General features: G+C 44.1%; 2 protein-coding genes across 12 annotated transcripts; one reads left to right on the forward strand and one right to left on the reverse strand.

The window, feature by feature from the left end:
• Window positions 1-2,028: 2,028 nt before the first annotated feature.
• On the reverse strand, window positions 2,029-3,800 carry LOC112049842 (thialysine N-epsilon-acetyltransferase-like). 2 transcript variants are annotated; one of them, XM_024087883.2, is made up of 5 exons: window positions 3,607-3,800; window positions 3,406-3,506; window positions 2,613-2,664; window positions 2,345-2,550; window positions 2,029-2,269 (listed from the first exon to the last, which is right to left on the reverse strand). In XM_024087883.2, exons 2-5 carry the CDS (start codon window positions 3,487-3,489, stop codon window positions 2,084-2,086), a joined length of 528 nt encoding a protein of 175 aa, XP_023943651.2. In that variant the 5' UTR covers window positions 3,490-3,506; window positions 3,607-3,800; the 3' UTR covers window positions 2,029-2,083. The 2 variants fall into 2 exon arrangements, with proteins under 2 accessions (XP_023943651.2, XP_023943650.2); XM_024087882.2 differs by having other exon boundaries at window positions 3,627-3,796.
• A 7,515-nt stretch (window positions 3,801-11,315) lies between these two features.
• Window positions 11,316-59,955, forward strand: LOC112049845 (transcription factor BCFI). Of its 10 annotated transcripts, none has more exons than XR_008252444.1 (9): window positions 26,828-27,313; window positions 31,076-31,307; window positions 47,600-47,921; window positions 49,443-49,506; window positions 54,935-55,134; window positions 55,223-55,386; window positions 55,573-55,737; window positions 56,456-56,522; window positions 57,083-57,153. XR_008252444.1 is itself a non-coding variant. In XM_052891499.1 (8 exons), exons 1-8 carry the CDS (start codon window positions 11,377-11,379, stop codon window positions 57,325-57,327), a joined length of 1,380 nt encoding a protein of 459 aa, XP_052747459.1. In that variant the 5' UTR covers window positions 11,316-11,376; the 3' UTR covers window positions 57,328-59,955. The 10 variants fall into 10 exon arrangements, 7 of the variants coding, with proteins under 7 accessions (XP_052747459.1, XP_052747458.1, XP_052747461.1 ...); XR_008252443.1 differs by having other exon boundaries at window positions 26,831-27,313; window positions 55,570-55,737; XR_008252445.1 differs by having other exon boundaries at window positions 26,831-27,313; window positions 54,935-55,098; window positions 55,570-55,737.
• Window positions 59,956-63,264: the final 3,309 nt, after the last annotated feature.

A 63,264-nucleotide genomic window follows, 5' to 3' on the forward strand; every position in this document is an offset into this window, starting at 1 on the left:
ATGAATTTAAAATCTAATTGAAGTAATATACAAAAGCAGAAGGTAGTCAAAGAAAAGAATGATGCAATATTCTACATAGTTACATTATTAGAATCAAGTTATTACAGCGTATAAGCTAAATGAATGAAACATGAAATAAATGCTGCAAGAAGGAAATATATACTTAAATTTGGAAAAAGTTTATAAAATTAAAATCACAAACTATAATTGATTATTTTAACAACTCGTATCTAATCTTGTTTTATATACCATTCAAAACTTACCCTATAGCGGGAACGATTTAGCACAATATTATAATATATTGGAATAAGCAGTATTTGGTAATTGAGTATAAAAACTGCAGACGGCAGCGTCGGTCGCGCGAATTAGTGACGCGACCGTGCTTTAACAGACGTTTGTTCTGACTGGCCTGCCTACAAGGTCAAATCGCGACGTCAGCCGTCTAACAGTAAACCCGGCAAAAACCGCCGCGCGCGACTCGATGTCGAGCGCGAGCTTCAGTTACCAACAAAATAATGTTGCAACATTAAATTTGTAACTTTTACAAATTTATTGTTACAACTTCACTACTTCACTTGGTGGATTATCAGCCTAAACCCTCTCATTCTGAGAGAAGACTCGTACTCAACAATGAGCCGAATATGAGTTTATGATGATGATGATGAGTGACTCTACCACCGGTTCCGAAGCTGGATCTGCAGAGAAGAAGAAGATATAAAAAAGACAAATCTTTACTCTACTTCCTTACACGAAAGAACACACAATAATAGTATTGTAGGTATAATGTACTCGTATGTGTCGGTGCAGTGTATAATACTTGTACCATTACTAATTTACTAGTGGGAGAACTATCGTTTTTAACATGACATATTATGCAACCTCTAAGCTCGGAAAATACGAAGTCGAAGTCTAATCTGATATTTCGTTTGATAAAGGATATTGCGGCGAGAAGATACTTTTAACTTTCCCTGCCTCCAGCAAGTCTATGCTGCCCTGATCGTGCCACTGGTTTTACTGCAATCTGTGTGTTTCTGAAGGTCACCCTTATTGTTTTCCCGAAAGCTGGATCGTCCAAATCGTGGACCTTTTCAAAGTTTGTTGCGATTTCATGTGATTTCAGTAGCAGAATCATAATTTTTTCCGGGATAAAAGTAGCCGGTTGTTAACCAGGTTATAAACTATCTATATTCTAAATCCAAAACCCATTTCGTAGTTTTAGCATGAAAGAGTAATAGACATCAATACAATCCATCATAAACAATGAAATATTGATATACCTGGTGACTAAGCTGGTGACACTTTGCCTGTTTTCAAAAATAAACTAGAAAAATATTTTTTAGCCCTTAGCCCACAGTATAAACTAAAGGTATCTTAAGTTTATACTGTGTTTTTTATGTTTATTTTATTTTAGTTTAATTCTGTTGTAAATAATGTAATTATGTCATAGATCCATATCTATATTTATAAATGCAAATCTCAATCAGTTTGTTCCCTAATTAGTCTAATTAAACTATTTATTATTCTTTTAATTCATTTAAATCTATTCGTATACTAAATTACGCATGTTGAGGTAACCTATAAGTGGGTCTATGACACAACAACTTGACTAAGTTTTGTAAAACTCAATTTTAATTGTCATAACCTGTTGGTACTCTATAAAAATAAATAAATAAATGAATTAAATTAAGGCAAGCTTCATGGATTTTCAGGGATCTTTTTCTTATCTTCTTGATGTAGCGGCTCTGCTCAAGAGGTCGCTGTATCACATTGACCGCTTCCGACCTGTTGTGATCACCCCTGACCAGACGTTACCAGCACTGGTTGGCGCCAGGTACAGCTGCAGTTTATTGGCAGGGGTGTGTTTGACGACGAAGTGCCCTAGGTACAGGTGGTTGCGTTTGCGGTTCGCACAGACTGTGCAGAGGCGTTTCCTCTGTTCCGAAGTTATTATCAATTTACTTGCATGAGAGAAATTGCCACACCGAGTCGTACAGGCGCTCTTCGTGCAACACAAATGAAAACAAAGACTCGACGTAATTTTATGTTTAATTCAAAACAGTAACAAAATGAACATTCCCCGGAGTCACGGCGCAGGCAGCAGCGCGCCGCGCGCCACCGCCTCGATGCGCTCGCGGTCGAGGCGCAGCGCCGCGCGGCCCTCGCTGGCGGCCAGGTCGCGCGCGCCCAGCCGCGCGTAGAACCGCAGCGCGCCCGCGTTGTCCGCCAGCACGTGCCAGTCCACGCGGTGCACGCCCGCCGCCAGCGCCATCTGCAACAGGCGGCTGTAGCGCGGGGCGGCGCGGGGCGGCGCGCGGAGGCGCGCGGAGGCGCGGGTGGCACGCACCTGGCACAGCTCGCGCATGAGCGCGCCGCCGACGCCGCGCGCGCGCTGCTCGGGCGCCACGTACAAGTCCTCCACGTAGAAGGCGCGGCGCGTCCAGCTGGAGTAGGCGCGGCTGCACAGCGCGTAGCCCGCCACGGCGCCGCGCCGCTCCGCCACCAGCCCGAAGAACCAGCTCGGCGAGCTCTCGAACCCGTCCTCGATCAGATCTGCGAACAGCGGGCGGTCACAGGGGGCGGCGGCTCGCGGCGGCGGCGTCGCCCGCGCTCACCTCGCACGCTGAGCTGCGGCCCGCGCGGCATGCCCTCGAACGCGGCCAGCTCCTGCGACAGAGCGCTGCAATCAGGTACGTTGAGGAACCCTCGGGGTACAGAGGCGACTATGTCCTCCCACTCGGCACGATAATGCGTTCCCACGCTTCTCCCCCTCTCATCAGTCTATTCTTACATTTTTTTTATTTTCTTTATATTTTTTACAATTTAGCCCTAGAGTACAATCTCACCTGATGGTAAGTGATGATGCAATCTAAGATGGAAGCGAGCTAACTTGTTAGGAGCAAGATGAAAATCCACACACTATTCGGTTTCTACACGACATCGTACCGGAACGCTAAATCGCTAGGCGGAACGTCTTTGTCACTAGGGTCATAACTAACCACACCCAAAGCCTCGTACCAGCCAGACCTGGATCAATTAAAAAAACCTCAATCGGCTCAGCTGGGGATCGAACCCAGGACCTCAGTCTTGTTAATCCACTGCGCATACCACTGCGCCACGAAGGCCGTCAAAATCGTCAAATCATTCGACCAGTTCCGCACCACTCGGCAGCTCAATGTTATTGTAAATACAGCGCCATCTTGCACAAAGAACAGAAAACTAGTGAGCGCCATTTAAGTATACCAGCGGCATTTGAAAATATTAAAACATACCTACCTATAATAGATGTCACACACAGGCATTTTCACAGATAACGATACTCATATTATCTATATCTCTGGCGGGCGGCAGGGAGGGGAATACTCACTGTTCATTGATCATTCACATTTCACATCACATTTCACTCACATGAATCATGCGGTGCACGGCGGGCATGTCGTCGCGCCGCATCGCGCGCACCGACACGGCGTCGTCCGCCTCGCTGGAACTCATTGCACAGTGCACACCTCCTGCAAACGAACGCCACTAACTATAGTATACCTCCTGATGATTACTTACAGAGAAACTTCGCCCGAACAACTGCTCAGTTCATCACATTCTGTGACTCACTAGTCGTAGTCAGTAGTCACCTTCAAAAACTCCTACACGACACCAACACGCCGGCGCCACGCACGTATTGACGGCGAACTGCTCAGTGCTACTCTGCAACAGAGAACAGCTGCTAGGTATTCACCGCTCATTCACTACGTCCGCTGTCGCGCATGGGACGTCTTTAGTGTTCGTTTGCCTGCCAATAGATGGCTCTGTAAATATACGAATTGAACTATTAAATCTTTTTATTATACATAATAAATATGCCGATCATAGTATTATGATTGTCAACACCCTAATTGTTGGTAAATAGGAACTCGATTAAGTATTTAAAAAGACAGAATTATGTTTTTATTCTTTTCAAGAAGCTTAGACTATCGTTTCTAGTTCATCTTGAATTTCCTATACATGATTATTTCCATTTTTACAATATTCAATTTTGTCAAAATTATAATGCAAATATTTTAATAGAATATAATATAAATAAATAGTAATATGTACATAAAATAAGAAATTGTATTTAACATTTAGTGTCAACGCCCTCTATCAGCACAGTTTTGCTTCACTACATCAACCAAGATGAGTCCAGGTAATGTTGTAGCTATGATAAAGATGGCACTAGACGCATGAAATCTTTTAAATTACCGAGTTGTCATGGAAAATACCCTGAATGCGGAGAGAATTCTAGAAGAAATACCTATTAGGTTCTTAAAGATGTAAACCAAAGATGAACGATATCACGTTACTGCAAAAAATAAATCGAACTCAAAACTCAAACTCAAAACTCAAACTCAAAATTAATTTAGTGCAATTAAGCTTACTTAGTTATCCGTATATCACTATGACTATGATAAATCCTATAATACATCAAATTTGCCAAAAATAATTACTACACAGTATCGGTACAGTTTTTGGCGATAACGCATACGAAGTCAAAAACCAAACCAAACCAAAACAAACAATGCCTATATAGAGTAGGTATACTTCCAGATTGGTCCCATTTAATTTTCATGAAAATCGGTTCAGTAATTTTGTGTTAAAATGAAAATTATGGGCCATTTCCTTGTTTTTATTTAAAGTCAACATTACTGAACTGATTTTTATGAACATTAAGCTACACAGGCTACACACTAAAACAGAAAATTAAAATATTTTTAAGAAAAAAATTTATTTATATTTAAAAATACATTTTGAAAAAAAAATTGGAATGCGCTCACTTTTTTTTCTGTATTGAAAATTCAGCACCTTCCATACATTTTTATCAGCAACTTTGTAAGTATATAAAAAAAAATTATGAAAAAAATTTAACCTACTTCAAAAAAACAAAACATACTGACTAGACTAAGAAGCGAAAAATAATGTAATTCTTAGTTCTATATATCATATTATGTACTAACTGATGATCAGTTTTAAGGCGGCGCTAGCCCGATGATGTATTTATTCAAGCCATGTAAGAATATTATAAAGATTTAGGTTTTTCAGCCAGTGTTTTTTTTTTTTTTATCATGTAGTTCTTTCAGAAACGGCTTAAATAACCCCAACACCGCCTTAGCACCGCCTTCAAACTGATCATCAGTTAGTACATAATCTATATCTATACTAATATTATAAAGAGGTAAAGTTTGTAAGTTTGTAAGTTTATAACAATTCTTTGAAATGGGGTAATCTTCGGAACTACTGGTCCGATTTTAAAAATTCTTTCACCAGTAGATTGCTACGGTATCGGGGAGTGCTATATTTTATATTTCTATCATATTTAACTACTGAGTTATCGCGGGTTTTCTCTTACAGGTCGGACTGAAAAACTTACTTATTCGCATGCGCTGCCTCAACCATTGCGTATAACTGAAATAAATGTATGGAGGCTTTTTGAACCTTTAAAAGTTCTACAAAAAAGTCCGCGACACCATATATCTATCTTGTATATTTTAGCAGATATAGTACTTTTAGTGCTTTAAAATAAATTATTTAAATTTTAACGTCATTTTTTACACAACTAAACTTAAATCCTTATCAAAATAAATTATTTCATAATCACAAGGATATTATAGAGATAAGATTTGCCCTTTAAAGTATGTTAATTAGTTATATAGTTTCGGAGATAATACAAAATTTCTGAAAGTCGCAGAAATGCCGCTATATGACGCCCCGCGGTTTCAATTACGTGGTTCCGATTCCCGTGTGAATATGAGGACCAAACATAGCCTATGACACTCGCAAATAATGTAGCTTTCTATTGGTAAAAGAATTTTCCAAATCGGTCCAGTAGATCCAGAGATTACCCCCGACAACCACACAAACTTTACCTCTTTATAGTATTAGCATAGAAGTCGCTTGGGAAATTATATACTTTTGGTCATTGCACCACGCACAAAAGGCTGGACCAATTTCGCTGAGGGTAGGGATAGGATAGGGGTAGGGAAGGGGTAGGATAGAGGTAGGGTAGGGGTAATTTAGGGGTAGTGTAGGGTAGGGGCAAGGTAGAGGTAGGGGAAGGATATGAAACGTATAGGGTAGGGGAGGAGTAGGATAGGGGTAGGGTAGGGTTAGGTAGGGTAGAGAGGTAGGGTACGGGTAGGGTAGGGTTAGGGTAGGGGTAAGGTAGGGGTAGGGAAGGGTTAGGGTTAGCGGTAGGGTAGGAGTAAGGTAGGGGTAGGGTAGGTTTAGGGTAGGTGTAGATTAGGGGTAGGGTAGAATAGGGTATGGATAGGTTACGGGTAGGGTAAGGTGGGGGAGGGTAGGGTTAGCGTTAGCGGTAGGGTAGGAGTAAGGTAGGGGTAGGGTAGGGTAGGGTTGGGTAGGTTTACGAGCAGGGTAAGGTAGAGGTAGATAAGTTTACATCAATTTTTATGCGGACGAAGTCGCGGGCGTCCGCTAGTATGATATATAGAACTTAGGATGATATTATTTTTCGCTTTTTAATTTAGTCACTATGTTTTATGTTTTTGAAGTCGGTTGAAATTTTTTCATTGAAATTTTTTATGTACTTACAAAGTTGCTGATAAAAATGTATGGAAGGTGCTAAAAGAGGTCCTTTGTCTTCAGCAACAGACTCCAAATGACAGTCAAAACCTATCTAGTTGGAAAGTTCTCATCAATACAAATTAATCAACCCCAATCACAAGGTAGTTACTGTAATAAATAAATTAATTAAACAAATAAAAAAACCCGACTGCATAAAGTATAAAAAAACTGAAAAGAAAAAAAACAAGCTCAGTCCAGAACTGTAGAAAGCAATTAGAAAACAGTTGGGACCTTAGATATTGGATAGAATGATTCTCTTCTACATTATTTAATAGGTCCCGACTGTTTAAGACTATCGTTAAGGAGTTCCAGTACCTGTCCTTCGTCTTCATCATCAGACCCCTAATGATAGTCACAACCCATCTAGGTGGAAAGTTCTATTCGACACAAATTAATCAAATCCAAACACAAGGTAATTGTTGTGAACCGTTAAAGAGTTCCCTCGTGTGACCAACATCAGGTCGACTCCGCAGACCTTTATGAAGTTGTAGTGCTATAAAAAGTTTAATGGAAAAAATATAAAAATATAGTGGTCCTTACAATTTTTGAAAGTTTTGCTCGGGTTCTCTAGGATCCCATCATAAGATCCTGATATGGTGACAAAACGTTTGTAAATTATAAAGGTTTGAAGAGCTAGTTTTTGTTAGAGTCAAGTGTTCCCCGCACACTGCCAGCTAAACGGTTGTTTATTGATGCGATAAAAAGTTCACGGACGTAGGCAGGGCTCAAGCCCTTTTTAACCGGCTTTAAAAAGGAAGAGGTTCTCAATTTGACCAATATGTTTTTTTTTTATTTTTAATTTGTATGTACACCGATTACTCGAAGACGCCTGGACCGATTTCAAAAATTCTTTTTTGTTTTAAAGGATTTACCCCTCCATTTAGCCCAATTGTCATCATGTCAAGATTTGATGATGGAATCTTGGAGGGATTGAGGGTAACTTTAAAAAAATATGTAGGTGACTAGTGTGTTCGTAAATTTTTCCAATTAGTATTTTAAAGCACTACAATTTCATGAAAGTTTGAAATCGATCTGATGATGGAACCATAATACAGACGAGGGAACTTCTCAACGATTTACAGCAGTTACCTTGTGTTTGGGCTTGGTTCATTTATATAAATGACAACTTTCCACCTAGATAGGTTGTGACTGCCATTAGGGATCTCCTGATGAAGACCAAGGACAATCAAGGGAACTCCTTAACGGTTTACGGTAACTACCTTGTGTTTGGGCTTGATTAATTCGTATTGCTGAGAACTTTCTACCTAGATGGGTAGTGTCTGTCATTAGGGGTCTGATGATGAAGACCTTGGTCAATTAAGGGAACTCCTTTCGGTTTACGGTAGCTACTTTGTGATTTGGGCTTGATTAATTTGTATTGCTGAGAATTTTTTACCTGGGTTTTGATGGGTTGTGACTTGTGACTGTCATTACGGCTCTGGTGATGAAGATGAAGTACAGTTAAGGTAACTCATCATCGGTTTACAGTAGCTTTTGGAGGGTTTAGTTTAGTAAGTACGTTTTTAAGTTTTATAGTTAGTTATATTTTTTTTATTAAAATTTTATTATTTAATCTCGATTCCTAGTTTTAACCGACTTGAAAAAAAGGAGGAGGTTCTCAATTCGACGCGTATGTTTTTTTATGTTTGTTACCTCATAACTTCATCATTTCTTAACCAATTAAAAAAAATCTTTTTTTGTTGGTGATGTGATCGGTTCAATAAATTACTGTTAAAATGAAAATATCGGAATTGCCCGTACTGTGGCGCTTTCGTTCACTATGCTAGGACACACTAAATACAGAACAATAAACTGGCGCTGCCGACACAGTGATGCGTTCACTCAAGCCGTACAATAATAATAATAATAAAGCATTTTTATTCCAGTATCCTCAGTTTTACATTTTACTTTGTGTTAGTGATTTAATTTTTTACAAATGTACTTAATATCTAGTGTCAGTTGATGTTAGTGTTTAATTTAAATCAAAATTATTTGGGACTAGCTGATGTTGCGCGGCTTCACCCGCGTGGTTCCCGTTCCCGTGTGAATACCGGGATAATATATAGCCTATAGCCTTTCTCAATAAATGGGCTATCTAACACTGAAAGAATTTTTCAAATCGGACCAGTAGTTCCTGAGATTAGCGCGTTCAATCAAACAAACAAACAAACAAACTCTTCAGCTTTATTATATTAGTATAGATATGGACCCCATTTTTCTACCTTTCCCTGTCCTTGGCTTGGTCAATCCAATTTCTTCCCACCGCTTGAGCGATGTCGTCTTCCCATCGCTGCTTCGATCTACCGACTTATCTTTTACCTGATGGACCCTACCATTTGGTTGTTTCAATGGGGATGATGACTAGGTTTGAATAAATTGATTTTTATGATATATTCGGGTAAATAAGGTCAATGTTAACTAATTTATTCATAAAAAGCAAAGATTGACAGGATATTTGCAAAATAAATGAGATTACAAAATTTCAAAATCTATTAAAAATCTTTTATCGTAATTAGATGAAAATTCATACAGTTAGCTTCATTACATTAAATGTGTAATTTTTCAATAAATGCACTATAAACATAAACGCACAAATAACAAAGATATTAGTGATTTTGTTTGAACGCCCATACCTACAAATCTAACGATCAGCGAGCCAACGACGTCACTAAATCATGCCATTTTTAACCGACTTCAAAAAGGAGGAGGTTCTCAATTCGGTCGGTATTATTTTTTTTTATGTATGTACACCGATTACTCAAAGACGCCTGGACCGATTTCAAAAATTCTTTTTTTGTTTGAAACGGTATAGTCCCCATTTGGTCCCATTGCCATCATGTCAAGATCTGATGATGGAATCCTGGAGAAATTGAGGGGAACTTTCGATAATTATATGAGTGTCTAGTGTGTTCGTAAACTTTTACATTTAGTACTTTTAAGAACTACAATTTCATGAAGGTTTAAAATCGATCTCATGATGGAGCCATAAAACTGACGAGGGAACTCCTCGGCGATTTACAGCAGTTACCTTGTGTTTGGGCTTGATTAATTTGTATTAATGAGAACTTTCCACATAGATGAGTTGTGGCTGTTATTAAGGGTCTGATGATGAAGACCAAGGTCAATTAAGGGAACTCCTTAACGGTTTACGGTAGCTACCGTGAGCTTGGGCTTGATTAATTTGTATTGCTGAGAATTTTGTACCAAGATGGGTTGTGACTGTCATTAGGGGTCTGATGTATTAATACATCACCGGCTTAGCACCGCCTTCATACTGATCAGCAGGTAAAACATATTATGATGTTATTTTTCGCTTTTTAGTTTAGTGGGTACGTTTTTAGGTTTTGAAGTCGGTTGTATTTTTTTTATAAAAATTTTTGTATGGAGCGTTTTTCAGGGATCCGCGGCAGCGCCGCAAATCTGACTCTTTAAATTCCTGTAACTCCGAAAGTAATGATCGTAGATACTCTGTTACTTTTAGAAAACTGCTTTACTATTAGCATACTCTTAATTTATATACAATTTAAAAAACTGTCATCATCCCTATTGTCCATCTTCTGTCAGAACAGCGTGCGATGTGACCAGCTCTTGCTATTGCCACTTTGTTGTTAGTGCCTGTTTCAGTGCATCTGTGACCTTCGTTTTTTGTCTTATATCCTCGCTACGTAGGTACTTTATGTATTTTTCTGATCCGTAATATGCTTCTTTCCATTGCTTTTTGTGTATTCGCAATTTTTTGTTTGTGAATACCCAAGATTGACAACCATACAAGAGGTGTAATACAGGAGTCCATTACAATTTTTTTTCATGTGTAGGCTATAGTTACCTTTTAATATCTCCTTTGACCAAAACTTTTTCCATGTCAGATTTATTCTTCTAGTCACTTCTAGTAGGTTACTGTTTACGTTAAGTGAGACTTGTTTCCCCAAATAAATATAATTGTCAACATATTCTATTAGGAGTCTTTGAGTGTTAGGGGCCAAAGACTCAAGCCGTATAGATCATGAAGTTTAGGATTTTCAGACGGTTCTTTCCCGTTGTTATTTTAAAAACGGCTTTAATTAATACGCTACTGGCTTTGCACCGTGATCAAAGTGATCAGAAGGTAGCACATACCGTGTTATTTTTCTCTTCTTGGTTTATTTTTGAGATTTAGAAATCGGATGATTTCTTTGCCCCAAAATGTGACTTTCATATTCAACAAATCTTCTTTTTCTTATTCTCTGAATTCTTCTAGATTTTCCTCTATCTATATAGCCCAGTCAAATGAAGCATTTTAGTTGTTTCTGCCATGTACCTACCTACTGAAGTTTCCACATTGAAATTTACAACTACTTGTTAATATTGTTTTTTTTAAGAACTCTATATCGTAGTAGGAATCTACCAGCATTGAATATACAGGGTGTCCCGTAAATAGTACGATACACTCACATGTCGATAGCTGACACCAAGGCCAAAATAATGCTATTTATACTATATAATACTAAAATATATTAAGATAGCCGAAATTTTACGATTTTTAAGTTAAATTGATTTTTGTACAAAATACAAAAATCTCTACCTTCAGGGGCTAAAGAGCCAGGAGCCCCGTGGAGGGAGACAGGAGGATATCGCCCTCTGGTCTACGACGACTGAAGTCGGAGAAGTCACAAGTCGCCCGCGCGAGCCCCCGCCGCCGGCGCGCGGCGTGCGGCCCGCGCAGTGCCGGGGCCGGACTCGCGCGCCGGCCCTCGCAGCGCGCGCCCGCTCCCACGCGCTCCCAGCATGCTCGCCCTGCCGCCCGCCGCGCCGCCCGCCCGCGCGCCCGCGCCGCCGCCCGAGCCCGACAAACACGACTACCCCTTCGGTGAGTGTTCCGCAGCCGCCGCCCGCCAGCGCCGGCCGAGGAGACGCAGCCGGCTCCGCGCGCGGCGGGCGCGAGCAGCCTTGCGGCGGCCGGCGCTGCGTTTTATCATCCGCGATTAGATAAAGCGAAATCGCTGCTGCGCTCCGCGGGCCGAGTGCCTGCAGTGCCCGCACGAGCGGCGCGCGCGCAGCCCGTCGCCGCCGGCGGTGGGTAAGAGGCACCTCCTCGAGAGATGTGTCCGCAGTGCACAGCTCTGTGGGCCCCAGCGATGACGGAAAATTACGATTCCGTCCGACAAGTGTGAGGATGATAAAGGAAGACGAAAGTGTAAACATTGTAAGTACCCAATCAAAATTATCAAAATAAGTAGATACATAACAGTACTACTGAGAAGGTAGGCGAGTAGCTAGTACAGCCTGCTGCAACCGTCGGCGGGCGCGACCTGGCGACGGCTGCGAGCGACGTGGCACAGGCACGGAGCGGGCACGGGCACGGAGCGAGCACGCACAGGGCACGTGACCGACTGTGAACCGACCGGAGCTCCCGAGCTCGTCAAAAGTCTGTGAACGCAATAGGGGTTCTAACTCTTTTACTTACACTTTAGCTGTGTTCGATTTCCTTTTAATTATATCTTTTAATTATTTCAACAAAAGTACGAGTGATACCTACGCAGACTCACTTTTCAGGATAATACCTGTATTCCTAGGTACGTACTGTACGTGCGTACGTACGGTACGATACGATACGTAAGGTACGGAGGGCAACCCTAGTAAAGACTCAGTTTTCCAAGTATTGAGAGGTTTTTTAATTGTGAAAAATACAAAAAATCACTTCTGGTGTGCCTATTACACTTGAAGTGTTCCCTCAATTTCATCTAGAACCATCATCATCATCATCCAGGATCCTGACTACCTTAATAAGAATTTTCAAATTCGGTCCACAATTGCGAGCGCGGACCGACTCCAGTGCGCTCGCCGGGCGTAGAGCGAGAGAGTCTCTAGAGGTCTCGCAGACACGAGCTGGCGGTGGAACTACTGCTAGTGCGCGGCGCTGTCGATCACGGTTCATTACAATAGTTGAAATGTTCGACGTGTCGTAGCATATGTAGTGTAGAAAAGAAAACTCGCAGTCGACCAGCGAGCAGCGACCTGATTCACATTCAGCGCGGGCGCTGCGCGGGGCGGCGGCGCGGGCGCGCGGGGGGGGCAGCGATAAGAGCCCGCGCCGCCGCCCCGCGCCGCGCCGCCCCGCTGAAGCCATGCGCCCATGCTCGGCTCGACGACGGTATGATCCAATAATACACTGTAATCTTTGGGTATGATTGCAATTGCTACGGAACGGAGCTGGCGACTGGCTCTAGCAACACTTTTTCTAAAAGCAAAAATGATGTCTAGGGCAAATTTGTACAAATATTGTTACGAATGTTATAGTCGAGGAGCCGAAGAGGGGATTTTTGCCATTACTCGAGCGCGGCAGTTGAACATAAATAAGAATACCTCCACCAAGTATGAGCTCTATACGTATTTCCTTTTTTTTTATATATAATATACATATAGTATATATAATATACAATAATACTCATCCAGCACGTCAGATAGGTACCTATAGGAAAAATTGTTTAAAATGATAGCTAAAAGGCATTTTGAAAATCTAACGATTTGACCGTAACGAAATATAATAGAATAGGAGGGTTCCAAACTTACAAAATAAAATCCTTATATTTCAGTATCAGAGCCACAAGCACGTTCAATTGTTTGAAGAAAATAGTGTAAAAAATAATCGCTAATATTTTCTAACAATTACAGTAAGCCGAAATTTTCGAAATTGCCTTTAAAGTCTGCAGTTTTTTTTCCCACCGCTGAAAGCGAAAAATGTTTTTATCCAATTATATTTCATAACATCTAATCTACTAAATGTAATCGGTCCCCATGACGCTTTCGTAACTGCAAATTTAGCATGCTGGGCTCCCCTACTATTAGGATGCTTAATTCAATAAATATTTATACTTAAAATGTTTTTAAATAATGCATTATTTTAAAATGAACTTGATTACCATAAAACCCGGACAAGTGTGAGTTGTACCAGTGAAGAAGGTTCCAACGATGTTACCTAAAGATGTAATAATAAAATATAAAGGCTCATAAACAATACCTAAATAGCAACCGGAATGGGGATGATGTTAGGTTTGAATATATTGATTTTTATGAGACATTCGGGTAAATAATGTCGATATTAACTAATTAATGTGTAAAAAGCAAAAATATTCTGGATGTTTGCAAAATAAATAAGATTACAAAATTTCAAATTCTACTAAAAATCTAGACGGAAAATTCTCATCAATACAAATTAACCAAGCCCAAACACAAGGTAGCTACTGTAAACCGTTAAGGAGTTTCCTTTCCTTGATCTTTATCAACACACCCCTAATGACAGTTATAGGTAACCCATCTAGGTGGAAAGTCCTCATCAATAAAAATGAATCAAGCACAAACACAAGTCAATCGTTTAGGAATTCCCTCGTCTGTATTTTGGCTTCATCATCAGATCGATTCCAAACCATCATGAAATTGTAGTGCTTTAAAATATATGAAAAAATTTACAAACACACTAGTCACCCACATAATTTTTGAAAATTCCCCGCGATTTCTCCAGGATCCCATCATCAGATCGTGACATGATGACTATGGGACCACATGGGGGACTATATATCCTTTTAAACCAAAAAAGAATTTTAAACAAACCTAAATCGGTTCAGGTGTCTTCGAGTAGTCGATGTAGGTAGCTACATAAAAAAAAACGATCAACTTGAGAACCTCCTCCTTTTTGAAGTTGCTTAAAAATTTACTAAGCCCAAACACAAGGTAGCAACTGGATACCGTTAAGGAGTTCCCTCAATTGTCCTTGATCTTTAGGTACTAACACTTTCCATAATAACTTTCAACCCCTGATTCACCCCATTTTGATTTAATTTTGAAGACAAAATGATATGACCTTTTTCGTTTTAGTTACATTTGAATTAATTCAGTAGTTTCAGCGTGATACTTTATCAAAAAAAAATACAGACAGAGAGACAAAAATGAAAAAATATATTATCGATCATATAATGCCCTCCAAATAAAATTATTAAAATAACTTCAACTTGCGGACGCCCGCGACTTCTTCCGCGTGAAAATCGATGTAAACTTTCAACCCCTATTTCACACCTTTTTAACTCAGAATACAGAAAACCACCAGAAGGAGTGATAGCGCAAAGAAGTGAAGCCATTTAAACTACACATTTTACGATTACTCACTCTGTGTTTGTCGTGTTGTTTGACGTGCTATACACGTGACAAATTTAATTAAATTAAGCCGTCTTGTGCTATTTCTTCGTGTAAAAATGCCGTTGGTAGAAAAAAGAAACTGAATAGGATCACATTTCACGTGTAAGTAGCACAAATAAATATTCTTATGTTAAAATAATGAATAATTTTTACGTGAATTTAGTTGTCATAGAAACCGATGACTTCATTTTGTAAGTGTTGCCAATGTAATTGTTTTGATTTTCCCTACTTTTAATTTCAATTCAAGGATTTATTATTTATGTAAAATATTAATCAACTAAATAGGTAGGCATAGGTTCCGGCAATTAAGTTGAAATAAAATTGTGGTAATCAGCGCAGATAAAGAAAGTGTAAAGTAATCTTAAAGCTTTAAAATTTTACAAATAACAATGGCGTGCTATATTATAATAAGTTCGTTTGTTCTTGTCTGTTTGTGTGTTTGTTTGCACATTTGTTTGTTTTCGTGTGCTTGTTTGGTCTTTTGTTTGTTTGTGTACCTACTTGTTTGCTTGTTTGTTTGAGCAAGAGGATTAAATAAAATATTTTTATCTTCAAAACACATTCTTAAAAGATATTAAACCAATTCAATGGCCTTATTTATACTTGAATTTTAAGAGACATAAAAATTAGAGAAATAAGACGAGATAATAATAACTGTGCACACGATTGAAATACATATTTATAATAATAATATAATATAATTATATGGAATATATAAAATTATTATTGTAAATATGTATTTCTTTAGTTCGTTAGTTGATAAATTTTATAATAACCGTCTTATTATATCTATTATTTATTTGTCCTTGTCTTAAATTTTTTAGAGTTCATTTTCTTGCTGACTCTTAGCAATCACTAGAAAACCGGTCCCACTGTTTTTATTATTTACCATACAAGTTAACATTTAATGTGATGAACTGTACACTTATTGTTTTCCTTTTAACATTATAAATGTTTACCACAAAATAGGGAAAAATTTAACAGCCTCATGTACTAGCAACATTACGCGGGTGAGAATTGCGACGAGTGCAGGCTGTTGTGTACAATTTTTGGACACACTGCGCACTATAGAATGACATCTAAACGTGGCTTCTGGTGGTTTTCTGTATTCTGAGCTTTTTAATTATATTTTTGCAACTTTTTGAAGTATAATAAATAGTCTTCTAAACATTTTACATAAACAAATTTACCTTATACTTACTTATGTACTCTCATTTATTTATTAGTTCTTTTATTTTTAATTTTTAACAATGTCAATATAATTATAAAATACAAAACACTATAAAAAAATTGTAAAAAAAAATCAACCCTCCCGCTGCGGGACATTTGAGTGCTCAAGCAACCGGTTGTGAGGAACCTCCTCACAATACGCGCCGTCTCAAGAATCACTGCCTTCTGTATCCGACTCTTGATCCAACAGCTAAGCGAAAGCTTCATAAGGTTGAAGCTTTTCGCTATAAGACCATTAACTGAAACAACTATCGGAACAATAATAGTTGACTCAACATTCCACATGGCGGTAATCTCGTGAGCAAGGTCCAAGTATTTTGATACTTTTTCCTTTTCAGCTTTAACCAGATTATCGTCATGTGGAACTGTAATATCAACAACTATTGCACGACGCACTGACCGATCGACTAGCACTATATCCGGTTTATTGGATACTATATACCTGTCAGTGATAATCGTTCGGTCCTAGTAGAGCAATGCACTGCTATTTTCAAGAACTGACACTGGTTCGTACCTATAGTAAGGCATCTCAAAATCGATAAGGCCATACTGAAGAGCAAGCTGTTGGTGGATTATCTTGGCTACTTGATTATGTCTGTGCAAGTATTCGCCGTTAGCAAGGTGAGAACACCCGGACACAATATGCCTGAGGGACTCCCCAGGACGATGACACGCTCGACAGATGTCTGGAGTGCCATCTTTCATAATGTGTTTCCGGTAGTTTCTCGTCTTTATAACTTCGTCCATAACTGCACAGACAAAACCCTCGGTTTTCCCAAAGAGGTCACCGAATTTCAACCAAGATACAGATGTTAGGTATTAGATCTACATCCAGCAACGAAATGAAACAGCAGTGCGTGTTGCCAGTGTTGGCAGTGAGTCATCTCCGCCATCACTGGCAACGTCATCAACCCATATTCGGCTCACTGCTGAGCTCGAGTCTCCTCTCAGAATGAGAGGGGTAAGGCCATTAGTCCACCACGCTGGTCCAATGCGGATTGGCAGACTTCACACACGCAGAGAATTAAGATAATTCTCTGGTATGCAGGTTTCCTCACGATGTTCTCCTTCACCGATGGAGACACGTGATATCTAAGTTAGAGGTGCACGCCCCGGACCGGTTTCGAACCCACACCCTCCGGAATCGGAGGCAGAGATCATATCCACTGGGCTGTCACGGCTATTCAAAAAGTCGAATTACCTACTGTTTAAAGTTTTATTAAAAATAACGACAAAATTAAAAGTCTATCAAGTCAAGCGCCCTCTCTCAAGAGTTTTATTTGAATGTTGATAACCTTTGGTTGCAAATGTGACCCCGCGCTGTGTCTCTGACGAGTGCGTACCTACTCATTCTTCTGCGTCGTATCGAATATAAATAATAACAATGTATTGAGCAGAACATTTCCCCGCAAATCAAATATGTGTTCACTCGGCACACAGTTATCTTTGATACATTTACTTATAGATTTTTTGCCGTAGCATTTTCATTTATAGAAAGGTAGATGCGTCAATAAGAAGTAGTAATTTCAAACAAACGTCTGTTTCGAGAGACGCCTAGGCTCGGTTAAATGTTACCCACGCATACCTAGTCTCGAGACTAGGAGGTTCAATCAATAACCAGACATAGACTTTAAAAAAATCGTAATCGTCAAGAACATTATCAAATATTTCCAATTTGAACAATATCGTAAGACTGGGCGCTCCCCGCCCGCTGCCTGCTCATTAAAACCACAGTAAATATAACAAGTTAAAACCGTCATAAATATAAACATGTAATAACGTTGGAACCGTTCGTCGCGGCACAGGCGCGGCGGGCGGGGGGGGGGGGCCGAGCTGATAAGAGCGCGACCTCCGGCCTGTGCTTCAAAATATTAATATCTTATTTAATTTAAAACAGTCATCCTCCCCCCGCCGCCGCCCGCGCCCGCACCCCCTCGTCTCGTCCGAGGCGCGCGACACTAGTTGGGTACTGCGGCGCGCCGCGCGGTCGCATCGCCAGAGCCATCGTGCTATAATGCATGTTCATTTCATTGCACCCTGCACAGTGCACAGTGGAGTGCCACGAGTGGGTCGCAAGGGTCGGCTCGGGGTTCCGTAGGTATCGTACCGTCTGTATGTACCAAATGTAATATACGTCGAGTGTACGCTAGGTAGGTAGACAGGAGCTAACGTAGGCACCTTTTACAATAACAGTAAGGCGTTATCAGTCACAAGCACACCACACACAATAGTATACGAGCAGTCATAACGACCAGTGATTGTCTCTATAGTCTGTGGTTAGCCTATGTAGGTGCATCGTATATTGTGTATCGTAACTTCAATCACGGAGTCTTGGTCTTTGGACTTTAAATATATCGCTCCCTTGAGCTACCCACTTACATATACTAACACGTTTAGAAAACTCAACACTCACAAAAGCTAAGATTTACCTGATGGAACAGCATGTGACATAGGTGTAGGACCTACGCATGTACTACTTAACTACCTACTTAACTTAGGTAGGTAGTAATGGTAGGTCCATTTTTCTACAGCCTTATCATATCAAATCAAATCAAATCATCATTTACGTATTTGCTAGAATGTGGTACATGTTTTGATCATATCATCATCATCAAATTTTATTGAATTTCATGTATGTTTATTAATCTAAGCCCAACCCAACAATGAGTTACTGCCTCTGCGCAGTAACTCATTGTTGGGTGTTGATGCGTTACCATAGCAACATGTATAATATGCGTTGCCATAGCAACACGTCGATGCCATTATAAACCATCGTGTACGAAATTTTCCTTGACATATTGTTTCTCTAAATTTGAAGTAAGTAGGTTTAGTTCAAGAAAATGAAACGACCACAATCTACTTTAACGAGAGCAAAAAGAATGGTGTTACCAAATTAGTGGTGTGTTAATTAAAGCTGCATCTAAAAGAACTGTCATAAATATTTTACGGCTTGAATTAATACATCACTAACTCGGTACCACCACAGTAAATAGGTAGGTACCGCCTTCAGACTGATCAAAAGGTAGCACATAGTACGATTTTTCGCTTATTAGTTTAGTAGAAACATTATTGTGATTTTGAAGTCGGTTTTATTTTTTTATAACCTTTTTTTTATTTTTTTTGTGATAACATGTTATAAATGTAAACAAATATCAAGTATTTTGGTTATAAATCACCTTAAACCACGACATTTATTTTGTTATGATTAATACTCATGTACTCGTACGTCGGGACAATCAACCAAACCAATTAAAATAAACCATTTTAACCTTTAATTTATCACTCCCTGTTTCCTAATATTAATATGAATATTCAAAATCTTCTTTGTTTCTGTTTCTTCTCATCCTCATCACTATACTTCTAATGACAGTCACAACTCATATAGGTGAAAAGTTATCACCAATACAATTTAATCAAGCCCAATCACATGGTAGCTACAGTAAACTGTTGAGAAGTTCCCTTACTTGTCCCTCGTCTCCATCACTAAACTCGTAATGACAGTCACAACACATCTAGATGTAAAATACTCATCGATACAAATTAATTAAGTCCAAACACAAGGTAACTGCTGTAAATCTATGAGGAGTTCCCACGTCTGTGCGTCGAATCCATCATCAGATCTTTATTGAATTGTAGTGCTTTAAAATAAATAATGAAAACATTAACAAACGCACTAGTTGGCCCTGTAATGTACGAAAGTTCCCCTCGATTTTTCCAGGATCTCGTCATTAGCACCTGACATGATTACTATGGGACCAACTGGAAAGCAAAACCTTTTAAACAAAAAATAATTTTTCAAATCGGTTTAGGCGTTTTCGAAAAAAAATAATTCGTCGGGAATTGATAACCTCCTCCATTAGAGGTTTTGACGGGCCTCCGTGGCGCAGTGGTATGCGCAGTGATCTTACAAGACGAAAATCCTGGGTTCGATCCCCGCCTGAGCCGAATGAGGTTTTCTTAATTTGATCCAGGTCTGGCTGGTAGGAAGGAGGCTTCGGCCGTGGCTAGTTAGCACCCTACCGGCAAAGATTTATTTACCTTCCGGAACGATGTCGTGTAGAAACCAAAAGGGGTGTGGATTTAATCCTGCTCCCACTCACTTACCATCAAGTGAGATTGTAAAGATTCTGTGCGCCATGTGGGCGGCGGCGGGCCCTGCCAGCCACTGCCGTGAACTATTCTGTGGCTGTGACTCGAGTACAGTTGCAGTGTTCGTCACCGCGACTCATTAGCCTGCGGGCACAGTGCCGACAGCGCGCAGCTAATCACCAAACACATTAGGCGCCCGTTAGCTGCAGCTACTGCCCGTCGACTCGCTACCGACGACCAGCGGTACATACCTATCTAGACATAACCACGCGTGTTCCCATTGACAGATGCCTACATTCATTGTAATCCGGTAGGTACGTATACTTATGTACCTAACTAGGTACTCCGTAACTACTCTTAAATTGAAGGTCTCAAAATTACTAAACAGATTACACAATTTAAATATTCATAACTTTTTCTTCTATTAAATATCTTTACTTAGACAAACTTTTTTGTGTTAGAAATTTATAACGAAAAAGGTTTTATTAAAAGAGCAAAGTAAAAATATTTTTATTAATTAATTTTCACCGTCATTATTAAAGACTAAAATGGTGATTTTAATGACGTGCATAACTCTAAATGGCAATTTTGGGACTTGGTGACTTCGCTCTACGGGGACGATATACGATACAACGTAAAGTAGCATTGTTTCCTGTGAAACCTACCTATCTACTCGTTGCTATTGGGTTGTTATGACAACTTCCTGTTTTAACCCCTGACGCAAAGAGAGGGGTGTTATGTATAAGTTAGATGTCGATGTCTGTCTGTCGCATCGTATCGCAGCTCTGAAAAAGCGGAAAAAGGTGGATCAATTTAATTACGGTTTTTTAAATTAGGTAAAATAAAAATTAACTAGTAGGTACTTACCTACATCATGTACCTATTGCAAGACCATTTAAGCTTTTCTGTTTCGATGGTAACTTTCTGGCATAAAAGTCATTATTACCTATAGGTAGTTAATTTCACGACTTTCGGGGGTCTTTAAAATTTAAATTTTATATTAATATTTGAAGTACATACTTGTAAATAAAACATAATCTCACATAAAATAAAGTAAGTAAATACCTATTACCTTTTTATACACACATATTTTGAACAATAATGTAAGTAGGTAAGTTACCTACCAGTCAAAATGACTGCTTATTAGGTAGGTAAAGCTCTTTAAAAACTACTCAACGGCAGATAAAGAAATGAGATTCGTAGTGAGCGCTGCTGTGCACTCGCGCGGTTGTTCACTGCATGAGCACTTGTGCACTAGATAGGGAGGTAGGTACTAGGTGCTTGTTTCCGTTTTGTTATGTGTAAAGAAATTTTAAGCAGACTACTCCATTTGTTTACAATTACAAAGTTTGTGCATTTTTGTTTCCTAATAGGTAGGTAATAAATTGACATTAGGCAAAAATAAATAAATAAGTAAGTAATTAGAAAGTCAACAGTAACAGTTATTAACACCGGGACTGTTTATGTGACTCATTGCTAATGAAGTCAATAACAAAAAATAGATTAGCAATGTGACAGAGGCGCAGACGACAGAACCACAGTAAATGGGCCTGAGTCACGAGCTCGACAGAACTGTAAGTGTATAGGCAGAGTCGTCTGGCGGAAGCGCTGCTCGCTGCAGCACCCGCGCGGCCACGCACCGAGCGGGCGCGGACTCATTCCGACGGCCTGAGTCACGAGCTCGACAGAACTGTAAGTGTATAGGCAGAGTCGTCTGGCGGAAGCGCTGCTCGCTGCAGCACCCGCGCGGCCACGCACCGAGCGGGCGCGGACTCATTCCGACGGCCTGAGTCACGAGCTCGACAGAACTGTAAGTGTATAGGCAGAGTCGTCTGGCGGAAGCGCTGCTCGCTGCAGCACCCGCGCGGCCACGCACCGAGCGGGCGCGGACTCATTCCGACGGCCTGAGTCACGAGCTCGACAGAACTGTAAGTGTATAGGCAGAGTCGTCTGGCGGAAGCGCTGCTCGCTGCAGCACCCGCGCGGCCACGCACCGAGCGGGCGCGGACTCATTCCGACGGCCTGAGTCACGAGCTCGACAGAACTGTAAGTGTATAGGCAGAGTCGTCTGGCGGAAGCGCTGCTCGCTGCAGCACCCGCGCGGCCACGCACCGAGCGGGCGCGGACTCATTCCGACGGCCTGAGTCACGAGCTCGACAGAACTGTAAGTGTATAGGCAGAGTCGTCTGGCGGAAGCGCTGCTCGCTGCAGCACCCGCGCGGCCACGCACCGAGCGGGCGCGGACTCATTCCGACGGCCTGAGTCACGAGCTCGACAGAACTGTAAGTGTACAGGCAGAGTCGTCTGGCGGAAGCGCTGCTCGCTGCAGCACCCGCGCGGCCACGCACCGAGCGGGCGCGGACTCATTCCGACGGCCTGAGTCACGAGCTCGACAGAACTGTAAGTGTATAGGCAGAGTCGTCTGGCGGAAGCGCTGCTCGCTGCAGCACCCGCGCGGCCACGCACCGAGCGGGCGCGGACTCATTCCGACGGCCTGAGTCACGAGCTCGACAGAACTGTAAGTGTATAGGCAGAGTCGTCTGGCGGAAGCGCTGCTCGCTGCAGCACCCGCGCGGCCACGCACCGAGCGGGCGCGGACTCATTCCGACGGCCTGAGTCACGAGCTCGACAGAACTGTAAGTGTATAGGCAGAGTCGTCTGGCGGAAGCGCTGCTCGCTGCAGCACCCGCGCGGCCACGCACCGAGCGGGCGCGGACTCATTCCGACGGCCTGAGTCACGAGCTCGACAGAACTGTAAGTGTATAGGCAGAGTCGTCTGGCGGAAGCGCTGCTCGCTGCAGCACCCGCGCGGCCACGCACCGAGCGGGCGCGGACTCATTCCGACGGCCTGAGTCACGAGCTCGACAGAACTGTAAGTGTATAGGCAGAGTCGTCTGGCGGAAGCGCTGCTCGCTGCAGCACCCGCGCGGCCACGCACCGAGCGGGCGCGGACTCATTCCGACGGCCTGAGTCACGAGCTCGACAGAACTGTAAGTGTATAGGCAGAGTCGTCTGGCGGAAGCGCTGCTCGCTGCAGCACCCGCGCGGCCACGCACCGAGCGGGCGCGGACTCATTCCGACGGCCTGAGTCACGAGCTCGACAGAACTGTAAGTGTATAGGCAGAGTCGTCTGGCGGAAGCGCTGCTCGCTGCAGCACCCGCGCGGCCACGCACCGAGCGGGCGCGGACTCATTCCGACGGCCTGAGTCACGAGCTCGACAGAACTGTAAGTGTATAGGCAGAGTCGTCTGGCGGAAGCGCTGCTCGCTGCAGCACCCGCGCGGCCACGCACCGAGCGGGCGCGGACTCATTCCGACGGCCTGAGTCACGAGCTCGACAGAACTGTAAGTGTATAGGCAGAGTCGTCTGGCGGAAGCGCTGCTCGCTGCAGCACCCGCGCGGCCACGCACCGAGCGGGCGCGGACTCATTCCGACGGCCTGAGTCACGAGCTCGACAGAACTGTAAGTGTATAGGCAGAGTCGTCTGGCGGAAGCGCTGCTCGCTGCAGCACCCGCGCGGCCACGCACCGAGCGGGCGCGGACTCATTCCGACGGCCTGAGTCACGAGCTCGACAGAACTGTAAGTGTATAGGCAGAGTCGTCTGGCGGAAGCGCTGCTCGCTGCAGCACCCGCGCGGCCACGCACCGAGCGGGCGCGGACTCATTCCGACGGCCTGAGTCACGAGCTCGACAGAACTGTAAGTGTATAGGCAGAGTCGTCTGGCGGAAGCGCTGCTCGCTGCAGCACCCGCGCGGCCACGCACCGAGCGGGCGCGGACTCATTCCGACGGCCTGAGTCACGAGCTCGACAGAACTGTAAGTGTATAGGCAGAGTCGTCTGGCGGAAGCGCTGCTCGCTGCAGCACCCGCGCGGCCACGCACCGAGCGGGCGCGGACTCATTCCGACGGCCTGAGTCACGAGCTCGACAGAACTGTAAGTGTATAGGCAGAGTCGTCTGGCGGAAGCGCTGCTCGCTGCAGCACCCGCGCGGCCACGCACCGAGCGGGCGCGGACTCATTCCGACGGCCTGAGTCACGAGCTCGACAGAACTGTAAGTGTACCTATAGGCAGAGTCGTCTGGCGGAAGCGCTGCTCGCTGCAGCACCCGCGCGGCCACGCACCGAGCGGGCGCGGACTCATTCCGACGGCCTGAGTCACGAGCTCGACAGAACTGTAAGTGTATAGGCAGAGTCGTCTGGCGGAAGCGCTGCTCGCTGCAGCACCCGCGCGGCCACGCACCGAGCGGGCGCGGACTCATTCCGACGGCCTGAGTCACGAGCTCGACAGAACTGTAAGTGTATAGGCAGAGTCGTCTGGCGGAAGCGCTGCTCGCTGCAGCACCCGCGCGGCCACGCACCGAGCGGGCGCGGACTCATTCCGACGGCCTGAGTCACGAGCTCGACAGAACTGTAAGTGTATAGGCAGAGTCGTCTGGCGGAAGCGCTGCTCGCTGCAGCACCCGCGCGGCCACGCACCGAGCGGGCGCGGACTCATTCCGACGGCCTGAGTCACGAGCTCGACAGAACTGTAAGTGTATAGGCAGAGTCGTCTGGCGGAAGCGCTGCTCGCTGCAGCACCCGCGCGGCCACGCACCGAGCGGGCGCGGACTCATTCCGACGGCCTGAGTCACGAGCTCGACAGAACTGTAAGTGTATAGGCAGAGTCGTCTGGCGGAAGCGCTGCTCGCTGCAGCACCCGCGCGGCCACGCACCGAGCGGGCGCGGACTCATTCCGACGGCCTGAGTCACGAGCTCGACAGAACTGTAAGTGTACCTATAGGCAGAGTCGTCTGGCGGAAGCGCTGCTCGCTGCAGCACCCGCGCGGCCACGCACCGAGCGGGCGCGGACTCATTCCGACGGCCTGAGTCACGAGCTTGCCTACGATCAGAGTCCGGACGAACTTTCGATTATTTCAACAACAACTACATTTTGTAGAATCGTCGATGAGACTCACAACAATAGAAGAGGAAGTTATCCTTTATCCCTACCATTGTTTTCAAAGGTTCCTAATTAGTTATAAGAAATGTTAATTAAATTTTTGAAACTACCTACGTGTACCATAATTCGTAGTTTGCTTCCGCTATTTTCTTAAAATTCGATGTGGTGTCACAGAAGATCATACGAAATGAGTCTTTTCGTGATGAAGCCGGTGAAACCCTTATAACGTCACGCGTCTCCTTTACATCCGCTTATGTAATGTAGGTATAGAAACTTTCTCATAATTTCTATTTCAAAGTTTAACACTTTAATAACGATTACGTAAAATAATATAATGATTAATAATTACCAATAAATAAATACTCCATCTTATTTCTTTAGCGAACAGTTTTAACTGGATTTTCAGTCATTTCTTTCAGATACGGCTTTAATTAACACGAGAGAGAGGCGATATTATATTATATACCTACAGTGTTCTACAGCTTGCAAATCATTACCTATTACCTAGTAGTAGTACCTACGCACCTATCTACGTTATTATTTAAGTAATATTGCATAAAGTTCAATTAATAACGTAGTTATTAAAAAATAAACTCACAAATAGGTACAGACAAAACCTAATTACCTACTCGGCGCGACTCGAGCGGGGCAGGGGGGCAGGGGGAGGGGGATAGGTAGGTACTCGCTCCGGTCGCAGCGCCTTCGCCGAACTCGTTAATTAATTGCGCTGCAAGGATTATACCTCTTCCGGCGGCTCCGTAGCGTTTCCCACACGTGGAGGGAACCCACGGGCCGGTCCGCGCCGGTCGTTCCACCCGGCAGATACCGGCGCTATCGATTGAAGTCATCAGCTAAGGTTTGCGCCGATCGTGGCCAAGTTCACTCGCGATACGCAGATATACGTGCGGGCGCGTCGCACGCACGGTCGCTCGCTCGCGTATCTTATCGGCAAGGACGAACGTAATCGCCGCACGGCTCGCCGGGAGCGGCGGGCGCGGCCAGCGGCGGAGCGCCCGGGACGGCCGCACGTGCGCCGCACCGTGTCGCCGGCCCGCGTAATCCCCGGCGACACAAAGCGCTGCGGCGAGCGCGCCGGGACGCCACGGGACGCCGCGCTCTCGCATCGGTTTTTTTCGACCGCGATACTCGGAAGCGAGAAAAACTGGTCGTAGATTTACAGCGTCCTTACCGCTAATACGATAAAATTTATAGGTTCCCGGGAGACGAGTCGCGCGGGTGATGATTTGTAGCGCGTGACCTCGCGGCTCGCGCGCGCTTCGAGGAATCGTCGCCGGCGATGATGGATTTTATTATCATCGCTCGGATGTAACGCTCGTGAACACTTTTTGAAGTAGGTATATTTTTTGGGAGAGCTCGGCAACAGTCTCTCTGCGCACGACGCGGGCTGACAGCGCTCACGTGTGATAGCTTATCGCTGCACGATCAGCTGAGCGCACTGCAGACGCTCGCAGCTACCGGCAGCTCACTCTGTGACAGTCGCTCGACGGCGGCGCGGGCTGACAGCGCTCACGAGTGTGATGTGTCATGCTTACTCGCCTACCTACTGTGCTACGGCAGGAGCAAGAGCTGACACAGGGTCAGCTGTAGGTATGTCCATTGTCAGACCGGCACCAGGCCGTCACACGATCAACGTTCAACACTGGTGCATATACGTACTAGGTAGGTGTAGTACAACAACAAACGAAACAAACGAAAATGATTGAATATGAACGAATTGGTTATTCGAGGACATTCTAATCATTGTTAGCATTGTATGCTACGTAAGTAAGTAAATACATTGAAGTGCGCCCCTAATGGTGAAACTTTTCTCTTGTAGGTAGGTACCATCTGTATATTAGGGCACACGGTATTCCGTCGGGTACCTAGTAGGTATAGCTAGGCTTTGGCGACTTCTTCTCGTTCTCTCTTCGGTTTCGGTCGTGTATGCACTCTGCTGATATTTTTGTGAGGAAATAGTTAGCTTACGGCTGTGTAGTGTCAGTGTGTGGTTGTGTGGTTGTACGGCGTGTGTGTAACGTAGCGCGGGGGAGGGGGACGGCGCGCTGGGGCAGGGCCGGGGGCGGCGCCGGCGGCGGGCGCGCGCAGGCGCAGTACGCACGCGGCCGCCGCGCAGAGCACGCGTGAGTTAGCGAGCGAGTGACAGTGACGTGATGTTGCACGACGCGTGGCCCGCGCAGGCGCACTGGCACGCGCGCCCCGAGCACTTCGAGCTGGACGCCTTCATCGCCGAGGTGAACAACAACTGCAGCAAAGGTGAGCGCCCGACCGACGACGGTGTCGCGACCACTGACCACTGACCACTGACCACTGCTCAGTCGCCTGACGCCTGTGTTCAGTGCATCTACCTTATTATTTATTACTTGTGTGCCCGCGACTTGGTTTAAGTGATACTTATTCAATCTTCCTTGTGGAACTATAATAATATAATAATAGCCAGTAGGTAATAGTACCTAACATTATAATAAAGTTTTCAGTAATTTTGGTTATGCAAGGTCTATCACCCCTTGTACCTAGGTACCTACCTACCTACTGACCGACCGACATCATTAAGTAAATACTTTCATCCATAGTTCTAGGCTATACTAAACTAACTTAGTTAAGTAACTATCATTATTTAGCTATTTACTATACTTACCGTATTACTATTACCTATACTAAGCCGTACTCGATGTGTACCTACTGTTTACCAACAAACAAATTAAAAACGAGGGTATAAATCTCTAGTCATTTCACACCTAATCATAATTATAATTAACATGTTCTTAAATTAATGAAAATAAAGTTGATTCATAAGCTTCAAACAATTAGATATACTTATAATAATAGTTAATATATTTTGAATAACAATTTATAAAACAAGATAATACCTGTCTAATTTAAAATAAATATTAAATGGCTTACGTTTTCTATCTTCTTTTCTAATTTGTTTGTTGGTAAACAGTACTCACCAAGCAGGGCTGTAAGTACAGCCAGAACATAAGCGACTTTTTGATACAATGATAGTGAGACAGCCAGAACATAAGTTACTTTTTAACCGACTTCCAAAAGGAGGAGGTTGTAGAACCTTACAGCCATAAATATGTAAACTTCCGAAGATCGTAGAGACAGCTAGTGCGTTTGTTAGTTTATAAATTAGAAATGTTATCAAGGTTTGAAGTAGGTCTGATGATGGAGCCAAAACACAGATGTTACAGTAGTTACATTTTGATTGGCCTTGATAAATTTGTATTGATGAGAACTTTCCATCTTGATGAGTTGTGACTGTTAGTGGTTTGGTGATAAAGATGAAAGACAGTTAAGGGAACTCCTTGACGGCTTACAGTAGCTGTGTTGTGTTTGGACTTGATAAATTTGTATTGATGAGAACTTTCCACCCATATGGGTTGTGACTGCATTAGAGGTCTAGTCATGAAGTCCTTTCACGTTTTTTTGGATATTCATATTACATGTGGATAAAGGGGGAGTGAAAATTTGTATTTGAGTTAAGGTAATATTTTCAAAATTGGGATTATAAGACTTAGGTAGGACTAATCATAAGAAAATAACGTTTTAGCTAATTGCTTATTAACTTTTGTTCACACTCAGTAGGTACGCTAACACTAAAAATGAAAAAAATAAAAAAAAATTAAACCGACTTCCAACACAAAAATTAAACTAAACTAAAAAGTAAAGAATAACATCGTACCCTATGTGCTACGTTCTGATCAGTTTGAAGGCGGTTCCAATCCAGTGTTGTTTTTATTAAAGCCGTTTTTGAAAGAACTACAGAAATTTGAATTAAAACATCACGGGCTTAGCACCGTCTTCAAACTGATCAGCAGGTAGAACATAATAATATTATGATGTTATTTTTCACTTTTTAGTTTAGTGAATACGTCGTTCGGTTTTGAAGTCGGTTGTATTTTTTTTAGTCAAATTTTATTATATTTCGATTTTTAGTGTAAAATATATACTTAGATACTACATGTAAAAAAATACTTCCACACACAAAATGAACACCCTACCATTCCCTCCCCCCTTAAATTCGAAAATTCCTACACCGTCGAGGAGTTCCCTTAACTGTTCTTCCTCTTCATCATCAGACTCCTCATGACGGTCACAACCATCTAGGTGGAAAGTTCTCATCAATACAAATTTACCAAGCCCAAACACAAGGTAGCTACTGTAAACCGTTAAGGAGTTCCCTTATTGGACCTGGTCTTTATCACCAGACCCCGAATGACAATCACAACCCAACTAGGTGGAAAGTTCTCATTAATAAAAATTAATCAAGCCCAAACACAAGGTTAATTACCTACTGTAAATCGTTGAGGAGTTCCCTCGTCTGTATTTTGGCTCCATCAGATCGATTCCAAACCTACATTAAATTGTACTTCTTAAAAATACTCAATAAAAAAATTATGAACACACTAGTCATCCATACAATTTTTCAAACTTCCCTTCGATTTCTCTAGGTTCCCATTATCAGATCTTGACATGATGAATATGCTGGTCGCATATTCATCATGTGAAGATCTGATAATATGGGAAGTATACCCTTTAAAACAAAAAAAATAATTTTCAAATCGGTTCGAGCGTTTTGAGTAATCAATGTACATACATTAAAATAAAAAAAAAAAGTTACCGGTCACCTTGAGAACCTCCTCCTTTTTAAGTCGGTTAAAAATAAGGTGATTTCATTATTTTCACACAGATGCAGCTTTGCAAACGCATATCGTAACGCATTTATACATATTTCCCTGAATGTCAGTTGTCTTTGTAAACGCGGGCTGGAAATGTCAAAGTCAATAGGTACGACACAAAGCGTCGCATCAGTAATTTTCAATATTATTCAAGAAAAATGGCGTTTAAAATATTTAAAAAACTGTTCACAAAAACTAACGAAATAAGATGGAGTATTTTTTTAATGGTAATTATTGATTAGTATATTAATTTACGTAACTAATTGTTGTAAGTGTTAAATTTTGAAATACAAATTATGAAAAAAGTTCGTGTATGCGGATGTCAAGGAAACGCGTGACATTTGTTTTTTTTTTTTATAATTGTTTCACCGGCTTCACCACGCTGCTTGTAAACATTCATTCTGAATTTATTCTTTGTTCTGTGGCTTATACATTTTTTTGCCATTTTGTTCTGAAGTGAATCATAAATTCTACAGGCAGTATTTTGTTTTTTTTCTGGGAAGCACCAGATTAAGTTAGATTGTAGATTACATTTTACTTTCACGCGTAAGGAGTCCCTGTAGTCGGGCCCCCGCGTCATTGACAGGGCTGATGCGACGGTGGCTACGCCCCTGCTATGAGGTGAACCTAATCACACAGCGTTGCAATCCTCAGACGTCCTCTACCGATATCTTTAAACCTCACTTCTCATATAGAACCTCGCCTAGGCAGGAATTCTTGTATAAATCGGTTTATTACTGAATGAATAGGTACAACAACCTGACCCGTCATGATATTGATATCTTTCAGGACACTGTGTTCACCTAGTTTTAAAAAGAAATTGACATTATTGCTATAAATATTACATAATATTATTGTTATTTTTATTAATTGTATTTTTTTTTTATTTTTTATTTTGCACTGACATTTATTTAAAATAATTTCATATCATAGGTATTTGTTACATAATTTCTAATCTAAAATCTTAAACAATCTAAAATCAAGTGCAGGTAGGTATGTCATAAATTAATTATTATTGTAAATGTTCTTAGATTTAAGTAGGTACCTACATAGTTACATAGTATAGACTATAGACTCTGCAGTGCTGTGAATGCCTGTAAAAAATTGCTGCAGTAGTCGTAAGAATTTTGTAACTGATTTGTTTGTTTTTCTGCTGACATTGCTGGCATTTCCAATAAATAAATAACATTCCACCCCCAAGTGTAAGTGCAGTAGGAGCACGAGCACGCACGGGCACGGGCACCATCCACTGCGACCGTGAGCGGTGAGCGCGGACAGTCGGATGCGCCGGTGTGCGGGGGGCGGCGCCTCACTGCGCGCGTGTGTGTTGCAGAGGGCGCGGGCGCGGGCGCGGACGGCGCGGACAGCGGGCGCGCGTTCGGCTACGCCCCGCCTTCGCCCGGCGCCGCGGCGCGCAGCTACCAGGAGCTGCGGCCGGCGCGCTACGAGGCCGAGGCGTACGCGCGCCGCAGCCCGCGCAGCGCCTCGCCCGACGACTACCGCGCGCTGCCCTACGACGCGTACGCGCCGCCGCCCTACGGCGACCACCTGCACCCCGCCGACGGGTGAGTGCTGCATTACTTCATACCTAGGGGAAAACCGGGACAGAGGCGCCATATTATAGCACAGACTAGCGGACGCCCGCGACGCCGTCCGCGTCTAATTCAGTTTACACAAGTCCTCGTAAGCTATTGATTTTCTCGAGATAAAAACTAACCAAACCCATACACATATTTCTCAATCATCCTCTATCTTCCAGTGAAAGTCCCGTTATAACCGGTGTAGCCGTTTACTCATGACGCTAAATAATAATAAATGATAAATATTTAATAAATTCGCTTCATGCCCTAAGGTAAGGTAATGTATGAAAAATGGTCGGTGTTAGTTTTGATCTATCAAAATCTATCAATTGAATGCTTTACCTATTATGTTTACGTGATTAAGTATCTACGATGTACCGTATGTACCGTATGATTACCGTTAGATATCTTAACGATCCACTAATGCACTAGCGCGGCGTGACGTCGCCGCATGTAGAGGAGGTCGCAACTCGCAGCACCGATCGGTACTTACCTCCCGCCCGCGCCGCCCGCGCCGCGCGCGCTGCAGTGTGTGCTGTGTGCACTCAGTCATTATTGTTATTGTCCTCCAAGGGCCAAACAATGCATTCGGATCGTTAGCGGCGATTAGCGAGCGCTTGTTTACTCCGCCGTAGGTACTCGGTCAGCCACGTACCTACGTACAAACAGTCCTTCGAGAGTGACTCATGTCATTAGCTTGTTTGGGGATGTATTATGGTGTTACACACACCATGCTGCGACTGACGTGCGAGGTTCCGTGAACTTCAAGCGCTGCAGCTCTGGTGTGCGTTCCATGAGTGATCTTATTTTGTAATGCGCATGTCGAGAGTTGTAACAGCAGCCCCAATCCCGATATCTTCGATGCCTTTGTTGCACTGTTTTCGACATGTTCATAAAGTATATAACTTTGAATCTACAATAACCCCTAAACCACTAATACTAGAAACTTCTTTCGAGTGCAAAATTATTAATTTTATAAACATAATTAGTTGCTGTTTTAAAACATTTATCTTTATTCAAAAGCTCGCCGTTTTCAGTGCAGGGGGTATAAATCATATCGATATCGCCTGGTCGTCTCTACATCAGCTTGGCTGTTGCTCAAATAATAGTTTGTAGTTAATAGTAGGTAGGTAGTTAGTTGTAGTTAGTAGTATTTTGTATTTTTTTTATATCATCTGCGAACATTTTATTTAACCAAATCGATTATAAAAATTAAAAAAAGAAGGACCGAGATGTGACCCATGCCTGGTGGTATTTTACTTTTGTGTAAGATTTATAACCATTGACAGCAACAATTTGCGATCGATAAACTCGCACCACCGTGATAATGAACCATGAATACCCATGTACTTAATTTTTGAAATTAAAACACTGAGGTTAACCATATCAACAAGCTTTGCGAAAGTCCTAAGAAAATTGCATGAAGGTACCTCCGCCGTAGTGTCAAGTGTTTTAGCAACATTGGATATGTATATGTATATGTTACTAAGTATATGTTAGTGTTAAATTGTAAAATACGTAAGTTTATAATCTCCCTCGTGATATCGTAATCTGCCGTCATATTAGATTTGCCTAAATTATACTTATAATTAACAATAACAACATTTTCCTAAGGAAAAACAGTGTTTAAAATTAAGTTTTAATAGAAATTAGGAAACGCCACCCCTCCGATTTTATTTATTTTTCTATTTTCTTTGACTTTAATTAAGGGAAGAAGTTCACATAAGTCATAAGACCGGGTCCAGTAGTAGATAATATGGATATAGGCCTATAGTTTGTAACATCTTTGCCGGACTTACAAATATTTCAGCGTGTTAAACCTACCTACCTACGCAATTTTCTATATTATTGAGAATATATCGGTTTTATAGAACAGTTATAGGTATATATATGACTCAATGACATAACCAGCAGAGAAGCGCAACTTTTAAGAAATAATGCTCTGGAGTTTAATAAGTCCAAATGCAAATGCTTATCTTTACATACAAGTAGGTACTTGCTAACAAAGTAAATAAAATGTACGGTTAACAACTAGCTAAAATAGTAGTTTTCCATCCGATTGATCTCCCTTTCAAACAGCTTGTCTTGCACAGACAAAGGCCTCCTCTAATAGTTTCCACGTATTCCTGTAGCTTTATAAAAACCAATAATTAATTAATAACCTATTATTTCGTATTGTAATTTTCTTTTCGATTTAAAAATAAATAAATAAATAAAAATAAAAAATCGGAGCTGTTCTTGAGGACTTCTTAGGACTGCACTGTTGTATCGACTATGTATTAGGAGTACGTCGGTACCCATTTAAAATGCAAACCATACCTTTACTCTGCCTTTACCTATTACGAGTAGCTAGACGGTAGAGAATCTATTTCTGTGTCTGGTTATTTACTTGTCTAGGTATTTTATTTACAAGTACAGACTGCACTACTATACCTATCCAAGATATATAATAGGTGTAACCTACTTTTGGCATCGTCACATCGGTGACTCGAACCTTCAAACGTACGTAGTATTATCCTACCACTCCGCAGGCATCCTACGTGGCCGCCACGCCGCTGTTCAGCTCACTATTCATTGATTGCGGTGTTAGGCAAGCTGCGTGTCTGAAGCAATACCTCGTCAAGCGCCGCCCGCCGACACTATCGCCCGCTACGTGCGGCGGCGCGCGGCGCGGGCACGTGCGCTTGCGACACATCACTCATCATTATTATTTTTTATTATTTTAAGACATACTTTAAATGTACGCCGTATTTACCTAATAGCAACATCATCATCATTCAGTATCCGCTAAAATTTTTGAGTTGGAAGTCGGTTGATTTTTTTTTATTAAAATTTTTATACATCGTAAAAACAGTATAAAGTCCGTAATCGCTTGTGAACTACTGTGGTTGTGCAAATATGCTTCTTTGTACTGAATCCTCGATGGCCGAATCCGACTCGCACTTGTCCGATTTTTATATTTTATCTGTCTATGCTAGGTTTATTACAAACCTGCAAATTTAATAAATAAGTAGGTAGGTAGGTACCTACCCCTACCTAACGTTTTTCTAATTGTAGTTTTTTTTAATATAGTCATGATATACCATTTTGAAATCCTCATGATGAGCCCTTAAATTTGATACCCATATTCCAATACTCGAAAAAAAATTTTTTTTTCACCTCGAATTTAGGTATAGCGTCTCACAGTCGTCGTGTTGGTTTTTTTTTTAATTTCACCTATCTAAGAACACTTAGGTTAATAAGGCAAATTTAACGATATATTAATTGCGCTAATCCGTTCAGGGGTTTGGAAGATAATATGAGGATATTAATAAAGAATATTACATACATACAAGCATACTTACATACAAGATACGCGCGAAAAATATAACTCTTCTTACAGTCGGGTTAAAATAGGGTTCCAAAGATTCGGTCTGTGAGACCGAAACATGTACATACAAGTATTAGGTGTTCGAATATTAACCCTAGATAGCTAACGTTCGGACATACCCTGTTTAAGCTAACCATCCGTCGAAACGACGGGTATATAAAAACCGTGTTTTTGAACAAAAATATTAACATAAACAATTTTTTTTCTTTTAAGGTTAATAAAATCACAGTATTTAAATTAAATTTTATTTATTTGATTTTATATTTTAATAAACTAAGTAACCCAACTTTAACGAAAATGAGATGTCTAGAAAAATTATCAATATTTGTTACTATCAACTTTGCCATGCAAAATCAATTAAAAAAAGGATAAATTGTAATTTTTTTTAGTTGTGTGGCACTAAAAACATAATAACCTAATAGCACAATAATAAATATTTAATTTTTCATAAGCCCATGTAACACAAAAGTCAAGTTTATGTTCGTCACATATCGCTACTTCACAATAACGATTGGTAATACGCTTTTTCTTGTAGTGCCACTTCCCACACGTTTTCCGTTTGCGTTTTTCTCCTCCAGAGGAAGTCGATGGTTCATTCTCTTCATGTTCTGGTCCTCGGAGAGTAGCTTGACCTGATAGACCTGGTGACAGCTGCTAAATTAGTGGACGGTTGTGCTGATAGCAGACTCCCTAATTTAATCTTTCACCTGCATTGACATCGGGGCTTTGATGAACCATGGCTCTGCAAGATGAAAATATAGAGTCTTCATGAAGCTTCAGCGAGGATTTACTGGTGGTGGTATAGTGGAAGTCTGCCGTTTAGCGGTAGCCCAGACATGTCGATTTTACCTCGTACGTTCCTTTGAGGCAGTTAAATGATACTGCTGCGTGTGGTTTCTGGAGTCATGCTGGGTTGTATAGTTAAGGACAAGACGTCTCGAGGGGTAACCCAAGAAACTCTACATGAGTATCTTCGGAATCAAATGGTTGCTGACAACAGAGTTGGCTCGACGAGATGAAACATTTGGGTGAACTGTTACAAAATGACAGCGATATTTCTGTGCGGTGCCCGTCGAATCGACGGAGGTTAGCTATCTAGGGTTAAAAACAATAACGCTATTTCCTATAAACTCTTAGCAACTCCTTCAAAGAGCAAAAGGCATTTAGTGAAACGGGAGCGACACGAACACGGTCGTCCGGTCGGTCGGTCGCAGGCGGCGCAGCGGCCGCAAGTAACGGTCGCGCCGCTAACGACCAATAATTACAAGTAACGCGACTCTGCGGTACGAGCGCCGACCGAGCGCCGACCGAGCGAGCATGCGAGTAGTTCCGCCCGCGACTTCCTGCGCTGAGTGCGGCCGAGTGCCTACTCGAGCAGTGAACAATGAGCTCTGTGACGCGTTCTGTTCAATCACCGACATACTCGTAATGTTCACAAGTTCAATTCTTATTCTCTCGAACAGCAAAACTTATAGCGTCGTTATTTCTGTACCTACATAATACGAGGAGGATTCATACGTCAACTTCCTTTGTTGAAATAAATTTATACTATTAGGTACCTACCACTGCACTAGGTGCAAAAGTGCACTGCATACTCCGAGGACTCATTACCATCGTACACCGGAGAAAAAAAAATCTATTTTGTTGTTTACGTAGGTACGAGTATAAGGCATACTTACCCTAGTTCCAAACCTTGAGCACGCCACTGCTCTACTTATTCTCGCAACTCAGTTTATTAATTGTCTAAGAGTGAGATCCATGTCATACTAACTCGGTCACTTGATTCAGCCCGTGGTACTTAGGGACCTTCTATCTCAAGTTATTACGTAATAAGCTAACCCAACAACGTCATATAGTGACCATTAAATATTTTTTGTATTTTATATAATAACATAGATAGACAATATAAGTATCTCACATGTAATACCTACAATATTATATACCGTACACAGCTATATATTCAATATGATTGTTTAGAGCTATTACCAAGTCAATTTATTTTATTTAAAATATATACTCTGTCCTATGAGCTTTTCTTATTTTTGTAGGTAGTCTACAAAAATAAGACAAGAAAAAAAAAAGAAAATCCTCTTTTTTCCGGCACCTACTCGTATTACTTCTTGAGCTAAAGTTTTTCTCAAAGCTCGCTGTGTCCTCCTGTCTCTACGGGGTTTTCTCGGAGACTTTGATTTGTCAAGCCTAGGCTAGACGGTAAACACGGTTGGTGTGTGTAGCTTCGCCTACCTACGATGTCGCAGTAAGAGCCACAGGGGGCCTGCAACAATGCGAGCGCCTCCTGTGGCGGACGGAAGCGTGGAAGGCCTCGTTATGATTCATTATTATTATTGTTCTTCCTTTCATGGCAATTTTTGACAATTTAGTCTACTTAATAGGAACTTTGTAAGACTAATCCCATTCTTGCTTTCTCATTTCGTTGACCATTTTATTAGTTATGATTATTCCATTATATTATACAAAAACATATAAGTATGATATGATTCATTCACTGCAATACATTTGGCAGGCAGTGAATGAACATTACAAAGTAATACTTTGTAATTTTGTCAATATTATACTTAAATAGTTGCGAAATATTTAAATATTTATTTGGTTTATACACTAAACACTACTTGTATTCTAAATTTTAAGGTCCTATGTTTGCTGGAAGTGAGAGAGTTTTGATGATCGGTCAGTCAGTGAGTGACAAAATTAAGAAACTACCTATGTCTAGTTACAGTAATTGTGAAATAGGTACTCGTTCAAATTCAATAAAATTTGAAATATTCCGCGTCTATGAAATGTCTGCTGATAATTGGGTACTGAAAATTCAAGTTTCTGGTTTCATCCACCACGAAATTAGAGGGAGTCGAAAATGGCTTGAACTGTTTCGAGAAAAGCATGGTTTTGCTTGACTTGGTGGGGGACACAGAAGGTACACATGTTACATATACATCTATTGAACTTTTTTTAATATTTCATGATATTCTCGCCTTTTAGACAGTTATCGCCTCAAAGATCTCATTAAAAGACGATGCTGGCATAAATCTCTTTCGGAAGACAATAATGTAATACTTAGAGCACAGAAACATATGTAGAAGTAGGTACTTAGAGTTATGCCTAGTTCAGACTACTTTAGTATTTTAGTCGAGTACGAACGATTTTTGGATTTACCGCCCAAATGTAAAGCAGTCCGAACTAGGCATAGGAGACCTATTTGAGCTTTATTTACTTACATACAATATTATGACAAAACTATATATTTATATCAATATGTAGGGGTATATACATATATTACCTACAACTGCAGTAGGTACAGTGCACCGTCCGCGCCGCAGAGCCGCAGTCGCGCTAGAGCTCGAGCCGCAGTAGGTATGTAGGTACACAATGTACACCAGTAGGTACACATGTACAGCGAGCTGAACTATTTATAGCTGGTATTGTTATTTATATAGTAGCGCACGTCGTTAGCCGGCACATACCTACCTATTGTGAGTGGTGTACCTTTAACTTGTTCTGCGACCAATTCACTATATTTGACGTCTGCTAGTTGTTCGTGTATACGAAATTGAGATTCTATGAAACAAATGTCTCCAGTGCTTACGGGTGGATATCACATATTAGGCAAATGACATTTTGTTAATTGATATTTACTTTAATAGGTTGATAATAAAGACCAAAATAGTGAATAGGCCAGCTGACGTGTTTAGCTAACAGTTGAACAACTCGTGCACATCGTGTGATTCATCGACGTTTAAAATAATCGATACATCTTCTGTGTTACCGTGTGATTGGTTTGTAAGCGACTTTTAGTCTATTCATATTTACAAATTTTCAATAGGTTTACCTTCGAAGAACAAAGATGTTCATAGTTCATACATCCACCCTCCCATTTTCCCCCTTCAACGTTGTTGTAAAAGTGTTTTGTGTTTTATTTTGTTTATGTTGTTGCTAGGACTTCGTCCGAGTGAAATTAAGTTTTTCACAAATCCCACCGAAATCATGGAATTCCATGGTTATACATAATTATGTACCTATATACCTACTTAATTAAGGTGGATATAAGATAAGAACCTACCTACCTATGTAATATATGTATATAATATGTTGTTCCAAACCGCCTCTATCTTCCAGTGAAAATCACAGTAGAATCGGTCCAGCCGTTCCAAACATTAGTCCGGACAGAGACAAAGTTTTTAAAAAACTTCGACTGTTTTTTTTTTATAAATTTTATTATGAAGATACGTACCTATAACGAGTAAGGTTTCGGTTGTTAAGCCAGTATGTAGTCGTTTTGGCTCTGCGTTGATAAGCCATTCAATACTTTAGTTAGTCGGGATATACTAAGGTATTTATGTAGCTACCTACAGGTATTAGCAAGCCTTCCGTGTATGCGTAGGCAGGTAGTGAAGGTCGCAGACGCAGCCGCAGACGCAGGAGTGCACAAGTGTGGGAATGTGTTCCTGTTGTTGTGATACGGCTGTACGGCTATACATACGGCTCGGGTTACGCGCACCGGATTTTGCTAGCGAGAAGGAACGGACGAACGGACTTGTGTAATGTAGGTACTTAGTTCAGTAGTAATGTAGGTACTTTGCATCTTTGATTAGATGTATAGCTTTGCATAAGGAGAAGACATTTTAGAACAGGTAGGAATTGAATAGGAGCCGGGCGCGCCGTGTCGCCGCTACATGCGAGTATGCAGCGCCGCACGTGCCGCCAGAGACTACAGCACCAGTTGCTTCGTTCTAATAGTCGCGTAATTAGTATGTGCCTACTGGTACGTGTTGTTTTGTACCGGCTGTGAATGTTGAGAAATAGAAAAAAACCGCGTGCCTTTCGTTCAACTTAGAACAAAAGTTAACCAAACAGGAATGTACAAATTCAGGTACGGCGGTGATTCATTCTCAGGCTACGCTGATGTTTATCTAATCTATGAGGAGGCGCGCTGCGTCACGCGCCCGGTGAGGACTCCATCCACAGGCGCGTCAGCACTGATTCACTCGGCGCTAACACCCTTCCAGGTCGGCCACGGTCAGGGCAGGCACCCTTGGAGACCTGCTCCATTTCCTCTGCTTCTGCCTTCGGGTCCCATCAGGCGATGCTTCTGCGCTCGCCTAAAACCGTGGACACGGTTCCCTTGGTTGATTTGATTTTTTTTCTCATTTATTCATTTGTCCTTTATTTAATTTCAACGATGTAATTAAATACAAAATATAATACAAAACACTATTAAAATTTTTTAAAACAAAAAAAAATTTACTCTGCAACCTATTATAAATTATACATTTTATCCCAAAGTATCAGAATCGGCGTAACCATGATACTAGATGTTATTTCCACCTACTTCCTGAATGCTCCACGTTAGTATCATTTAGTTTTATAATCTTTTGTGGTTGAGATTTATAAGTTTGGAAGCGCTGGTCTTGCCTAGTACATGTTAACATTTAAATTATTATTTTTATGACATTCTTGTTATTGCACCTTTTATTGCACACACCACCTGTTATTGCACCTTTTAATCACTGTCAATATTTTGATGTTTGTTACATTTAATTAACAGGGTGGTGTCGTCTGCAAAAAGGATACATTCATGATTTGTTGTATTAGGCAAATCATTAATGTAAAGGGGAAAAAGTAAGGGTCCGAGAACACTGCCCTGTGAAATTCCATTTTTTTTCTCGATAACACGATCGAAATATTGTTTTAGTAGTAGGTACCTACAATGTTACAAATTTCAACACATTGTTTTCTATTCCTTAAATATGGTTCTAACCAAATACCAATCATGTGCTGGTCCTCGATAAGTCTCAAATAAAGATAAATTTCTTCCCGTCTACATGTAGACATAGTACCTAGGCACCTAGCAATAACTAGGCAGCTATCATGTCTGAGTCTAGTTAGTTGTCAGAGTGTATTTAGGATTCTCTGTTTAGTTTAGGTACCTACCTATATCTTTTTTATTGTTATGTTGTTATAGTTAGGTACCCAATGACTTTATACTGTAAAATGAATGGTTAAACCCTCAGATTAGTTATAGTATAGTATTTCAAAGCGGTCTAGTCGAGAGACTTAAAACTGTAGATTAACTAAAACCTGTACCTAATTTTGTTTTGGGACAGACTTAGTGATGATGTGATGATAAATAATGTGATGTGCACATAACGGATGTAAACATATGTTTATCTGAGCTGAACTTTATCATCTATCAATTATTGTGAGTGTTGTGATGATATATTAGTTCAGATTGGATTCATTCAGTGAGCGCCAGCGCCGCACGACAGGCGATGAGGCAGACATGCCCTAAGCGGGCGGCGACCGAAAATGGGCTGCCAAGGAAAATAGGAAGACAGTGTTTGGACCTCGGCCTCGGCGCCGCGGCGGAGCAGTGAATGACTCCGCCGGCGCAGTGTGTGCGGGCAGCTGACCTCCGCGCGGCACGTACGGCGCTCGTGTGTGTGTACACGAGCACTCGCACCGCTGCTGCTGCACTGCTACTGCGCCGCTGCAGCGCAGACTCATTTCACATACCTTATACCTACTAACGGAGGTCAATAGTTATCTAGGTGGTGGTGGTGGTGGTGGTGGTGGTGGTTGTGGTGGTCAAATGATAGTTCACAATTGACAGAGCTTCGGCTGACTGAGTAGGTGCCGCGAAGCCGTGGTCACCTTGTGTGAGAGCAGACACACTGTACAAAGATGTTTTCACTCAGGCTATGTGTGTATTGTGTCTGACTTATTGCTAGTCTTGAGATCTTTGGTACCTACTTAGTTCAATAAGTAAAATATTTTGAGTTGCTGCTGGACATGAGCCTCTTGCATCCCTAGTGGCCAAGTGCGGAAAAGGCCCAGAAGAAAAGAAAGAAGAAGAAGGCTTCTTGCACGGACTTCCAAACAAAACGGTCTCGTATTTTACAATTTAACGGTAACAACGTAAAACCGCTGCACGTATGCCGCATACGTATTCTAGAAACATACCGTATACCGACCGGCTGTACCTCTACCACAGAAAACATATGTACAAGTACTCTACCTACCATTAACTGCGCTACTGCCAGTCAACTCACTCGACATTATATACCTATCTACCTACGAGTCGATCGTTAGAATGCGTGGGAATCATTTTAAAATTAAATTCAAATGACACATCCGGTTGTTTACCAAGGAACTATGTGTGCTGTCGGCATTGTAGTGCAGCCGTAGGTACAGACGTGGCGCTGACGGGAACTACAGTGTACCTAGTGGGAGTTTTCAATATTTTCATACTGTTACTATCGCGTTGACGTATACGCGAATTTATATGGAATTGAAACAGTTGGGCAGTAGTGCCACGAGATGGCGCTGTTTCAATTCCTTGGAAATTTGCGATTACGTTGACGCGATAGTAACAGTATCAAACTGCAACTCGCTTCAGTGAGCGCACACTCGCAGCAACACTCGTCATCTACCGGCTCGCTCTCGGCCGGCGGAGCTAGGGCGCGGCTGCTCGAGTTACGGAAACTTTGCCGCGGACACAGAGGTCATCTGTGCTCGTGTGCGCACGTACCTACTGCGGCACAGCCAGCGCCGAGCAGCTCGCAGGGCGCGCAACTCGCAGGCGCAGGCGCCCGCAGGTACGAGCGCGACGTCGACCCTCTTTTTGTGCGTCCGCAAACACATCCTGTTTGACGATGTAGGGATTAATTTATAGCGAAACCGCTAACTCGCAGAGCAAACTCGCGCACGTAAACACTTCTAAACCTACGAAAATATCTCAACGATATTGACACTTGTACTTAGTCACATCATGGCGCAAGAGTCTGCCCTCTAAACAGGTGTCAGGTACACTCCGTTCTAGACTACACTTTAATTTCAATCCGCGCTCGACGGAGTCGCCAGTCTATTGCTTTCGCAATTTGAGGGACAGTTACAATAGACTGAAGGACTGACAGATCTCATACTTTGATCAAAGTCTCGGTTAATCCAACTGGAAATTCAAAGCGTGTCGCTACCTTTACTGTGGTGCGGCGGTGTGCTGCCGCTCGCCATCATCCGTTCACTAGTACCTACCGGAAATTAGCGTCGAGACATTTTATGGCGTTCGTATGAAGTTAAAAGTACAAGACGCATTCTTTTCAATCATTTTCCTTGTAGATAGATTACTTATAAATAAAAATGAAGACATAGGTGACTACAACCGATTAGGAATAACCAAATGACAACAGACCCATAGCTCGCGTTGTCTGCGGAGCTCGTGATACCCGTCATAGAGATACGGCTGTGTTCACGAGCTCTGATTGAGTCGTTTCACAGACAATGTTCTTGAATTAGATGTTTGCACTGAGCGTGCGGCACGAGGCGCGGTACGAGGCGCGGTACGAGGCGCGGTACGAGGCGCGCACCGAGGGTCGGCCTGCGGCTGCGGTCGGAGTTTTCCTCGTGGCAATTAGTGCAGTAAACAGCTCCCGCGGCCGCAGCAGGAAAACTGTGTGTTGTTGTGCGGCGGCTAATTAGTGCGCCGCGCGCTGGCTGCGAGCCGTCCACTGTAACATTGGATTGAACAATAATGTTCTAAACGATATACATCTGTAAGTTATTGCAAAGACCGCGCCGAACCCTGGACCCTCGGAGCGTCATTCGGTCGCGGCGCCGCGGCAGCTCAGCGTCGCCTCTAAATTTGTACAATATATTTTTTGTGTTCGTCGAGTGACGACTTAAGTGTCTCCAAATGACTTGTTTGTATAGGCTGTTAGCGCGGGGCGCGGGCGGCGCGGGGGGCGGGGGACGCAAACAAGCGGCGCTCGTTCCTGCGCGCAGCACTAGCTGTCGCCGCCGACTCGGCCCGCTACAATTTACTGGCTGAACACAGCCACATACACACCTATAGTTATGCCTCACAATAAACATGTGGTGTACGCCGGTCGCGTCTCCTGCTCGTGCAGTCGAGCGCTCACAGCAACACCGCGGAGCATCTCAATTTTTGTTTTTCTCTTCTTAAGAGTCGGTATTGCCCGTTCAGCTCGGCGATGCGACCCTCGTCAGCGTCTCTGACCGTGTCTACATTGTACGATATGGCTCTGCTCACGCTCGGCGCTGGCTGCAGGCGGCGGCGCGTGCGGGTGCGGGCGCCGCACGTGGCGCGCCGCTCCGCCGCGTCTGCGGGCACCATTAGCGCAACAAGAGCAGACGTGCTGACGACTGACGCGTAAAAATCCGACCAGTTCAATGATAAGTTCATTTTGAGACGCCACATCTGCCATTGATAACAAAATACACCTAACGAGGTATGACCCGCCGAGTGGGAGGGTCGGCGGTGCGCGTCACCTCATCAGTCCAGCGCTGCTGACTGCACCCTCCGGCCGGCGCTCGTCGGCCGCACAACGTCGACGTCGGCACGTCAGCGGTGACATCGACATCAATCTGGTGGATGTTGGTCTGAATGTTCTGCTTAATCGTTCACTCTTGGGAGAGTAATGGTGGTTACGGCGATATGCAATGCGCCTCCAATTCTGGCTATTGGCTGCGTTGCGAGAACACTCCACCGTGGATGATTATGTAGCAGCCTGGAGTAAATCCGTCCATCGGGTTTGAGATCGGCCTCTGAATCTTTTGCCTTCTACTTGGCCCTATAGCAACGGCACAACGTCTTCGGACTTCAATTTCACAATCCCCAGTATTAGAAGCAGTAGAACCCAGATAGATGTAGGCTGGAACGACTTAACAATTCGCTATTTTGTCAATATCTGGTCTTTTTCGATTAGCGCGACCCACAATTATGATTTTGGTCTTATTTCTGTTAACGGCAAGTTCTAGACGGGTCTTCTATATTCTCTTCAGTTTGTGCAAAAAGGTCAGAATCAGACACTCGAGTTATGCAACAATATCATGAGGATTTAGGTTTTTCTGACAGTGCTTTTTTATGTGGTCCTGTTAGAAACGGCTTAAATTAAAACAACACCAGCTTACCACCACCTTCATACTGATCAGCAGGTGGAAAGTTCTCTTTAATACTAATTAATCACGCCCAAACACAAGGTAGCTACTGTAAACCGTTAAGGAATCCCCTTAAGTGTAGGTACTTCTATTAAATTTTTGAGGAGTTCCCTTGTTTGTGTTTTGGGTCCATCGTCAGATCGCTTCCAGATATTTGTAGTGCTTTAAAATACCTAATTAAAAAAGTTAACAAACATAGGTACTAGTTACTTCTATAATTAAAGTTTCCCTCAATTTCCACAAGATCCCATCATCAGATCCTAACATCATAACTATGGGATCACATGGAGAGTATACCATTTTTAACAAAAAAATAATTGTTCAAATCGGTCAGGCGTCTTCGAGTGATCGGTGTATCTACATACATAAAATAAAAACATGCTAATGAAATAGAGAACCTCCTCCTTTTTGAAGTCGTTAAAAAAGCAAAGCTAAATGTGAGGGATGATTCAGCTATTTGGTTGCAACAGTACAATTACAATTTGGAGAGTTAAAAGCACAGCTCGTTACCATAATGTCAAGATAACGAAGTTGAGTTCCCAAAGTAGTAGCGCGCGCGAGCTGCCGACACCACGCACTCGTCCGGATACGAGTGTGCCACATTCGGCACTTACACTCTACACTCTACGGCGCGTCTGCTGACTATAGAAAAAGAAGGACTACTCGTACAGCTTCAAATTCAGGCTTGAAGTTAGCTTTTTAGAAACATTCAATGAAAATAAAGAAACGTGGTCGGCGAGCGCGGGCGGTGGTGCGGGGCGCGGGGCGCGGGGCGGCGGATCGAGGTCGCGTACAGTTGTAATAAGTTTATGATATCCGGGTTCACGCGCGCGCATTGTTCGCGCGGCGCAGGGCGGCGGGCGGCGGGCAGGCGCCCTCTGAGCGCCCGCGCGGCGTGCCTCGCGCTGCGTCCTTCGGGCGCTGCGCGGTGCTCGTGAGCGCTGACGAGGCGCGACCCAGGAAGTGCGAGCGGCCGGCAGTGTTGTACAGTGCCGTGACCTACAGCTCGCCGCGCTCACTCATAACAGAATCAACTTTTCGAACGTAATCGATATGTCCACTAGCGCTCAGTGGGTCGAGCGCAGCTGTTCCCTGAGCGCTGTTTAGTGTTTCGCGGTCGGGAGCGCGCCCGCCGCATGTGTGTCGCGGCGCTAATGTATGCAAGCGGAGCGAGGCTCGGGCGCGGGGCGGGGGCGGGGGCGCTGATAAGGCGCTACTTCCGAACCGTTCCGAGCCATTAGCCGCGCTCCGGTCCCGCACCGTCACCGCCGGATGCCTCCTGCGCGTTCACAACGGCCGTACGTAGGTATTCGTGCGAGCTGCGCCGACTTCACCGTACTTGAACCATACTTACTAAATCTTCAAATATAAGTGTAACGAAGTATTGTCGTTTCTGCGGCCCGACTGAATTCGTTTATTTTGACAATTCGTTATACAATACCGACACCTACAGTTAGTCGCGCCGCGCGCAGTCGACGACTTGTTGTAAGTTATATGCTAATGACTCCGCTATCGTTACTTTTCAGTGAATACGTACGAAGTATTCTTTTTATATTTAGTTTTCACGTCGATCGTCGATCACGCTCCGACAATACATGTAATGGTACAGCCAGCCTCGCTCGTCGCCCCCACGTCTCTTCTGTGTCACGCTGTCTCGTCGTACCTTTGGCTGCTCGGAGCGTGTGTCGTGTCGGCCACATTGCCACTCAGCGACACAATTTGAAAATGATCTCTGTCCTGGCGATGAGTCCCAAGTATGTAAGGTACTTTACGATTCGCTCGAAGCAGTAGAGTCTTACTTACATCAGTCGGTCGTCAGTTCGGTGAGTGGAACGTGTCGGCGCATCTCCGCGGGATCCGAAGATGACGTTCTCAGTCGTAGCTGAGACAGTTCTCGTGGTGGATTCGAAGTCGACTATCTATCGATCGAATTCGTACTCCGTACCTACCTGCCTGAACCGTCACAAATCACAACACAACATCGAATAAGTCTTGTAATGTCTAGCTTTTTAAAATAAGTAACACGATGGTACCTACTTACCTATACGGAAACGGACAGAATATCATCTCCTCTCTCAGCAACTCTCTAAAAATTATATTAAATAACTTGAAAATAGTTTAAAAAACTAAAAACTTTTGACAGCCTCCGTGGCGCAGTGGTATGCGCGGTGGATTTACAAGACGGAGGTCCTGGGTTCGATCCCCGGCTGGGCAGATTGAGATTTTCTTAATTTGTCCAGGTCTGGCTGGTGGGAGGCTTCGGCTGTGGCTAGTTACCACCCTACCGGCAAAGACGTACCGCCAAGCGATTTAGCGTTCCGGTACGATGCTGTGTAGAAACCGAAAGGGGTGTGGATTTTTATCCTCCTCCTAACAAGTTAGCCCGCTTCCATCTTAGACTGCATCATCACTTACCATCAGGTGAGATTGTAGTCAAGAGCTAACTTGTAAAGAATAAAAAAAAAAAAAAAATTACAATTGGATTTAGGTCACGTTATAATTTATTTTGTATCCCATTCAGCAAACCCTTTCATTTAACACCTATATCATGGGGGTCCATTTCAAATAGCCAATCCCCCATCTTGGATGTCCGCTATTTAGATTTAAGTCACGTGAATATTTTTTCGTATACCAGCAAGCCCTTTCATTTGATACCCATACCGTGGGGGTGGATTTTTAACAGCCACTCCGCCATCTTGGGCCGCCATTTCTTAGCTATTAGTCATGTATTGACATCAGACGTAATTCAGAGCGGTTGCGAAATTTCATCTTAATCGAAGACCGGGAAGTGGATCAAATTAAGATTCCAAGATTTTCTTACATAGGTATCTACATTTACAAGTGAAGCCAGTGTAAGAAGCGAGCTGCACTCTGCAGCGTTTACATTTTTTCTGCCTATCGAAGTTGAGACTCGTATCTAAACGTGAATGTTCCTCAGGGGCGGAGGCGGCGGCGGAGGCGGAGGCGGAGGTGGAGGCGGCGGCGGCGGCGGCGGCGGCGTGTACGCGCGCTGCGGCTACGGCGGCGCCGGCTCGCCCTACTTCGGCGGCGTGGAGCTGCCGCCGGGCCAGCTGTGGGCGTGCGGCTCCAGCGCCGGCGGCTCGCCCAGCTACGCGCCGCTGGACGAGTTCGAGGCCGACGCGCCCGACGCGGCGCCCGGCGCGCTGCCGGCCTTCAGCGCGCGCTTCGGCGGGCCCTTCGCCGGCGCGCGCCCCGCGCTCTACGCGCCCGCGCTGCCCAACAACACCTATGCGCAAGCGGTGAGTGCCGGCGACCAGGCGCCGCCTACATTGTAGGTGTTGTTATGTGGATGGGAGTACTTACTTGTGTATGTAACCGGTATAACCTGTTAAAACAATAATACGTAAGTAAGTAGGTATCAGCCGACGTACGTTTTGACAAGTTTAAGATGCATGTAAATTAAATAAAAAGTAAATCAGGTATACGGTAGGTACGACGTAATCATTTGAATGATTCCACGGCAGGCCGCGGTACTTGGGCGCTGCCGAGCGGCGGTTTCACTTACAAATTCGTTTTAAATAATAGCATTCCTTCAAAGAGTATCGCGCGAACGTTCAGCGGGCGGCGACGCTCAAACTCGGGCGGCGACGCTCAAACTCGGGCGGCGACGCTCAAACTCGGGCGGCCACGCTCGCGACTAGAGAATGGGTCGACGCGCATGTGACGTCGGAAAGTAAATAATTCCAGAGTTAGGGAGATAAAACAAAGTCAAAATTCATTTACATATTTCAATGAGGATTTACAAGCACTTTCAAACCTTCAGCTGATATCAATGATAATTTTATACTATAGATCGGTTACGTTTCTACAAAATCACCGCAAAAAGTGATTCGAAGAATAGGCTACAAAATGGAGCGCACACATGCACAATTTGTCTTTAATTCCATTATTTTTTTTTTTGTAGGTATATGTAATTTTTACACTTCCTGAACACGCAACTCGACATTGTAGACGATATTTAGGTATTATTTGTTTAAATAACGTTCATTGTTGACCACAACTAACATTGAAATGTGGAAATTTCCTCTTATGAGCGCCTCATTCTTCATAGCCTAGTAACACATCTAACAGTATTTAATATCATTGGGTGATAACATAACATAATGCTGATAATTAAAGTCGAAAACATAAAATAAGAGTTACGAAAGTTCCAATAGCTCGGGACGCAATGATGGAATGTCTACTGAGACGACACGACATCTTGATCTGCATCAATTGTCGACAGGAGAGTCGTACAATAAATAGGTAATAATAATTGGTTTGTGTTAGGTACATGACGGAGGTAGAGGTACCTTATACATTTATGAGATAAGTACTGAGTTGAGAGGCAGCGTGATAGCCTAGTGGATATCACCTCTGCCTCCAATTCCGGGGGGCGTAGGTTCGAATCCGGTCTAGGGCATGCACCTTCAACTTTGAAGGAAAACATCGTGAGCACACCTGCATACCAGAGAATTTTCTTAATTCGCTTTTCTTAAGTTTCTTAATGATGACTGAGTTTTAACTTCTTTCAAGAAATTTTTTAATAAAAATTGTCAGCCCGAAGTTAAGATGTTGGTGGTGTTACACCCCGTGCCCCGCACAGTACCTGCCAGTCGTATTTCCCGCATCGGAGCAGCGCGGGGGTCTAGCGAGGCCTGCCGCGTGCCGGCCCGGTCAAATATGCTGACGCCAGTTACGGCCACGGTCGACAGTGCACGAGCAGGCACGGTGTCGGCGACAGTAGTTCACGGACTGACGATGCCTCTGTCTCTTTTCAGGACGTATGGAGCATAGAAGGCGGGAGAAGGACGCAGCTGCCCGCCTCCGCCAGCCTCTCTGCCTGTAAGATGAATACTCTATCATTGACGAACGAAGTGCTTACATTAGGAACGGAGAGTGAAGGTGCTTCTCCACATGTGCGATCAGTTCCGACCGCCGCGGTCGTCTGGTCGGCAGCTCGGCACGGCACAAACATTTGGATCAGTAGTCTGCTGGTCGTTCGAGCCATTGGCCACTGGCAGCAGTAGGCATCTACCAAATACCAGTCAAATACAAATCTTTACAAATGCATACAGCACAGCGATCGACCCATCCGCTGTTCGTTGACTCGGCGGCGCTGGTTTTCGAAAGTTGAATCTCTCAATCACGCAGTTCATCAGATAATTTTTTATTCATAAAAACGAATAACTGCTAGTAGCCCAAGCCTTTTTGAAATTCTACAGTGAGTACACTGTAGAATTTCAAAAAGGCTTGAGACTTGATAAGACATTTATTTAGTTTCGTTTGCGTTTAACAGGGATGGTTTAATAGGAAAAAACCCAAAGGGACAGCCGTAAAATCCAGAGAGTCAGTGTTGGTAATTTATAGTATGGGGACGCGGCCGCAGGTCACCGGGTCAGCTGCCTGTAAATAATATCTACTTCATTATGTCGCGCTGTTATATCTACAGTTACGTTACGTAACGCGAGCGCGGCGTCGGTGGGTGATGTGTAACGATGATGATGTGGGACGGTTGGGTTTTACAGGAATATAACCTACTTGTTAGGTACTATTTCTCTCACATGCCTTTTATTTTCAGTTGTAACAACTAGTTGTTACGCTTACGTAACTAACGAGTTACTTGTTTCTCGACTCACAAAACGCAGTGACCTAATACAAACTGTACGGGTCTTATATACTTAGGTAGGTACTACTGTAATGTATAAATTATGCACAAATGTCTTCCCAAAAATGAAAATCACCGTTAAGGGATGCATACGTACCTGATCGATCGAGATGTGTATGATATAGTACATGATCGCACTGATAGCAGCCATGCGACCAGGCGACCAGTCGAACGACGACCAGACGATCATGTGGAGAAGCACGTTAGACTGATTTAACTAATTGATTCAGAATCGTTCATTTTAAGTGGGCTTAATATAGTTTTAAAACTCAAGATTTCCACGAAACTGATCCTCACTGAGAATCATTTCTAGCGCGAAGTGTCACCACGAGAGTCGTCATCGATGACGTCACAATACGTAGTTGCGATCATCCTAATATTGTAAAGGCGAAAGTTTGTGTGTCTTCATGCTGCAACTACTGCATCGATTTAACTGAAATTTACTAAGAAGACAGATTATGAACACATATACTGCTTTTACTGACCAGGACTATGGTTCCCACGAGATTTGTGAAAAACAAAATTTCATGCAAATATTGTTATTATAGTTTGAAAATATTGCAATGTCAATGACAGTTGCGATTTGAATGACACAGCGACTGAGTCGTTTGGAAGCCAAGCTCGGTTGTCATTTGTTAATTTGTAATATTTCAGTGAATTCTACAAAATATGTGTAGTGTAGAGACACCTGATATTATAATGAGGTAAAGTTTGTGAATTGTGAAGTTGTAGGGGGTAAGCTCTGGATCTACTGAACCGTTTTTTAAAATTCGTCTACCAATAGAAAGCCACGTTATCTGTGAGTGACATAGACTACATATTTATCGAAATTAATCGAATAAGGGGAATTACGCTGGTGTAACCGCGGGGCGTCGGCTAGTGTCTATGTCTGTATTAGAATAAGATTTCAAGCTCAGCGCTGCGCCGACAGCCACAACTCCGAAGACTACGTCACTTCGGCGCACCCTGTGTGTGTTAGTGTACACTACAGCCTGCAGTGCGCCGATGCGACGTAGTGTCGGTGCGCGCCGCAGACTGGTCGCGTCTCACATGTGTCAGAAGTGTAACTTGCCGAATGCGATGCGATCGTAGTAGACAATAGCTTTGTACATCTTATGACGGTGGCGGGTAGAGTCGGCATCTCCCGAGGATGTTTCAGTTTTGGAGTGAAACGTGCGTAGAGGATTTTCTGTCGGATATGGGTGATATTGTCACCGTCACCGTAAATTCGTCGGCTTTTCGCGGATAATAGCAAACTAAATTGGTTACTATTTATAATGAATTTCAGAAAGTACCGTCTGCTTATATTTAATACAGTTTTGATTGTAGTAGTTAGGCGTGAGGACAGGCGCGTTCGTGTGAGATCCCTTTACCTACTTTGTTACGTGAAGCTATCGATTCGGTTTGTTTGCTTTCGTGTTGTCCACTACAGTAGGTATGTACCTATTGTACGTATCAACAACATACCTACTTAATTCTGTCTATTTAGGGTTCCGAGCGTACCTATACGTACATACAAATACGGAACATTTATTATACGAGTATACCTACACATGAAACGTTTTCGTTTTTATGTTATTTGCGAACGGGTTTATTTATACTTGTCTCTGTGAAATACTCACTAAGTATCGGTCTACCATGAATGACAGGCGTGATTATGGAAAACAAAAACAAAATACTTACAGAAAAAAGTAACAACAGAGCTTCGTGTGAAGCCCAATGAAAAAACTGAAACGAGAGACGCGCTGATGATGTTTATGAAGGACGAGCGATAGCGTGCGCGCGTGTGCGTGCGGCGCGCGTGTGTGCGGGGTCACGCGATAGCGCTGTCAAAACTACACAACTGTTACAAAAACACCATTACGGCATTTAACGGGTGTGCTGTATCCGAGCACCGCCGCCCGCTCGCCGCCGCCCGCTCGCCGCCGCCCGCGCAGCCGGAGCGCGGCTTCGGTCGCCGGGTCCATTACAATTTGAGATTTGACGATACCGATTACCGACGGACCGGACAGAAACGGAAATGTTGCTCATTGCCGCTCTCTTCCGTTTCAGTGAAAGGCTTAGTTAGACGGCAGTGCGCAGCACGTCCGCGGCAGCCGCCGGCGCCGCTCGCAGGCGAGACTCGAACCTTCGTCCGTCGGCACTCGGCGCGCGCCGCACTGCGCCGCGCTCATTATTAATAGCGAGAGCGGCGCGCGCTTCGAGTGCCTCTCTGACCCGTTTATGGCCTTTTTTGTGCAATTGAAGTGTGAACCTTTTAAAAGATTATGAATCGGTTCACTGTTTTATCTCGTTTTTTGTTCGCTCATCTCGGCTCATCCCGGCGCGGGCTCTGTATCGGTCGCGCTGCACCGTACGGAGGTCTGAGGTCCGGTGTGTTCAAAATGATCATCAAATGAGTCCCGCACGAGACGGTGTCTGTCGGCGGCGACGCTGCGGGCGAGCGGGCGGCGTGTGGACACAGACGACGTGCTCATCCAAATAAACTCGTTCCCTTTTAAGCGCATTAAAATCGCATTCCATATACGGCCGTGGATAAGGCACGTGCCGCGCAAACAGCGCACGTCCGGCGCTGCGCCCCCCGCCCGCCGCCGACCCTCGCCCCCCGCCGCCCGCCGCACAAAAAATACAATGTTGTCAAACACTGTCCTCGACCCGCGTCACACACATTTTTTGTCTCCAAAAGAAATGTAACTCGTAAATAATATTTTCACACAGCGCGCGCCGTAAATCTCTCGCACACATCGGCGCGCTGTGACAACTGACGACATCGCTAGACCCCAGACCTGAGTAGATATGACTCCTTCCAATCGCGTTTATGTACAGGGATTCAGGATAATAATTTATGTCATCTCACATGGAATTATAATTCGACTGCCGCGAAAGGATGGAGTCGTAACGTGAGTTCCGCTTCTAGCTCCAGCGACTGGACACGTTTAGCTGTAGCCTGCTGCCTGACGTAGAGCGGTGCGTCAACATTATGTATAATGGAGCTGCAGTATTCGGTGTGATTAGCGGGCCGCGGGCCGACGCAGCGCGCACGATTCGCGAGGCGGCGCGTCGCCCCGGAAGTCAATATTGAACGAGAGCGTGTTGTAGTTGCGCCGGCCGCGCTCGCCGCTGATGTGTCACGTCGCGCCCGCTGGCCGCGCGACGTTTATGTCGTTCTTTGTTCTGCACGTATGACCTTGACCCGCGCCTCGAGCTGCGAACGGTGCTGAGCGCGCCGAGTCGGCCTCACGGAGACGCTGCAGATATTGTTGCTTGTACTGCAGTCGGGTGAACCGGCGCGGCGGGTCATCGGCCGGCGCGCGCTGCGTCGACAATTCGCACGGTTACATAACGCGCGTCAGGTGCTCTGCGCTAATTGTGATTGTGTGCGTCAGTAACACAGAACATAGAATACGCTCCGCTAGAGAAGCGGCTAAGAAGCGTGGCCCGCGGAGCCTCATGTGGGTGGTCCACTCACTTGTTTGTACTTATTGTAAGAAAATGGACTTTCATAACGGTTACATAGAATAAAGTTTGTTAGTAGGTACCTACCTATTTACTTACTATAGCACTATTGCTATGCACTAAAGTAATAAAATGCTAACTAAAGTTTACTGCGTTTACGTGACTTGTATTAAAGTCCATTTTCTTTTATGATAATATTTCAAACAAAGAATCACCAGTCACAAATGGTATTTTTTGAAAAAAAAAATTGCTAATAACAGTCAATAAACAGTAATAAATACCAGTAGGTAGTTGTAAAGAATAAGTAACTTTCAGTTATGAATATAAAAAAATCGGTTTTTTTTCATACGCTGAAAATTACCTAATAAATCTACTCGTATTTCTTATTTTCAGTCATGATTACCAATTATGTACACGTTTGATTTTACACTGTGTGTGTGTGCGTATGTGTGTGTGGGTGTGTGTATGTGTGTGTACGTCTCCGAGTCTATGTACTTGGGTATTCTTAATTCCGTGATAAATAACAATCGCTGCAGACATTTGGAAAGTGATAGGATAAAACGGGAAGAGCACGCAATGCGCAGTGTGCAGTGCGCAGTGCGCAGTGTCGGGCACGCAGGACGGCGAGTGGCGAGAGCGCGGGGCCATGTGCCGTAACGTGACACCGCTCCGGCACTGCGTCACTTGCCGTTAATGACTTACAATAACTCGTTAGTGTAATGTGCGGTCGAGTTACGCCGCCAGCGCCGGCGGGAGGCGGCTCGCTCACTCGCTCCCACAGCTTCAGCGAATTCTGGACGAGCCATCACCGCGACACACTATAAATGCGACTGAGTTAAATAAATAGCACGCAGCGGTAACTGTGTAACGTTCCATCGGAGAAATTTTTTTCGTGTTCGGATAAGATGTACCTACCTATTGAAGATCGAACGACTGAGACACATTCGATCATCATATGAACATCTCATAGGCTTTATAAGAACGTCGCGCGATTGCGTCCCAATGTAAAAACGAACCGAATTGAGACACTTCGCGTTTCCCCTCTCATTTGTATTGTCACTCCGCGAGTTACCCTGACACATCCGTGAGCGGCCGTCGTGCGGCCGGCGTGCGGCCGGCGCGCGGCGCGCTCAGTCCCCTGTGTCGCAGTCGAGGCGGAGCTGTTCACGGAGGGCCGCGAGTGCGTGAACTGCGGCGCCATTCACACGCCGCTGTGGCGCCGCGACGGCACCGGCCACTACCTGTGCAACGCGTGCGGCCTGTACACCAAGATGAACGGCATGAACCGGCCGCTGAAGCAGCCGCGGCGGCTGGTACGTCAGCGCCACGCCGCGCCCGCGCCCGCAGACGTACGCACTCTCGCTCGCTTGTCGCGCCCGGCCCCGCCCCGAGATCCGCGCCCGGGCGAGCCCTTCTGACCCGCGTTGATTGTTGCAGTGGCCGCGGAGGGGGCCCCGCCGGGCGCGGATTTCTACAAGGGCTTCCTGTATAACGGCGTCGCCGCGCACGCTCTGTCCGCGCCCGCGCCCGCGCCCGCGCTCGCCCACGCCCACGCCCACGCCGCGCACGGCACCGCCGACTACGGCAAACAGAAGAAAGGGGTACGTGCCCCCGCGCCGGCGAGCGAGCGTGCGCGGGCGGGCGGCGCGAGGGTCGCGCGCCCCCGCGCCGCCCGCCCGCAGCGCAGCGCCGCCGTTTCCCTCCCCTCCCTCCATCACCGCACGCTCACCGCACGCTCACCCATCGCCCGTCCCCCCGCCGCGGCTACAGCGCGTTCTGTGCAGCAGCTGGGCGCCAAGCGGCCGGGCGTGCTGTGCAGCAACTGCCAGACGGGCACCACGTCGCTGTGGCGCCGCAACGCGCAGGGCGAGAACGTGTGCAACGCGTGCGGCCTGTACTACAAGCTGCACGGCATCAACCGCCCGCTCGCCATGAAGAAGGACTCCATACAGGTACGCCGCCCGCCCGCCCGCTGCTCGCTTGCTGGGTTTCAATAGTAAATACATCTGCGAGTATCAATTAGGTGATCGCGTTGATGGATAATAAATATTCAGGTAGAATACAATAGGAGATTTAGCCCAACTTATCCTAATAATATACAAATCATGCCCACGTGGAATGTTGGCTGCATTTCTGCTCTGGACAGTAACTAGACGCGGTGAAATAATTCAGAGATTTTTTTTGGCACTGCGACTCCATGGCCCAAGAGTCACAGCAAAAAGAAACAAATATAAAACGTAACTCTCGGTCAGAAAGCGTACTTGTATCATTTACCTCTCTCTCTTGATGCATACAGCGTTCAATGTACCAATGTACAATGTACAATGTCTGGCGGGCTGGCCACAACCCGCAGAACAGACTGGGAGCTTCTAATGGTACATCGGCCTCAGTAGCCACCACCAGGCTCGGGGCGACGCGACCGAGGGCGGCTGAAATGGGGCTCGCAAACATTGACTTCATCTAGTACGGTGTTGTCCCGCCTGGAGCAGTTCCCAGACTGTGGACAATGAACCTGTAGCCGACGAGCTGACTCCTCCTCGGGCTCCGCGCCCGCCGCGGGACAACTCTCGCTAGGACTGGGGAGCTGGCACCCCAGACTGACCAGCTTCTACCGAAACGACTGTGATATCGATATAATACTTTATTTACCTAACGTATCACTCTTTCCAGACGAGGAAGAGGAAACCCAAGAGCGCATCGAACCTGAAGAATAAAGTTAACAACATCAAAATAGAATGTGAGTATCCTTACATGTTTTAAACGTTGCGATGTAACTTTTATTATAATTTACTAGCTGACGCCGCGCGGTTTCACCCGCGTGGTTCCCGTTCCCGTAGAAATACGGGGATAATATATAGCTTATAGCCTTCCTCAATAAATGGGCTCTTCATCTATACAGAAATAATTTTTCAAATCGAACCAGTAGTTCCTAAGATCAGCGCGTTCAATCTATCAAACAACCAAACAAACAAACTCTTTAGTTTTATAATATTAGTATAGATTTTTGGTGTAAAGGATGTATTTTAGGGGTGTAGCGGTCCAGTAACCCGGTGGGGACCGCTGGATCGGGGATGTGTTGTCTCTGGCTGCTAATATTTACTTAAATTACTTTTTAATTTAGTTGTTACTTAAATACGTTTGAATTGTTGGATAGAGAATTAGATCTGTGTTTTGGGTTTCCGACGAAGTTGATGAAATAGTATAGTTACTGTTTTATCTAATAAACAATTGAAGTGGTGGGTTTGTCCGCGAGGTTTATGAGCGATGCGCGCTGACGGTCTCGTCTCTCGTTCGCAGTGGAGTCGGTGAAGGCGAACGCGTCGGCGGTGCACCGCTCGCCGCTCACGTTCGGCTACTACGTGCAGCCGCACCAGCCGCAGCCGCAGCCGCAGCCGCAGCCGCCGCCGCACGCCGTCAAGCTGGAGGAGCCGCCGCCGGCGCACGCGCAGCCGGCGCTCGGCCAGCCGTACTACGAGGAGTACCGGCGCGCCGAGCCCGCCGAGCGCCTCGAGCGCCCCACCGTCGTGTCGCTCGGCAGCTGAGGACGCGGCCAGCGCACTCGCAGAGCATTTGCAGATGATGTCGAGAGCTGTCGCCGGTCAGCTGCCACAATACTATAAGACTGTCCCCGACATGCCGCGTGTCGCATTCCTACGTAGTTGTAAAGCGCCGGCGGACCGCGCGCGTCCGCAGCGCGACTCCATGACTTCGAATACATTCCACGAATTTATAGCTGTAAGGCGTAGCGCGAGGTCACCACGTGAAGATCTCGAATTAAGTTTTATATAAATGCGCCCGCCCCCCGCCCGCGCCCCCGCCCGGGTCGTTTCACACAATCTAATCGCAATTAAGATGAAAGGAGACGAACTTTTACATAATATATCGATTTAAACAGTAGCTCAATAGTTGTTTAAGAATATGCTCTAATATGTTATTCACGAACCTAGGAGGGTCGCACGGACCACGGCGCGGTCTGCGAGTCCCGCACTCGTCACTCTGATGTCAGTGCCCGCGGTCTGTGTGACATCTGTGCGTAGACTGTGGCTCCTGACGAAGTACCTGACACACGTCACACGAGCGACTGTATGGTGACGTGGCAGCGCTCGAGTTTGCGCGTTTGTACGTTTCCTTGTAGTTAGTACCGTGTTCAGTGGCGTGCACTTCGTATATTATGCAAAAGTGCACTCGGTACTCTGAAGATACATAATGACCTGTGAGAAAAGTGTTCATTTGATACAATTTGTACGTGTAGTGCTTACCCTAGTTAAAAATCTTGTGCACACAACTGACCATGTTCATATAATCTCGAACTGACTGTCATTCGTTCCACCACACAAGGAGTCGTCGTAAACATAACGTCTGTTCAATGAAGCAGTCTGAAGCACCGACAGCGTCCAAAGATTTTCTACTAGGTACCTATGATACGTGCTTACAAAATTACCGTAAAAAATTATCCGAATTTTGCTATTCCACGGAGTGCACACATTCTGAACACACAACTCGACATTGTACACAATATTTGGGTGTTATTTGTGTATTATATAACTTTCATTGTTTACAATGCGACTAAACGAAATTAAGCCAAGGAGCCACTTTTGTCCGCTTCAGTTTGTAAATACGCGCGACATATCTAATACATAAAATCTTTGGCCGTCCCGCACCGACGCGAGCGAGCGCTGGATGCCAAACGAAGTAAATAAATAAGACCTCTACGTCTCCGAGCTGGAACCTAATTTTAATGAGCTCCCGTATTAGGGTTCATTTACACGAGCAGCAACTGCTACCGACGACTGCAGTCGACGACGTCTCTACGACAGTCGACTGCGGTCGCTGATGCCGTCGACTGCAGTCGTCCGCGGCCGTTGGCACGTGCTGCTCGTGTAAGTGAACCCTAAGACTTGTACAGTGCTGTGATACGCTGTACTATTCAGATTTAAAATGAAAAGTACGAGGACTGCACAAGTTATCGTCCGGAAAGACATGAGCGAACGAAGTTTCCGGCTCGGGGACGTAGGACGGAACTACAGAGTACACGATACGAGCACCTACACAGTAGACGGAACTCGATTGCTCCATTTACCTAAATGTATCAAACCCGTCACAGCAAGTCGCAGCGCTCGCGGCTGTGCACCGGCACGCCTGTTGAATGAAGTGCACTTGTGCACTCGAGCTCTCCGACTGTGTCGTGTATCGTGTCGCCGCCAGTGCACGTGCGCTCGTGCCGCGCTACACAAACAGTCGCTCGTGCAAACGTTTACACTCGAGGCTCGCCCCGCGCACATCCAAAGGCACATTTTTTGTAAAATATCGTTAATTCGTCGCTCACCTCAGTCACACGCGGCCGGCCGGAGCTAGGGTTGCCACCTTATTTTTATATAAAGAAAAAATACCTTGCTCAGAAATAAAGTACAATTAACTTAATTTTTTATTAATTTAATTATTTAAATTTTTTATCCCCGTTTTCCCACAGGAACCGGAACTTAACTAATTCATCGGAATTTTAACTAATTATTATTATTTTTCTCACAAAGTATAGAGTACAAATACCCGCAATGACGTACAATATTTAGCATATTGTGGGTGACAACCCTATGCGGGCGGGCGGGCGGGCGGGCGGCGGTCGCTCGCACAGATCTGATACCTCTCTATGTAATGTTAAGCCGAATAAGTTCAATTGTACAATGTCAACGAGCCAAAGTCAATGATGTAGGTAGGTGTGAGACACGCGCACGGCGCGCCGCGGCGCACCACACGCACTCTGACACTGGGATGAATCTCTGACGCTTCGAATATATTGTATAATAAGTATATGCCAAATATAATGTTATTGTAATGTTTATTGTCGTGCGGCGCGGCGTGGCGCGGCATGGCGCGAGCTGTAGCGAGGCGGAGAGAATATCATAATATTATATAGCGTTTAGTAACAATATCATGTAGGACATATTATTATTATTATTTACAGATGATTTATGAAGTGAATATTTTATAAAGAGACCCGCGTTGTTTCGCGGTCATAGTTGTTGTTGCTGCGGCTCGCTGCGGCTCGCTGCGGCTCGCTGCGGCCCGCTGCGGCGCGCCGCACGCTCCGCAGCGGTGACTATATGTTTATGTAAATATAATAGGTATAAGAGATGAAAGTACATTTTAATAAATTGACATAATATTAAATAGCTGGTTGTGTTTAATTTCAACAAGTGCATGTCCCGCTGGGTGACGTCATAAGTGTGTGTTTGTGTGTGTGTGTATGTTCAAACGGTGAAGGAAAACCTCGTGAGGAAACCTGTGTACCTGAGAATTTTCTTAATTTATTACGAGTACGAAGTCTGCCAATTCACATTTGGCCAGTCTGAAAGCGCGCTCAACAGTGAGCCGAGCATGGGTTGATAATGATGATGATGCTGATCAATTGTGTCGCGCTAAACGCTTTTTTAGGGTTCCGTAGTCCACAAGGAACCCTTATAGTTTCGCCATGTCCGTCTGTCCGCGGCTCAGCGCAGAGACGATTGCTAATAAAAAACTGTAAATTAGCAGGATTATGAACATTAAAAATGTGAATAAAATCTTGAAAAGGTAAAATAAAATCTAGGGTACCTTCTCTAAATTTAAACTGAAACGCGCGCGCAATGCGTGCAGCAGCGCGTCGCGCAGCCGCTTCGCAGTTTGGATCGTGCCGCGATGCAAGAACCAGCTCATGACTAAGGGCCCCGTATGGGTTCGAAACTAGTCGGGCATACTCCGACGTAATATCACGTGAGTTTTAGCCGTGTTTCATAATCAATTAATATGAATAACACTCACGATAGTTTAAATTCTAAAATACTTACTAATTCCGTTGTTAATTAAAAAGATAAAGCTGTCAATAAGATAACTCAGGAGAGTTTGGCAAAATAAATATTTTTGGGGTTCCTTCCCTACATGCAAAGTGAGGATGAACTTTTTCTCGTCTATCCCATTGTGTGGGTTATCGCTTTCGATATTTTTGTGAATGGGTATGATGACTAGGTTTGGATATTTTGATTTTTATGAGCCATTCGGGTAAATACTAACTAATTTTAATTAATATGTAAAAAAACAAAGATTGTCTGGATGTTAGCATAATAAATATAACATTATAAAATTTTAAAATTTACTAATAATCTTTTATAGTAATAAGATGAAATTTTGATTCACATTAATTTTTAGCTTCCTTATAATAAATGTGACATTTTTCAATACATGAACATAAACACACAAAATATAACAAAGATATGTATTTGTAGTTTTGTTTGAATGCCTATACAAATCTGACGATCATTATGATCTACGACGTCATTAATTCGTGCCAATTTTGTATGGGGCGTTTTTCAGAGATCCGTGGCAGTGCCGCAAATAAGACCCTTTAAATCCGAATGTAATGACCTCAGATACCCTGTGCATATACAAAATTGCTTTATTAATAGCATACTAGGTATTTATTTATATACAATTCATAAAACTGTCATCATCCCTATTATAAGGGTCTACCTACACGTAAGTGTTCATTTAATCTACGGAACCCTACATTGCGCGTGGCTTGACACGCACTTGGGCGGTTTTTTTATATTCACGACGTAGTAACTAATAGGGTTATTACCTTTTATATATTATTATTATTAATAATTATGTTTTGGGTGAGAGGTTATTTGTTGTTACCTACCAATGTCGCCACTTTAGTACAAAACTACTAGTCCGATTTTGACACGGTTTTCAGTGACGGGTTCGGCTTAGATTGGTGCATGTTGTTAGATGATACGGTGACAACTCGCCAGGGGGACCGTTCATACACTTGCGTTACCGTAGTATGTAGTGACAGTTCATACATAGTGTTACGTGTTATAGTAGTACCTATGGAGTAGGTAAGTACTAACAGCCGCTACATATGTATTAATATAGCTACAACATAATACAATAACTCGACAGAACTGTATAAATAAGTATTTTTGTTGAGAATAGATGTAGAAACCTACATATTTAAAAGTCTTCGTGATGGGCATTACCTACAATCCCCCAGAAACGCCATTTGAGCAGTTGGATACCGACGTTGGACAAAGTCGGCCGTCTGACTAAGGTACTGAAACATCTGTGTTGTCACCTGGTCACCGCTATGCGATCTATACTCGTAGACACATGCATATGCATATGTCGGACGATTGGATGGTAGCGCCATCTTACATTAATTTGATAGCGATATCTGTTAGAAACATATCTGTCAGTTGTTTGTCTGTGGACATCTGTCAGTTGACGATCTGCGAGCCGCAGTAGTACCTACTCAGGTTTATTCAGTTGAACATTTGAGTTAGTTCGAGACGGTTCGTTAGCGAGTCAGTGGTAAGCTAATATTAGTAGTAAGGTCTTTACATTGTTAGTTACTTAGCTGGGAGCCAACACGAGCGGAGAATGGGGAGTATTGGTTAACTGTAAAAGAGCCCTTTAACCCAACTGGAATCAGTTACAAGTCTGACATCCGCTGGTGGCTGACCATGCCATACGATAGTTAATCCTGATTTACATGTGATAGTATCAGCGCTGTACTTGATCAAGTGTAATTAGAGGGTAGACCTGTAGTTGTAAGTGAAGTGACCGATTCGGTGGTGATTGATAGTGTTACTTTGTGTATCTGCCATCCTTGACACGTAAAGCTTAGAACCTGCCCTGAGGCTACGGCTTCTCCGTTATTAGAAGTACAATTTAGTATCCTCCGCCGATACATAGGTATACTAACTATTTCATGCCCGTATCCAGTAAACACCACAAGATGGAAAAATTGGGTACCTCCAAGTTACGGAGACGTCGGCAGCAGATGTCGTCACGAGTATACAAGCAGACCCCTGCGTGAGGTTTAAAATTGGACTCCAGCGAATAGCCGGGGTACTGTAAGTAAGCTTCACCTGATGGACTCCGAATTTGCGTCTAAATGTGGCCTTTCAGTCTCCAGGTGGTGGTGGACCGCAACGAGATTTGAGTACCTACAATCCTCTGATACTGTTAAGGTGCACTTTAAGTGAGAGAGGGTGAAACCGCTGAACAACGTTTATGATTAGGGGGGGGGGGGGGAGGATGGCAGTTATACGAGGCTTTGCGTTCATAGACTCCTCACCCTACGAAGAAACTTCACTGAGAGAAGGCGTGACTGGAGACTGCGGGGACGCCCGTAGGTACTCCCCAGGAAATTGCCAGCGGACCCTCTCTCCGGTCGCCAACTGGCACGATGAAAGCAATTCTAAGTGCTCTTTAGAAGCACAATATATTATAGGTATCTCAAACATATTTTTGTTGTAATTTTGAAATAAATAGTTTCCGAGAAATTCAAGAAAGTAGACCCTTTTCTCCAAAAGTAATAAATTTAAGATTTTGAATAAAAATACATAGGTTAGCTTTCTACTTGACGATTTCCGGAAAATTAAAGAACTTTGAAATTTTTAATATGAAGGTCAAATCAAACTGCATTTAAGATGATCTAT

The sequence above is a fragment of the Bicyclus anynana genome, chromosome 4 (genome assembly GCF_947172395.1).
Source record: "Bicyclus anynana chromosome 4, ilBicAnyn1.1, whole genome shotgun sequence".
Classification (NCBI taxonomy): Eukaryota; Metazoa; Arthropoda; class Insecta; order Lepidoptera; family Nymphalidae; genus Bicyclus; species Bicyclus anynana.

Coding starts and splice junctions, on each gene's coding strand:
- LOC112049845 (XM_052891497.1), top strand. CDS start 27,211: ATGTTGCACGACGCGTGGCCCGCGCAGGCGCACTGGCACGCGCGCCCC. Junction 55,135..55,569: donor CCGCGCCCGCGCCCGCAGAC/GTACGCACTCTC, acceptor CGTTCTGTGCAG/CAGCTGGGCGCCAAGCGGCC. Junction 56,523..57,082: donor TAACAACATCAAAATAGAAT/GTGAGTATCCTT, acceptor TCTCGTTCGCAG/TGGAGTCGGTGAAGGCGAAC.
- LOC112049842 (XM_024087883.2), bottom strand. CDS start 3,489: ATGAGTTCCAGCGAGGCGGACGACGCCGTGTCGGTGCGCGCGATGCGG. Junction 2,665..3,405: donor CCGTGCACCGCATGATTCAT/GTGAGTGAAATG, acceptor GCTCTGTCGCAG/GAGCTGGCCGCGTTCGAGGG. Junction 2,270..2,344: donor TCATGCGCGAGCTGTGCCAG/GTGCGTGCCACC, acceptor CGCCTGTTGCAG/ATGGCGCTGGCGGCGGGCGT.